At 48.9% G+C, this 72,089-nt stretch overlaps 1 protein-coding gene across 1 annotated transcript; it reads right to left on the bottom strand.

Moving 5' to 3' along the window:
* Nucleotides 1-11,805: 11,805 nt before the first annotated feature.
* Nucleotides 11,806-60,562, bottom strand: YWHAZ (tyrosine 3-monooxygenase/tryptophan 5-monooxygenase activation protein zeta). Its single transcript, XM_075353035.1, has 6 exons — nucleotides 60,404-60,562; nucleotides 45,266-45,571; nucleotides 27,754-27,877; nucleotides 17,000-17,163; nucleotides 16,831-16,926; nucleotides 11,806-12,910 (listed from the first exon to the last, which is right to left on the bottom strand). The coding sequence occupies exons 2-6, from the start codon at nucleotides 45,557-45,559 to the stop codon at nucleotides 12,848-12,850; spliced, it is 741 nt and encodes a 246-aa protein (XP_075209150.1). The 5' UTR covers nucleotides 45,560-45,571; nucleotides 60,404-60,562; the 3' UTR covers nucleotides 11,806-12,847.
* Between the last annotated feature and the right edge of the window lie 11,527 nt (nucleotides 60,563-72,089).

Genomic DNA, 72,089 nt, shown 5'->3' with positions numbered 1-72,089 from the left:
CTTGGTCTATGGTGGGGGCTGCATCCATTACGCAGTGTTTCTGCAGTGATTTGAAGCGCACATGTGCTGTTCAAATCGCTGCAGACATTTCTGTAGGGACACAACACAACGTGGGCACATAGCCTAAGAGAGACACGGCACCACTTCTGTGTTTATCACCCACTTCTGGTTTTGGCTACAAATACTTAGGTAAAAACCTCACCAAATACTCACTGTGTGAACATGGTTTTAAAGCCCCGTCACATACAGAGATAAATCTGTGGCAGATCTGTGGTTGCAGTGAAATCATGGACATATTGTTCCATTTGTACACAGCCACAAACCTGGCACTGATTGTCCACAATTTCACTGCAACCACAGATCTGCCGCAGATTTATCTGTGTGTGTAAAGTGGCCTTTAGTGTTTTTTTTTTCTCCAAGGCCATATAAACACATTGAGTATTTGGGGATGTTGTTGTTTTTTTTACCTCAGTGTTTGTAGCCAAAACTAGCAGTGGGTGATAAATACAGTGAGAGCAGAATGGACCTAGCGTCACCCGTCACAGGTGCTCAGGAGAAAAAATATCTAGTGGAGGTAAAGTAGCTCCGGCACACCGTATACTTCCCAGTTGTAAATGACACGTGAAAAACGTGAATGTCTCTTTGAATTTTTATTGAAAAAAAAGGATAATACAATTGCAGAAAGTCCGCCTATGACAACGTTTCGGCCATCGTTTCGGCCTTCATCCGGTCGGACAGACTGACTAGTTGAGTAATGATTCCCAAATGAACAAGATGACGGTGTTGATAGGGACAGTAAGTCATATTCAAACGTTATTTGTCTAGTGGTAGGTTGATTTGTTAAATCCTGAAGCAACGACGGGGTATGGCCTATACCTATGACCAACTCACCAGACGCACAGGGCACACAAGCGGTCTTTTCACATTATGCTTACCTATACTTACAGTTAGGTCCAGAAATATTTGGACAGTGACACAATTTTTGCGAGTTGGGCTCTGCATGTCACCACATTGGATTTGAAATGAAATCTCGACAACAGAATTCAAGTGCAGATTGTAACGTTTAATTTGAAGGTTTGAACAAAAATATCTGATAGAAATTGTAGGAATTGTACACATTTCTTTACAAACACTCCACATTTTAGGAGGTCAAAAGTAATTGGACAAATAAACCAAACCCAAACAAAATATTTTTATTTTCAATATTTTGTTGCGAATCCTTTGGAGGCAATCACTGCCTTAAGTCTGGAACCCATGGACATCACCAAACGCTGGGTTTCCTCCTTCTTAATGCTTTGCCAGGCCTTTACAGCCGCAGCCTTCAGGTCTTGCTTGTTTGTGGGTCTTTCCGTCTTAAGTCTGGATTTCAGCAAGTGAAATGCATGCTCAATTGGGTTAAGATCTGGTGATTGACTTGGCCATTGCAGAATGTTCCACTTTTTTGCACTCATGAACTCCTGGGTAGCTTTGGCTGTATGCTTGGGGTCATTGTCCATCTGTACTATGAAGCGCCGTCCGATCAACTTTGCAGCATTTGGCTGAATCTGGGCTGAAAGTATATCCCGGTACACTTCAGAATTCATCCGGCTACTCTTGTCTGCTGTTATGTCATCAATAAACACAAGTGACCCAGTGCCATTGAAAGCCATGCATGCCCATGCCATCACGTTGCCTCCACCATGTTTTACAGAGGATGTGGTGTGCCTTGGATCATGTGACGTTCCCTTTCTTCTCCAAACTTTTTTCTTCCCATCATTCTGGTACAGGTTGATCTTTGTCTCATCTGTCCATAGAATACTTTTCCAGAACTGAGCTGGCTTCATGAGGTGTTTTTCAGAAAATTTAACTCTGGCCTGTCTATTTTTGGAATTGATGAATGGTTTGCATCTAGATGTGAACCCTTTGTATTTACTTTCATGGAGTCTTCTCTTTACTGTTGACTTAGAGACAGATACACCTACTTCACTGAGAGTGTTCTGGACTTCAGTTGATGTTGTGAACGGGTTCTTCTTCACCAAAGAAAGTATGCAGCGATCATCCACCACTGTTGTCATCCGTGGACGCCCAGGCCTTTTTGAGCTCCCAAGCTCACCAGTCAATTCCTTTTTTCTCAGAATGTACCCGACTGTTGATTTTGCTACTCCAAGCATGTCTGCTATCTCTCTGATGGATTTTTTCTTTTTTTTTTCAGCCTCAGGATGTTCTGCTTCACCTCAATTGAGAGTTCCTTAGACCGCATGTTGTCTGGTCACAGCAACAGCTTCCAAATGCAAAACCACACACCTGTAATCAACCCCAGACCTTTTAACTACTTCATTGATTACAGTTTAACGAGGGAGACGCCTTCAGAGTTAATTGCAGCCCTTAGAGTCCCTTGTCCAATTACTTTTGGTCCCTTGAAAAAGAGGAGGCTATGAATTACAGAGCTATGATTCCTAAACCCTTTCTCCGATTTGGATGTGAAAACTCTCATATTGCAGCTGGGAGTGTTCACTTTCAGCCCATATTATATATATATAATTGTATTTCTGAACATGTTTTTGTAAACAGCTAAAATAACAAAACTTGTGTCACTGTCCAAATATTTCTGGCCCTGACTGTAGGTTTTCCTTGCCTAGCAAACCGCTAAACCCAAAAGCCCTTTACATAGACGTCCATATCGGATATGTGAGATATAGAGCCCTGGATCCCATTTAACTTGTGGACACTAAGCATGTCTTGCATTTTCTTCTGCCATGTGCAATTGAGCTAAGAATTGGGCACTGTTTTCTGACATCCATACCTATTCCGGGTTGCCACCTGCCACATAGCATCCCGGCCTGAAGATGGTAACATCTTGCCACTCATATACGGGTATCAGAACCGTTTGTGAAGTTCCATTTTATACCAGACTAATGATCTGCATTATATTACTAACTATGGATATCTTTCACTAGATTGGTCTCAATTCTCATATACCGTAGTGAACCCCTAGAGACAAATCCAATTATATTGACGGGACCCCGTCGTTGCTTCAGGATTTAACAAATCCACCTACCACTAGACAAATAACGTTTGAATACGACTTACTGTCCCTACCAACACCGTCATCTTGTTCATTTGGGAATCATTACTCAACTAGTCAGTCTGTCCGACCGGATGAAGGCCGAAACGATGGCCGAAACGTTGTCATAGGCGGACTTTCTGCAATTGTATTATCCTTTTTTTTCAATAAAAATTCAGAGACATTCACGTTTTTCACGTGTCATTTACAACTGGGAAGTATACGGTGTGCCGGTGATAAATACAGGACTGGTCCCCATGTTTCTATTATACTTTTCCTCTGATTGTCCCAGTCCTGGGTTTGGCTACAAATACTGAGGTAAAAACCTCTCACCAAATGCCCAGTGTGCATGTGGGCTTGTAGATCCTTGAATCAGGTGGAAATCAGTTCCTGCACAAGACACCAGTGGATTTTATTACTCATTATAAAATGGTGGGTTCACTCCAAGCAATGGACAGAACTGCCCATATGCTATTGGGAAAAGGAAGGTAGGTCAGGAAGGATCAAGCCACATCCCTTGAGCAGCACAGACCCAGCTCTGCCATCTTTGTAGCCTGTAACCATGGTAACACAGGCCTTCTTGTCTGCATCCCCATGGTATACTATATAGAAAGATGTAGTGGTTAAAAAAAAAAAAGCAGCTGCATGAGGCCGAGACCCCCAGTGCAGGACCTCACATGGATCGTCCTTGTCCTGCGTGTCCAGTTAGATGAGCAGAACACGAGAGATAGTGGCTGCTGGTGAAACTTATAGGGGGGCACCATAGCTCACATGTATTTTTCAGATCCTGCAATTCCACAAGTGTTTCAAAAGAATCCGCCCCTTATAATGGCTAGAAAACATTAAAAGCACCACTCCAGCTGTTATTTGGTTTTTTGCACCGCTGGAGTGATCCCTGCTCCTACTCATCCTCCAGTATCTTCACATTTTTTGGTGTCTCTCCAGTCCTGTGGCACCAACTAGTTACACCAACTGTCTGAAAGTCAGATGTTACATCACAAATGCTCATTGAAAGTCTATGAGAGCCAGAACAAGGCTCCCATAGACTTGTATTGAAGAGTGACCCCCTGGAGCGCTCCATGAAACAATGGAAAAATCCAGCAGGTTACAAATTGTCCAAGAACGACAGGAGCAGGGACAATAGAAGATGAAGATGCCAGAGCGTAAGTATAAAATTAGGGTCAGGGGTCTTACACTAAAAGCATCACTCCAGCAGTGAATAAAAATCCCTTCGCTGGAGTGGTGCTCTCAGAATGTATAACACTACGAGACTGGCAAGTATCTGATACACCAACACAGAAAGCAGCAAGTATTCTACCAGCAGATGGAAGAAATCTAGGTTCCCTCCGCCCCAGCTGAGGTTAGACTTTCCTTATGGTTTAGCTTTCATGAGTTTCTATGTAACCTGAACATGCTAGAGAGACTACCTACACGGATCTCTGCCGTCCTTTTCTCATGCAGCGATTATCCTCAAGCTTATCTCTAATATCCATGACATCTGCTTGTAAGTCCATGCTAACCTGAAGTTTAGAGGTTAGAATCCTCCCCAAGGTCATCCACTTGTCTGACAGGTCTATATGAAAAGATATGTGAAATTGTGGCATGTGCCTTTAATCACAAACATCAAAATATTAAAGCCGATTATTGAGCAGAGATGGAGTTTCTGGTTGTTGGCTTAACCTTGTCAGGAAGGGTGCTGGTACCGCGTTTCCCCAAAAATAAGGCCTAGCAGGAATTTCCAGTGTAAGGCTTAAAAGCCCTACCTCAAAAATGTCCTAGTCGCAGTTCAATAATGAAGAGTCTATGCAGCTAAACAAAATTTAAGAATACTGCAGGACACTTCATTATAGGAAGCAGACACCCCCAAGAGAAGAAGACCCTGCAATCATACGCCATGGATGCCAAACCTGCAGTGGAATGCATGAGCGCACATGCACACCACATCCAGCGATACCGATTGCTTCTGGCCGGCAGACGGTCCTAGGATGCAGTGCCGTGGAATGCATGGGATGACCCGGTGGTGGAACATATCGATGCGTTCCACCGCACTGCGTCCCAGGATTCTCTGCCAGCTGGAAGCAACTGTTATACATCAGATCACACACCACCACTGTCAGCCAGAAGCAGGGGAGGACAGCATGGAGCATACTGCTGGGATCACCCACCATAGATCGCAGGAGGACCTTGGAGACTGCGCTTCCCGTGGTTGTTCCTTCAAGGTGAAAGACCTGGCTAGTTTCCTGCCAGCGTTGAGAAACATGTGATGGTGTCTCTGCAGGCCTTCTTGTTTTGAATATTTCCCAGGGGGCATTGCTCTAGAATCACTGCGTTGAGAAACACGTGATGGTGTCTCCGCAGCATTGGATGTTGATCTCCCTAAGGTCAACCATTCTTGCTTATGTAGTCTTCTACTAGACATTGCTCCCACTAGCCAGTTCCCTACTCCACACTGATGAGGGGCAAATACCCCAAAACAGCTGTCTGTGGATGGATACCATGTTTGGTATAGGTGGTCTCCTTGACTGGAGACTGCCCTTCCCGTGGTTGTTTGCTCCCGGTGAAAGACCTGGCTAGTTTCCTGCCAGCGTTGAGAAACATGTGATGGTGTCTCCGCAGGCTCTCTTGTTTTGGTATCTATGATTCACTGCAAAGGATTTTTTATTTTTTTTTCCCTTGGGGGAGGTGGGCGGGGGGGGGGGGCAGACTCCTCTCCTCCCCCCCCCCCCCCCCCCCCCCAACAGTGTGGCCTTATTTTCAGGGAAACACTGTAGTACAAGTCACCTCAGATAGGAGTCAGTAGTAAAGGGGAGTATCACTCCATACAGCCCCCAATGAAACCCTTCTGTGACCACCTATGACTACACATCAGTAGTGCCAGCCTGTATACTACAATGGGGTTTTTGGCTACAGCTCCATTAACTCCCACGTCAGGTAATGTCATGTCTACCGATACTTGCATGCACGATTGGCAGAGTTTAGGTGCACAATATCTGACACTTGGGCATGCAACTCCAGAGGAAGCAGTAGACAACGCCTCCAGCCCAGTGTGGAAGTGAGAGCAGCCAAAATACACCTTTAAAAGGCAGACGTAATGCAATTGTATTTTAGCATCTATTACACAATGTTTGGACTTCTCCACATTTAGTTGGGATGCGCTTAAATCTCTGAAGAACCTTCTGGTAATCTAGGTTTTGTTTAGTGGAACCATGAGGGATCTGGGTTTTGGAGATGCTCAGAAATTCAGTTGTATTCCAGATATCTTAATCCAATAGATATTGTGAAGAAATCCTTGGAGCTTGTTAGAAACAGCAGATTTGTTAAAAGAAATATAAGTGGCTGAAGAGTCATCCTATTACTAGGAATAGGGTTGTCGCTAGAGGATGAGCCCATCACTCTGCAGGCCCAACACACATCGAACAGAACTTTCTACCCGAAATCTGGTGTGTAAAGGTTACAGTGAGGTTGTGTCATGACTTGATCCTTATTAATAGCCATCCAGCCTTCTATGCAGAGGGCAAGATATTCCCAATTTAGCTACAATATAGTTTGCGCGGGCTTTTTAGCAATTCACAGAGAAACGGAACAGATGCAACGTTATACCAACTGTGCAATTGGTCAAATCCTCCGTATCCCTCAATTTGTTCTCAAACAATTACAATATGGACAATCTTAGCCTAAGGGTGGCTTTACACGCTGCGACATCGCTAGTCGATGCTAGCGATGGCGAGCCTGATAGCACCCGCCCCTATCGTTATGCCAATATGTGAAGATCGCTGCCGTAGCGAACATTATCACTACAGCAGCGTCACACGTACTTGCCTGCTCGGCGACGTCGCTGTGACCGGCGAACCGCCTCCTTTCTAAGGCTATGTGCGTACGTTGCGTAATTGCATGCATCCTTCGTCCCCTGCATAATCTATGGGAAAAAGCATAGAGTGCACACAAGGCCTAAATCTAATATATGTAGGGGTAGTCACCCAAGTGTAGTCTCACCTGTTTGCAGAGGACGATGAAGCATTATGTATGGTGGTTCTTGTGTTATCTGTATGTAACATGATTTCAGTGACATGCAATACCAACCTGTGACAATGCAGAGCAATGCACTTAAGCCCGCCATGGACAGACTAATCTGTGCCATACCCACCAGCATCAACAGGTTCGGTCACCACTAAGGCTAGGTTCACACTTCCGTTAAATTGTATCAGTCACAATCCGCTGCTCTGGTAAACAACGGAATCCGTTTGGCAGATTCCGTTGTTCCCATAGACTTGTATGAGCGGCAGATTGTGACTGATAATGCTGCGTTGCATCCTCCGCCCGACTGATCAGTCGTGGAACGACTGACCGTGGGGCGGAAGAAATGCAACTTGTAAAGTTTTTTTGAGCAGCGCAATCCGTAGGATTTCGCTGCGCATGCACTCTCTGGCTCCCTGCACACATAACCAGGATACACATCGGGTTACCAACAATGCGCTTTGCCTAGTTACCCGATATTTACCCTGGTTATGTGTGCAAGGAGCCAGCGCTAAGCGGTGTACGCTGGTAACCAAGGTAAATATCGGGTAACCAAGCAAAGTGCTTTGCTTGGTTACCCGATATTTACCCTGGCTACGTGTGCAGGGAGCCCGACACTTCCCCGCTCTGCTCTACCCCCTCCCGCACTCCGCATGTACATACACTCGCCTGTCCCCAGCCATGCAGACTGTGGCACTGACATCCTCACCGTCACGGCCCCACCCACCCCGCGCTCCACCCCCCCCCCCGCACAACACTGAGTCCGACAATGAATTCTGTTCTTTGTCATCCGTTGTACAACGCATCAGTCACATGCGTCAAGCAGTGCATGTGACTGATGCAAAACAACGGAAATGTGAACCACGAGCCAACTGTATGTCGTGAGATGATCAGGTATGTCTGATTTCAGACACAGTTTCTGCTACATTACAAGATAAAGTCAGTGATGGGATCTCCAGCAGCCATTGAGCTTATAGGTCACTGACTGGATTAATGATGAGCTCAGAGGGCTGGATATGTGGCAGAAACACCTAATTCCTGTGAAAAAACAGTCAGGGTTACATCTTTCCTGAGAGACACATTATTTGCAGTGTCTGCCCATGCAGAAGTGCTCCACTTTATGGTCGACAGAGTTTCTGCCACATCACGAGTCCTGTGAGCGCATTACTGATCACAGACTTTATTAACAATTACCTCAGGGGGCTGGATATGCAGCAAAAACACTCATTCCTATGATAAAAGTCAGGGAACTGTTACCTGAGAACGTAGTAGCTGGGCGCTTCTGTATACTGGAAACACGAGAAAGCATAAGTCATAAGTGAATATACAGACAAAGCTACTACTTTCTCTGGTAACATATCCTTGACTGTTTTATCACAGGTGTGTTACCTGAGAAAAAAGTAGTAGCTTTAAGCCCCTGCTGTTTCATCAGAAAAAAAAAAAAAAAAACGAAGAAAAAGAGAAAAATTAAGAAAGAAAGATGTCATAAAAGAGTATACAAATGAAATAGCACACATTCTCACAGCTACTACTTTCTCAGGTAATACACCTGTGATAAAACAGTCAGGGAAATGTTACCAGAGAATGTAGTAGCTTCGTCTGTATAGTCACTGACTTATGCTTTCTCCTGTGGGGAGTATACAGAACTGCATAGCTACTACTTTCTCAGGTAACAGTGCCACAACTGTTTTATCACAGGAGTGCTTTTGCTGCATATCCAGCCCTCTGAGGTCATCATTAATCAAGTCAGTGACACAGGAGCTCAAGCGGCCACTGACTTGATCAGTGATGGTCTCACAGGACTCATGATGTGGCAGAAAACACTCTGTCAACCATGAAGTAGAGCAGTTCTGCATGGTCAGACTGCAAATAATTTATAAATGTGCCCCTGCTATGTACTGTTTGCAGTGTCCAACCATGCAGAACTACTTCGCTTCATGGTTAACTGAGTGTTTCTGCCACGTCACCAGTCCTGAGAGCACCTCACTAAGTCAGTGACATAAGCTCAGCAGCCGCTTGAGCTCCTATGTCACGGACTTTATTAATGAGAAGCACACAGGGCTGGATATGTGGCAGAAACACCACATTCCTGTGATAAAACAAACAGTCAGGGTTATGTCTTTCATGAGAAAATATTAGTTTTGAACCCGTGCTGTTTCGTCTGTATACTCACCACAGGAGAAAGCACAAGTCATAAAAGTGAGTACACAGAGGAAACCGCAGGGGCTCACAGCTACTACTTTCTCAGGAAAGACATAACCCTAACTATTTTATCACAGGAATAAGGTGTTTCTGCCACATATCCAACCCTCAGAATTAATCAAGTCAGTGACATAGGAGCTGCAGTGGCTTCTCAGCTTATATGTCACTGTCTTGATCACTGATGTGCTAACAGGACTTTTGATGTGCCAGAAGCTGCCAGTTGGCCATGAAGTGGATAGGTCCTGCATGGTCAGACTCTGCAAATAACAGTACATAGCATAGGCACAAGTATAAAATTCTCAGCACAAGAACATTTTTTTTTTTCTACAAAACTGTGAAACTTATGATCATTCCAAGATCTATTAATCAAAAATATATCTTCTCTATGGTATAACCCAGTTTCCCAACCGTGCCCCTGATGGACTATCCAAAATGTTTGTCAGCTTTAGGGGGCCAAAGCTACTCATTTTTGTGGAGCAGTTGACCATCTAATGTGTCTAGAGGTTTCTTGGCGGAGGTTAGGAGACCGAAAAATAGTGAACAAAAAAGAACATGCAGATCAGATCACCCTGAGAAGCTTGTAATAGTCCATACCAAGGTGTCAGTGGATCAAATGAAGCCAGGTGCATGGATCCATGTGTCTGGCATCCATAGAGTGTGGGTATAGGAAGGAGAGATCCAGCACCAGGCTCAATTAAAACATAGTGTGATAAAAATGAGATGACACTGATGCGTTTCAGACAGGGTCCTTACTCATAGGCCTGTGATTAAGGACCCTGTCCGAATAAAGTCAGTGTCATCTCATTTTAAATTGAACTATGTTTTAAACCCTTCAGCCCCCGGGCACTTTCCGTTTTTGTTTTTTGCTCCCCTTCTTCCGAGAGGCGTAACTTTTTTATTTTCCCATCAATCTTGCCATATGAGGGCTTATTTTTTGCGGGACGAGTTGTACTTTTAAATGAAACCATAAGTTTTACCATATAGTGTACTGGAAAACGGCAAAAAAATTCCAAGTGCGGAAAAATTGCAAAAAAAAGTGTGATCGTACAATAGTTTTTGGGATATTTTATTCACGGTGTTCAATATATGGTAAAACTGATGTGTTGGTGTGATGTCTCAGGTCAGTACGAGTTCATAGACATCAAACATGTATAGGTTTACTTTTATCTAAAGGAAGTAAAAAAAATTCAGAAGTAAAAAAAATAAAAAAAGTGGCGCACTTTTTGCACCATTTTCTGAAACCCGTAGCGTTCTAATTTTTCCAGATAAGGGGTTAAGTGACTGCTTATTTTTTGCGTCTCTGGCTAAGTTTTTTAATTATACCATTTTTGCTACGTTTTGGTCGCCTTTTATTGCATTTTGCGCAAAATTTGCGACAAACAAAAAACAAATTTGGGCGTTCTGATTTTTTTTTTTTTTTTTGCTGCTACGCCATTTACTGATCAGATTCTTGATTTTATATTTTGATAGATCGGGTATTTCTGAATGCGGCGATACCAAATGTGTGTATATTTTTTTATTATTTGAACTTTGTTTTTTTTAAACTTTTTTTTTCACTTTTAATTTTTACTAGTTCCCCTAGAGGACTATAAGGATCAGCAGTCTGCTCAACTGTTCATTTCTGCTGATCAGAGCTGCACAGCTATGCCAGCTGTAACAGGAAGTGAGTCATGGTAGCGACAGAGTCATTACATGACCCGTCACTACCATGGCAACCATAGACTCCCCATGATCGCGTCACTAGGCAGTCGATGGTAGCAAAGAGGTGATTTCCCTGCTGAAGCCATTTAAAAATCGCTGTTAGGCCGTGTGCGTTTTGCATGCTTTTACACTGTGTATTGCACTGCAGCGTAAACACATGCGTCCTTTGTACCCAGCACAATCTATGAAGATTGTGCATAATCCATCCGCACGTTGCGTTTGAGAGCGCAGCGATTTGCATGCTGAAATTTTGATCCAAATCGCTGCGTTCTAAAAAGCAACACGTCACTTCTTTTGTGTGTTTTGGATGCTTTTCCCACTGTCTATAGCAGAGAAAGCATCCAGAACGCATGAATTCTGCATGAATTTTGCATTTACAATGCATCCAAAACGCAGCTTTTCGGCTGCGTTTTGAAACGCACGAGTGACAAAACGCTGCAGAATTTTGTCACGGCAGAATGCAGATGTGTTGACATACCCTTAAATTTTGACAGTGCGATCTACGGTGTTAACAGGCACGGGTGGATCGCAGATCCACCTGCGCCTGTGAGGAACACGTCTGGTGTTCAAATCAGCAGACATGTGTGAGACTCACCGCCAGCTCACCGCAGCAGCCGTCGGGGATTATACCTACATGAGCCATGACGTACACAGTAGGTCCAATGTCAATAAGAACTTAAGGACCCTGTCCGTAATTGGTCAGGTGTCAGCCTGGTGCCGGATCTCGCCTTCCTATACCTTCACTTGACAAAGATAGTATTGTGTGCATCTATAATCAGCCATTCACATACAAGTAGTAGTCGAGAGGGTTGTAGATGTAACAAAAACAAAGCATACAATAAAGGCACTGTATATAACCATGTCTTTAAGTAGTTGAAAAGTCCATTCATAAAACTTTTATTCCACTTACATCAACTTATTACACATGTTCTTTAACAATTATGCTTGGATTGTTCATGAAAATTTTCATAAGACATTAAACAAAGCTAGCCATCATCTCAAGTTATTCCCCTGGTAACTATTTTGTATTGTAATTTTTTACAGCCACATGCATGTTAGGCAAGTATCAAAAACAAAAATAAAACTAAAAGTTAAATATATGTTTTTTTTTCTTCTGCTGTGCTTGATATATAGTGACATTATGGGATACCAAGCATGTACGTCTTTAATGAGTCAAGTACTTCTCTTTTTTTTTTGATCTTAGGTTGTTTTAAACGATTTAAATACAAATAAAATGGAGAATAGCAACAAACAAAAGCAAAAAACGTTAGCCAACCGTAAGGAGAATGGAATGTGAACCGTATTTTCTGTGTTTTTTTTTGCTCAGGATTTTGACCGGCTATCGCAGGGACCGTTCGCTAAGAAAGCATGTTTAGGCACAGAGAGGGAATCACGGACTACAGCACTGCCGTCCAACAATGTGCTACGGAAATCTAAAAAGTCCCCCCCTACAGCGCAAACCACACGTCCCTTACTTGCCGTTACAGAGACCGATACGCAAGCAGTTCATGGTGCTTGGATATGGGGAATAATGGGCCCCTGTGGTAGCCCGCAATGTACCTGAAGTACTTGGCCAAACATTTAAAACATGTAGAAAAAATGTTGGATTCCCCATATTGGTCACCTTATGAGGTGGGGAAAAGGAAGGGAAAAAAAAAAGCCCCAAAATGTTAAACTGGCCCTACTCCCTATTAAACACAAAACCACATGGGAAATATAGAAATCCAAATAGAAGTAACATAAACCTTTTATAATTGTAAACAAAAAAAAAAAAATAAAAATAAGAAAAAAATAATAAACCTATGTGTGGGACAGTAAGGATGACAATGGTCTATTGTGTCATTTTTTTTTCTTTTTAGAATGAGGCAGACAGAAAAGGAAGGCTGATTAATTCTCTCCGCCGCACTCCCCTTGTTCAGCTTCGTCCCCTTGAGTGTCTGATGTCCACAACTGGAAGGAAAGGAGACAGGGATTAGAGCATGGTCTTCAAATAAAAAACAGACAAGACACACAGACAAGACAAAGACACACAGACAAGACGAAGACACACAGACAAGACAAAAGACACACAGACAAGACAAAGACACACAGACAAGACAAAGACACACAGACAAGACAAAGACACACAGACAAGACAAGACACTTTCCTTTAAAATTTCAAGTACTGTAATGCGCAGGCGTGGAGAAAGGTCAAAGACCGCCAGCGCATGCGCATTACAGTACCATGATCTTTCCTCCACAGGGCAGAGAGCGGTGCGTGTGCACAGGAGCGCAATGGAGGACACTATGTGGATGATGTAAGACACGTCATCCACAGGGAGCAGGGAAGGAGGACAGCGGTGAACACAAGCAGAGAGGAGGCGCCGGATCAAGAACAGACTGCCCCATAGGGGAGTATAATAAAAGCTGTTTTTTTATGCTCTACAGAGCGGCCTGGGCATTTATATACAGTGGAACCCTGGTTAACGAGAACAATCTGTTCTGGGACTGTGCTTGTTAACCAAGTTACTCGTTCAGCAAAGCAAGATTTCCCATAGGGAACAATGCAATGCAGGAGATTCGTTCCACAACTTGTTAAATATCCCATCCTGGTCCCCTATTGTGCCATTACACACACACACACACACACACACACACACACTATGCTCACCTTACCTTCCGTTCCATCGCCGGCCTCATGGATCTTGTAGTTCGCTGCTACACGAATGTGTATTGGCAACCATCGCAACGAGGGATGAACTTCCGCTCCCAGAACAAGTTCCTTCCTCGTTGCTATGGTTGCCGATACACATCCTGTACCGGCGAACGACAAGATCCATGAGGCCGGTGATGGAACGGAAGGTAAGGTGAGCATATAGTGTGTGCGTGTGTAAGAGCGGGTTAGAGCGCGGTGGATGTACGGAACCGGAAGTGTGTGCGGTGAGTATTTTGCTCGTTCAGCAAAGCTTGCTCGTAAACGGAGTTACAAATTTACAGCAAGCTTTGCTCGTTATGCAAAATACTATCTAACTGGGTTACTCGTTAAGCGAAGTTACACTGTACAGTATTCTAGAACGCTGTATATAAGGGCTCACTTGTGGTGGCCGCAGCTTATAGGGAACAAATCTGGCGACAGGTTCCCTTTAAAAAGGGTAAAAACGGCACATTGTTTACAAAAAATAATTGCTAGCTGTTATATACAACTACTTTTCCATACTTCATGAGCCGACTGTCAGGGCATGATGGGCGTTATAGTTTCACAATGGCTGAAGTGTTGCAGGTTGATGACCACAGTGGGATGAACTGCAAATTTTTTTGTCCAATTTTGTACAATGTTTCATTACACTTGGACAATCCCAAATTAGTGTTTTCACCAGTTAAAAATAACACTTCTACTCTCCTCCAGTGCCTTCGCCGTTCCAGCGGTGTCCACACTTGCCTTCCCGTGGCTCACGTGACATGGTCATGTAAGCCTTGTGCCTAATCACTGCCAGCTTCCCTCTCAACGCCTTCAGATGAATCTAACATCAAGAGGAGTGAATGCTGCTCCTGGCCACTCACTTTTCCTTGAGGTTTAAGGCAGAGAAAGTGAAGATTGCGTTATTTGGGAGCAGGGCTCACGTGACAATGTCACGTGATGCCCGGGAGGGAGAGTGCTGAAACTGCACTGGCACTTGAGGAAAGCATAAGTGTTATTTTAATGAGAATAGGGTGCCAGAGTAGTGGACAACCCATTTAAGATAAATAGACCAGGCAACTAAGGCGGTTTTCACATTGCCGGTATTTTGCCGGAACCCTAATCGGGCATAAATGCAGTACAGTTACATTCATTTACAATGGAAGAGCAGCACTATGCGGACACATGCTTCATACACAACCGCATGTGTCCATATGGTGTTGCGCTTCCATTGTAAATGAATATAACTGTACTGCATTTGTGCCGGATCCAAAATACCGGAGATGTGAAACCAGCCTTAAGGCCGCTTTACACGCTGCGACATCGCTCAAGCGATCTCGTTGGGGGTCACGGAATTTGTGACGCACATCCGGCCGCTTTAGCGATGCCGTTGCGTGTGACACCTATGAGCGATTTTGTATCTTCGCAAAAACGTGCAAAATCGCTCATCGGTGACATGGGGGTCCATTCTCGAATATCATTGCTGCTGCAGTAACGAAGTTGTTCCTCGTTCCTGCGGCAGCAAACATCGCTCCGTGTGACACTACAGGAACGAGGATCCTCTCCTTACCTCCTCCCGGCCGCAATGCGGAAGGAAGGAGGTGGGTGGGATGTTCGTCCTGCTCATCTCCGCCCCTCCGCTTCTATTGGGCGGCGGTTCAGTGACGCTGCTGTGACGCTGAACGAACGTCCCCCTTAGAAAGGAGGCGGTTCGCCGGTCACAGCGACGTCGCTAGGCAGGTAAGTATGTGTGACGGGTCCGCGTGATGTTGTGCGCCACGGGCAGCGATTTGCCCGTGTCTCACAACCGATGGGGGTGGGTACGCACGCTAGCGATATCGGTACCGATATCGCAGCGTGTAAAGCGGCCTTTAAGCTTAACTCTCGGCCAGAATGGAGCAGTGGTTCGCATGCTCAACCTTCACTCCATTAATTCTCTATGGGCCTATAATCCAAGAGCTACTCATCAGTTACACAGAGAATGGATAAAGTAACGGTACAGGTCTCCTGATCAGTGGGCTGGACCCCCAATCGATTTGTACGTTATCAATGGATAAAGTGATAACTTCTCTTCACTGGAAAACCCCTTTGTCATAAAAAAAGCTGCGATATTTGCCCACAAGTAAAGAGTCAGACAGGCAAAAACATGTGCACCAGTCTGAAAGAATGGATAGAAATAAGTCATAATCTATTACAGCAACTGGGACCGAGTTTAGAGGAAATGCAGGATAATATACACCCACGTACTGTATTTTTATAAGACGCACCCCAAATTTAGAGAGAAAAAAAAAAAAAAAAAAATCCGGTGGTGTCTTACTTCTTACCAGGGGGAGGGAGGGGTCGGCAGCAGTAATGGAGTGGTGGGTGGAGGGGGTGGTGGTGTGTCACAGGAGGCGGGGGCGGTGGTGAAGCAGGGCGATGCTGCAGCGGGTGTCCAGGATGCTCGCCACGGGCGCTGTGAGGCAGGTGGAATATCCAGAAACTGTCGGCGGTGTGGGATTCAAAAGGGCCCGCCTTCAGCCCATTGACCTACCAGCAGACTTGAGGAAAATGGCCCCAAGAGTCGGCGCATGCACAGATTGAGCCATTGGCTCAATGACGAGCAGAGAACCTCTCTATGCACGCACCACCCCCTGGTGCCATTTTCCTTACAGCCGCTGTTAGGAGATTAATAGGCTGAAGGCGGTGCGTACACAGATGAGATTTTGAGCCGAGAGTGCAATCTGCATACACGCCCACTCCGGGCGCCATTATTTAAGGCCTGCACCGCCGACATTTTCAGGATGGCCCCTGCCTCACTGCCCGCAGCATTGCCCCTGCCTCCTGTGACCATTCTCCACCCCCTGGTAGGGTACATTCACCTTATAAAAACACACCCCGCATTTTCTTCCCAAATTGTTGGGAGGAAAAGTGCATCTTATAATCCCAAAAATACGGTATATTGTGCGGGTATTGATATTAATACTCATGACCAAATAGCAATTTCCTTTGGCTGTGCATCTACTGAAATAACAGAGAAACGTCCATCACTGGCTAGGAGGGGCGGTCGTGTGGGCCACCTCCCTGGTATAGGTCTCGCCTGGCCCTGCTGCCACCAGTCTCTAGAAGACCACCAGACATGGACCGGGGAATATAGGACAAGAAGGCAGTCTGCACCTGTACGTAAGAAAACTGCAGCCATTACGGTATATTACGCACACATGATGTCACTTACTGTCAAGTTGTCTCGCAGTAATTGCATTATTAATGTGCTATCTTTGTATGATTCTTCACTCAGAGTATCGAGCTCAGCAATAGCTTCATCGAAAGCCTGGAAAGAGAGGAGTATCGTCACTGCTCCGTCATAGATGCCCAGCGTAGCGCAGCCGGCTTCTCGTTCTTACCGTTTTTGCCAGAGAACAGGCTTTTTCTGGGGAGTTTAGGATCTCGTAGAAGAAGACGGAGAAGTTCAGAGCCAGGCCGAGTCTGATGGGATGTGTGGGTTGCATCTCCATTTTGCTGATGTCAAAGGCGTCTTGATAGGCCTGCTGGGACTGCTCCACGATCGCTGGAAGAGAAGGACAGCCGGTGACAAGCTGGACACAACCTCCCCACGTCAGCAGTCAAGGCTCAAAAAGGAGAAGGATTAGTCTGTAGAAATCAGACTTCTCGATACACTCCAGGGTTACAGTCTGTGTGGTCCTATTGTACAATATACTGACCTCATGTTACAACAGATTAGCGTTGCTTTGATATAGACCAGACCTGGGCAAGGGGTGGCTCGCGGGCCACATCCGGCCCGCTTACTGTCTGTGACCGGCCCGCCCATTAGATCAGAGTTGGAGACGTGGTGCCGCTTCTCCTGCCGGGCGGGAACTTTTCAAATGACACACGCGTGCCGTACTGACGACATCGGGACGTGTGTCACAGAGAACGCTGCCGGGCAGGAACAAAGGACAGATTCCTGCGTTCCGCTGCTACATGCGAAGTTCTCATGCAGCCCATGGGAAATGTAATTGCCCACCCCTGATATAGACCATTAGGACAATATTTGTTGCATCCTGAGTGATTGGCAGCCCAGGGGTCCTTTCTATGGCTGACTTAAGAAGGGAATTTTGTTACTTACCGTAAATTCCTTTTCTTCTAGCTCTTATTGGGAGACCCAGACGATTGGGGTATAGCTACTGCCCTCTGGAGGCCACACAAAGCACTACATTAAAAGTGCAAGGCCCCTCCCCCTCTGGCTATACCCCCCCCGTGATATCACGGGTTCTCCAGTTTTAGTGCCAAAGCAAGAAGGAGGAAGCCAATAACTGGTTTAAACAAATTAACTCCGAATAACATCGGAGAACTGAAAAACCGTTCAACATGAACAACATGTGTACCCGCAAACAACAAACAAACATCCCGAAGGACAACAGGGCGGGTGCTGGGTCTCCCAATAAGAGCTAGAAGAAAAGGAATTTACGGTAAGTAACAAAATTCCCTTCTTCTTCAGCGCTCTATTGGGAGACCCAGACGATTGGGACGTCCAAAAGCTGTCCCTGGGTGGGTAAATAAATACCTCATGTTAGAGCTGCAAAACAGCCCTCCCCTACGGGGGTGTCACTGCCGCCTGCAGGACTCTTCTACCTAAGCTGGCATCCGCCGAAGCATAGGTATGCACCTGATAATGCTTGGTGAAAGTGTGCAGACTGGACCAGGTAGCTGCCTGGCACACCTGTTGAGCCGAAGCCTGGTGACGTAATGCCCAGGACGCACCCACGGCTCTGGTTGAGTGGGCTTTTAGCCCTGAAGGAACCGGAAGCCCCGCAGAACGGTAGGCCTCTAGAATTGGTTCTTTGATCCATCGAGCCAGGGTGGCTTTAGAAGCCTGCAACCCCTTGCGCGGACCAGCGACAAGGACGAAAAGTGCATCGGCACGGCGTATGGGCGCCGTGCGGGAAATGTAGATTCTGAGTGCTCTCACCAGATCTAGCAAACGTAAGTCCTTTTCATACCGGTGAACCGGATGAGGGCAAAAAGAAGGCAAGGAAATATCCTGATTAAGATGAAAAGAGGATACGACCTTAGGAAGAAACTCCGGAATGGGGCGCAGCACAACCTTGTCCTGGTGGAACACCAGGAAGGGAGCCTTGGATGACAGAGCTGCCAGCTCAGACACTCGCCGAAGCGATGTGATCGCAACAAGAAACGCCACTTTCTGCGACAGCCGAGAAAAGGAAACTTCCTTCAGAGGCTCGAAGGGCGGCTTCTGGAGAGCAACTAGTACCCTGTTCAGATCCCATGGATCTAACGGTCGCTTGTACGGGGGCACAATATGACAGACCCCCTGCAGGAACGTGCGCACCTTAGACAGACGTGCTAGACGCTTCTGAAAAAACACGGATAGTGCCGAAACTTGCCCTTTAAGGGAGCTGAGCGACAAGCCCTTTTCTAACCCCGATTGCAGGAAGGAAAGAAACTTGGGTAATGCAAATGGCCAGGGAGACACTCCCTGAGCCGAGCACCAGGATAAGAAAATCTTCCACGTTCTGTGGTAGATCTTAGCAGAATTCGACTTTCTAGCTTGTCTCATTGTGGCAACCACTCCTTGAGATAATCCTGCAGATGCTAGGATCCAGGACTCAATGGCCACACAGTCAGGTTCAGGGCCGCAGAATTCTGATGGAAAAACGGCCCTTGGGACAGTAAGTCTGGTCGGTCTGGCAGTGACCACGGTCGACCGATCGTGAGATGCCACAGATCCGGATACCACGACCTCCTCGGCCAGTTTGGAGCGACGAGTATGATGCGGCTGCACTCGGATCTGATCTTGCGTAGCACTCTGGGCAAGAGCGCCAGAGGCGGAAACACGTAAGGGAGCTGAAACTGCGACCAATCTTGAACCAAGGCGTCTGCCGCCAGAGCTCTTTGATCGCGCGACCTCGCCATGAATGCCGGGACCTTGTTGTTGTGCCGGGATGCCATTAGGTCGACGTCCGGCACTCCCCAGCGGCGACAGATTTCCTGAAACACGTCCGGGTGAAGGGACCATTCCCCTGCGTCCATGCCCTGGCGACTGAGGAAGTCTGCTTCCCAGTTTTCTACGCCTGGGATGTGAACCGCGGATATGGTGGATGCTCTGTCCTCCACCCACATTAGAATGCGCCGGACTTCTTGGAAGGCTTGCCGACTGCGCGTCCCTCCTTGGTGGTTGATGTATGCCACCGCTGTGGAGTTGTCCGATTGGATTCGGATCTGCTTTCCTTCCAGCCACTGCTGGAAGGCTAGTAGGGCAAGATACACTGCTCTGATTTCCAGAACATTGATCTGAAGGGTGGACTCCTGCGGAGTCCACGTCCCCTGAGCCCTGTGGTGGAGAAACACTGCTCCCCACCCCGACAGACTCGCATCTGTCGTGACTACTGCCCAGGATGGGGGCAGGAAGGATCTTCCCTGAGATAATGAGGTGGGAAGGAGCCACCATTGTAGAGAGTCCTTGGCCGTCTGGGAAAGCGAGACTTTCCTGTCCAGGGACGTTGACTTCCCGTCCCATTGGCGGAGAATGTCCCATTGAAGTGGGCGCAGATGAAACTGCGCAAAGGGAACTGCTTCCATGGCTGCCACCATCTTCCCTAGGAAATGCATGAGGCGCCGCAAGGGATGCAACTGGCCCTGCAGGAGAGATTGCACCCCTGTCTGTAATGACCGCTGCTTGTTCAGCGGCAGCTTCACTATCGCTGCTAGAGTATGAAACTCCATGCCAAGATACGTTAGTGACTGAGTCGGTGATAGGATCGACTTTGGAAAGTTGATGATCCATCCGAAAGACTGTAGAGTCTCCAGCGTAGCATTCAGGCTGTGCTGACATGCCTCCTGAGAGGGAGCTTTGACCAATAAGTCGTCTAGGTAAGGGATCACCGAGTGTCCCTGAGAGTGCAAGACTGCTACCACCGCCGCCATGACCTTGGTGAAGACCCGTGGGGCTGTCGCCAGACCAAATGGAAGAGCTACGAACTGAAAATGGTCGTCTCCTATCACAAAACGTAGAAAACGTTGATGTTCTGTAGCAATTGGCACGTGGAGATAAGCATCTTTGATGTCTATTGAGGCAAGGAAGTCTCCTCTGGACATTGAGGCAATGACAGAGCGGAGGGTTTCCATCCGGAACCTCCTGGCGTGCACATGTTTGTTGAGCCGTTTTAGGTCCAGAACAGGACGGAACGAGCCGTCCTTTTTTGGAACCACAAAGAGATTGGAGTAAAACCCTTGCCCTTGTTCCTGAGGAGGGACTGGGATCACCACTCCTTCCGCTTTTAGGGAATCCACCGCCTGCAGCAGAGCATCTGCTCGGTCTGGATGTGGGGAGGTTCTGAAGAACCGAGCTGGAGGACGAGAATTGAACTCGATTCTGTACCCGCGAGACAAGATGTCCGTCACCCACCGGTCTTTGACCTGTGACATCCAAATGCCGGAAAAGCGGGAGAGCCTGCCCCCGACCGGCGATGCGGAGGGGGGGGGCTGGAAGTCATGAGGTAGCCGCTTTGGAAGCGGTACCTCCATTTGCTTTCTTGGGGCGTGTGTGAGTCCGCCACGAATCTGAGTTTCTTTGCGTCCTCTGAGTCCCTTTGGACGAGGTAAATGGAGTCTTGCCCGAACCTCGAAAGGACTGAAACCTCTGCTGCCACTTTTTCTGCTGAGGTTTGGATGTTCTGGGTTGTGGTAAAGAGGAGTCTTTACCCTTGGACTGCTTAATGATGTCAGCCAATGGCTCGCCAAACAGTCTATCTCTAGACAAAGGCAAACTGGTTAAACATTTTTTGGAACCAGCATCTGCTTTCCAGTCCTTTAACCACAAGGCTCTGCGCAAAACTACCGAATTGGCGGACGCCATTGAGGTGCGACTGGTAGATTCTAGGACCGCATTGATAGCGTAAGACGCAAACGCCGACATCTGCGTGGTAAGGTGCGCCACTTGCGGCACTGCTGGATGCATGATAGCATCCACTTTTGCTAAGCCAGCTGAAATAGCCTGGAGTGCCCATACGGCTGCGAATGCCGGAGCAAACGACGCGCCGATAGCTTCATAGACAGATTTTAACCAAAGGTCCATCTGTCTGTCATTGGCATCTTTAAGTGAAGCGCCATCCTCCACTGCAACTATGGATCTAGCTGCAAGTTTGGAAATCGGGGGGTCTACCTTTGGACACTGTGTCCAGCGCTTGACCACCTCAGGGGGGAAAGGGAAACACGTATCTTTAGATCGTTTAGAGAAACGCCTTTCTGGGTGAGCGTCGTGCTTCTGGATTGATTCTCTGAAGTCAGAGTGATCTAACAAAGCACTCAATTTACGCTTGGGATAAAGGAAACGAAACTTCTCCTGCTCCGCAGCCGCCTCTTCTGCTGAAGGGGCTGGGGGAGAAATATCCAACAGCCTATTGATGGCTGAGATAAGGTCGTTTACCATGGCATCCCCATCCGGGGTATCCAGGTTGAGAGGGGTTCCAGGAGTGGATTCCTGATCACTCTCATCAGACACATCACAGGGAGACTGATTGCGCTGAGACCCTGAGCAGTGTGAAGACGTCGAGGGTCTTTCCCAGCGAGCTCGCTTAGGGTGGCTGGGGCCATCATCTGAGTCATAATCCTCGGCCTGTGAAGCCGGGGACCCCCCTGTGGGCTGGATACATTCCAAGTAAGGGGGACCTGAGGACAGAGGCCTCGCCGTGCCCAGAGACTGAGCCCCATGCATAGATTGCAAGGTTTCAAGGATTTTTGCCATAGACACAGACATATTATCTGCAAAAACTGCAAAGTCTGTCCCTGTCACCGGGGCAGAACCTACAAGCGTCTCAGCCTGGGTCGCTACCTCTCCTGACTCCGGCTGGCGAAGCAGCACCGGGTCGGAGCATTGCACACAATGGGGGTCATCGGAGCCTGCTGGTAGATTAGCCCCACATGCAGCACACGCAGTATACACAGCCCTTTTTGCCTTGGCCGCCTTGCGTTTTGAGGATGACATGTTGCTGCTTCCACAGAGCGATCTGGGATATGCAGCCAGAAGCGACCTCACAGTGCAAGAAATACAATATCTATATATCTGTACACAGTACACTGATACACAGTGAGGCACTAGAGGGACCAGCACAGAAAAATCGCTTACCGCCCGCTTAAAAAAGCGGGTGTGTGGTCGCCAGATAGCCCCTAGTCCAGGTCTCCCAGAGCCTTGCGTCCTTCCTCCAGCCAGGCATGCATGTAATGGCTGCCGGCGTCTCGAGAGAGGAAGGGGGGCGGGCCCTGGGCGTTCCTGGCCAAGAGCGGGAAGCCTGCTTCCCTCTGTGCCAAGTGAGAGGGCTGGAGCATGTAAATCAGGCTCCAGCCCTCGTCGCTGCTAGCGAACAGCGTCTCTCCCCTACCCTGATTGACAGGGTGGGGGCGGGAACGAATCGGAGTTGCCGGCGTCCTAGGCCCAAAAAGCCGGGGACTAAATTTATAACCGCCGCCGCCGTAAAAGCGCGGACGGCGGATCCCCGGCGCACCACAAGTCACAGCAGCGCCGCCCGGTCCAGAGGGGGTCGGCGCTGCGTTCCCATACACAAAAAAGTCCCCCAGTAATCTGTTGGGACACCAACTCCACGTTGCGGTCCCCGGCGCACTACAACACCCAGCCAGCCCGGAGTGTGTCTGTGCCTGCCGGGGACACAGAGTACCTGTATGATGCAGGGCCTGTCCCTGATCGTACTCCTGCTCCGAATCCATCAGGTTCTAATGGGTCTGTGGATGGAGCCCGGCGTCAGAGCTGAGAGGCCGGCAGGATCCCACTTCCACAGAGCCCTACCAGGGGATGTGGAAGGAAAACAGCATGTCAGGCTCCAGCCCTGTACCAGCAATAGGTACCTCAACCTTACAACACCATCCAGGGGTGAGAAGGGAGCATGCTGGGGACACTATATGTGTCCTCTTTTCTTCCATCCGAAATAGTCAGCAGCTACTGCTGACTAAAATCTGTGGAGCTATGCATGGAATGTCTGACCTCCTTCGCACACAAAGCTAAAACTGGAGAACCCGTGATATCACGGGGGGGGGTATAGCCAGAGGGGGAGGGGCCTTGCACTTTTAATGTAGTGCTTTGTGTGGCCTCCAGAGGGCAGTAGCTATACCCCAATCGTCTGGGTCTCCCAATAGAGCGCTGAAGAAAAGGGGTGTTCTCAAGTTTTGAAGTTGTTGCTTAAGATAGGGGGGGGATTGGTGGGGGGTCAGACCAGTGGGACTGGGTGATGACAGCGGTGATTGATCATGGGCCCCGCCGCTGCACTCATTCATGGTGATCTTGGCTCGCTCCAGCAGGCCTATTAATGAATGCATTGGATCAACCACTGCTCCATTCATGCACGGCTCCTCAAAGCCCCGGATCTCGGGATCAGTTGAGTCCGAGCAGATGGACACCCAGCAATAAGGAAGCTATCCCCTATTCCAGGGGTCCCCAACCTGTGGCTCGTGGGGCCATGATTTGTGGCTCATAGCAGTCTGCCAGCTTGTTGCATTAGCACCATGTCTAGCAAACAGCTATGGAGAGAAGGTCTCCAGAGGGCGACTTCTGTGAGAAGCCCTAAAACAGAAGAGCAGATGTGGATGCCCATATACCGGCCTTGGGGTTTAATGCTACCAGTCAGAGAAGCTGGATGTGATAATGTGGTGGGAACACTTGATGCCAGGATACTGAATGGGGAACATTGTGAGAACCCCTGGATCTCCATGGAATACCTTTGGCTGTTTATTGTACCAGTAAGGCCGGGGCCACACGGGGACTACTGTGATCCTCACATGACACTGCTCACACTGGCAGCCCAGCAGGAGCCGAGTGTCATGCGAGTGTCACTGTGACTGCGGTCTGATCATGTGATTGTACCTCAGCTGCAGGGGTCAGGCCAGCTCTGCGGAGGAGAGAGGGATTTATCTCCCTCTCTTCTCTGTTGCCGGCTATTGCCATTCTTGCCCTGCACTCGCGGTACACCGGTGTACTGTGAGTGCAGTGCGATTTTTCTCTCGCCCCATAGACTTGAATGGGTGCGATTAGGGCTGAGAAAATAAATCGCTCATGGGTGCTGGCACATAGACTAATATTGGTCCGAGTGGAATGCGATGTTTTATCACATTCCACTCGCTCCGATTTTCATGCCGTGTGGCTTAGGCCTAATGGGGACTCTGGATGTCACTATTTGGGGCCGGGGGCTGTATGTGGCTCTCAAGATCAGAAAGGTTGGGTAAGCCTGCCCTATACTAAGATTAGATGACCTCTACCACACTTGAGACTACCCCTTTAATAGGAGTCCACTAGTGACCCCATTTCATCATGTTGTAGTCTCTCTAAATCTGAGATCAAGGGGTGAAAAGGAAACTGAGTGTCCTCAACTCCTGATGGGCAGCAGGGAACCTGCTCTCAGACTGCACCCGCTCCAGGGCGATGCGGGACACCTGTATATATTTTACATCACCCTAAAAGACACAGGCACTGAAGAATAAAGCCCCTTTTGACCACCAGAAAAAACACATACTACCAGTAGTTCAGTGGTTAAATCCTGTGGCTGTTTTGGTTTTCTAATGCCAGAAACATCGGCTGGTAAAGATAAAACACACATATGGGGACAATACATTAGAAGGACTGGAAAAGGAAAAAGACAGGAAAATGTACTTCCTGCGAGTCTCATTGTGCACTATGGATGTACCGTGCCTGTGCGGGCAGCATCCTGTCACAGGGCCACTGGGGGCCGACGTCTGTCTGTAGAGCGGCCCGCTCAGATGTATTGGGTCACATAGACTGAGCGCATCTTCATCAGAAAACCCCATTATCCGCCCAAGCCAGCAGTGTTATATCCACAGGGAGTTACGTTCCCTTTAACTGGTCAAGTTGAAAATGGCACCTGACGTGCGGGCAGGATGATATAGAGCAGATTAATATACATTTTGGTTCTAAAAGCTTGCTTCATTAAAATCCCCGGTGTTTGTATGCGTACTAGTCCATTGGGTAGTCCTACTTTGTCATTGTGCATGCTCTATCTGCATGCACAGCCAATCACCAAGTAGGACCGCCTACTGGACTCCTGCATACAAGCACCAGGGATTTCAATGAATAAAAGTCAATTTATGCTGAATCTTTTCTGACAAACCCCATATATCCTTCTGCTCTATAAGACGCTGGCCACAGAGCAGGCTGCATATACAATGTAACAGGTGCTTATTAAGGAAGGGCCTATTTTATACCTTAAGTTCAGAAGAATGGCAGCTAGGGCAAAGCGATAACTTATTCAGGTCAGTTTTCACATAAGACATAGCATGTTCAATACCCTATTAAAGCACTCATACTCCCCCCTTGATTAGGGACTCCCTATGGTCCAGATTGGATAGCCCATAAAGAAAATCTGCCCCCTACTTTATGCTGCTCTCAGATCCGGCCCCTAACCCCAGCGCTGAGTCAATTAACAGATACCTTGCTACATTGGTCACAATCAGCCACAGCGGAGGACGAGTTCTGTTTTAGGTGCCCTCAGATTCCTGAGATTTTGGCTACCGCTGTTGCAAATCACTGGAAATCTAAACATTGATGAAAAAAGGCCCATACGGAATACAAAGCGATGCCACCTGCAGTATATTAGCATTCTATATAGTTACTTAGGTTAAAAAAAAAGCCCTCGGTCCATCTAGTTCCCCCTTCCTCCACCAGTTCTACATTTGGTCACAAAGTCATTTATAACCAGCAATGTTGTGTGTAGTGAGGAAATCATCCAGCCCTTTATTAAAAGCTGTTATAGTATCACCATTACTACCTCTTGTGGTCGGCATTCCACAGTCTGACTGCTCTAACTGTAAAGAACCCTTTCCTATTTAGCTGTCGGCATCGCTGTTCTTCCCCTCGCAGTGAGTGCCCCCTGGTCCTTAGTATTGTCTTTGGAAGGAATAAGTCATGTGCCAGTCCTTTATATTGGTCACACATGTATTTATACATATAAATGAGATCTCCTCTGAGACGTCTTTTTTCTAAGCTAAACATATCTAACTTTTCCAACCTCTCATCATACGGGCGGCCTCCATTCCTTGTAAGTCTAGTTGCCCGCCTTTGAACTAAGTTCTGAATGTCCTTTTTAAAATGTGGAGCCCAAAACTGGATCCCATATTCCAGATGTGGCCTTACAAGTGATTTATAGAGGGGTAACAATACGTTGGGATCACGGGATCTAATCTCTCTTTTTATACACCCTAGAATCTTGTTTGCTTTAGCAGCTGCTGCCTGACATTGAGTGCTGCGGCTCAGCTTATTTGTAATGAGAATACCCAAGTCCTTCTCCTGTTCTGTAGTCCCTAGATTACTTCCATTTAATGTAAGCACGGATCGGAACGATTAGATGTGTGGCTGCCCCTATTGCCAGCTTTCTGCTCATACACAGTATAGGGAAGAAACTATTAATCATCTGCTCATAAATATCAGGACTGCAGTAAGTGAGACTGTATGACCAGTACTGGGCGACAACTGCACAGCAATCCGGATGTCACTGCTTCCCACAGACAGAGCACCACAGCCAATGATGGGTTCGGCAGCTCCCCGCCCCGGCCGCTGGTCTCCTGCATGTGCAGACAGCTATTCCCTTAGCCTGGACAGTAAAAGGTCTTCGGCTGCTTTCACAGATCCGGTTTTAGCAGTGCGGCTCAATCCGGCTGTGAAACCTATGCAACGGACGCGGCGAAAACACCGCATCCTTTGTATACGTTTTTTACATGCGGCCTGTCCGGTTTTTGCCGCTTGCGGCAGGCTACTGAACATGCGCAGTGGCAAAAACCGCATGCGGTGCCGCATTTGGCGTCCATAGGCATGCATAGGAAAAAGCGCCGCATCGGCCGGATGCGTTTTTTTTTGCCGCACAAAAAAAACGTGCCAGGCAACATTCCATCCGGCCGCCGCATCGGCTAAATCTGCCACATGCGGCAAAAACTGGACGGAACGCAAGCCCATGCGGCACTAATGTTAGTCTATGCAAAAAAAAAAAAAAAAGTTTTTTTATGCAAAGTGCCGGATTGTGCCACACAGGAAAAACCGGAGGTGTGAAAGCGCGTGCTGGTGTGTCCCAGCCATACACACGTCTGCAGATATTAACCTATAGAAATAGAAAGAAGCAGTCCTTACTCTTCTTGTCGTCTCCGCTAGCTACTTCAGCCAGGTAACGGTAATAGTCTCCCTTCATTTTCAAGTAGAAAACTTTGCTTTCGGCTTGTGACGCGTTTGGGACCAGGTGCTTGTCCAGAAGGCTCTGAAAGGAAAATCAGAAAACAGACAGCTCAATAATAAGTGGTTATTATCCGCCTCCTGCGTAAGGAGCGCTGCAAAAACACTTACAATAAAACATTTCTACTTCGTTCTCGATGGTTATTAAAAATATCAAAATGTGTTTACTTTATAGAAAGTAACGTATGTATGCTACATGGAAGCGCATGACAGGCCGGATGTGATAAATGTGATCACCACTAGGAGGAGCAGTTTTTTTTCTTTACTCCAGGATTCTGCTCCATAAACGCCACGGCGTCGCTCCCGTCACATCCGTCGGATGTCACAACACTTTATGACAGGGGCGCACAACCTTTTTGGGTCCAAGGGCCACGTTGTCAGAAGCAATTCCAAGGGCCACAATAAAACCTAAAGCGGGATGATTTAGCTTAAAATAGGTCATTAAAAAGGAACCTGTCAGGTGCAATATGCACTAGAGCCATGAGCAGTTCTGGGTGTATATTGCTAATCCCTGCTGAACCGTCCCTGCATATAGTAGCATAAAAGGATCTTTACAAACAGTATTTCAAAAGATCTTTTATCCTATGCTAATGAGTGCAGGGACTAGTCCCAAGGGCATTATATCCCCCAGTAACCGTCCTCTTAGGCCTCTCTCACACATCAGTTTTTTCCCCATCAGTTACAGACGGATTTTGAGAAAAAAAAAAAAAAACGTATCCAGCGACTGACGCTGCTGGATCTGTTTGTTCTCATAGACTTGTATTAGCGACGGATGGCCTCAGGTATCATCCGTCGTTCAACAGATCTGTCCAAAATTGTTTGTGCGCCGGACAGACAAAGTAAGTTTTTTTTTTCTCTACGTCAACATAAAAAAAAAAAAAAAAAAAAAAAAAAGGGACAGCAAAGGATCCGTCACCGTCTGTCAGAATGGAAGCCTATGTGCGCAGGATGCGTCGTAATCCGTCAAATGACGGAATCCTGCAACGGATTCCTTTTTTTTTTTAAACTGAGCATGCTCCAATTATTTAGTATCCGCTAGTTGGATCTGTCGAAAACGGATCTGTCGCATCAGTTTTTCCACAATCTGCGACGGATCTGTTGAACCAACGGATTGTGACCGACGGCAAAAAACTGGTATGTGAAAGGGGCCTTAGCACGCCCACAGGGGTGTACCAACTTGCTATTCACCAGCGGTGCAGTGCGTACTTGTGTTCCCGCTTCTGAATGCCAGGCACTTCCGGTCATGTGCACTAGACCTCTCTGAAGCTGGGACGCGTACACCCAACTTCATACTGCACATGACTGGAAGTGCCCGGCATTCAGAAGCATGAACACAAGTACGCACGGCACCGCTGGTCATGCTGCATTGAGTAGCAGGTTAGTACGCCCCTGTGGGCGTACTAACATTTCAAGACAGCGGGTAGTCGAGGGATATAACACCCTTGGGACTAATCCCCATGCTCTTTAGCATAAGAAAAGATCAAGATCTCAATCTATGCTAGTGTATACAGTGACGGTTCGGCAGGGATTAGCAATATGCACCCAGAACTGCTTGTGGTCCTGTATATTGGACCTGACAGGTTCCCTTTAAATGCGACAAATTTGACATATATGCAAGTTACAATTCCTGGGATGCCACCGATCATGAGAATGAGGAGTCACCTTCTCGCCCGTCTGCACTGGAGAAGCAGAGCCCATACAGAGCTCCTACTGTACATCATGAGGATTGCAAGACCGGGTTTCATTACTGCCAAGAAACGAGCCGCGTTCATGTCTGGCCTCCTCTACCTCATCTACTCCCTTCTGGAGCGCTACACAGGGGTCAGGAGACCCCTTCTCTGCTCATTTTAGTGGTTCCATAGTAATCTATAGGCATTTCTGTATCCGCGCCCTGTATGACACCTCTTTTCTCTGGCAATGAATATACATGTCAGAAGCCAACAGACACATTTCTATGAGCGGACGGTTGAGGGCTGCACAGAATAGCGCTGCAGGCCCGATAAATGATCAGCGAGAGGCCGAATACTGGGACAGGGAATGAGGCCATGATGCAGATCTGTGCACCCCAAACTGCAAACACAGACCTATAGCCCCTGTAGAAATCATGCCAGTAACACATTAATTTTGCAGTTACAGAAAGTCACTTAAAATCCTTTGCAAATGGAGGAGCTTCAGTGCAGCATCGGGGAACCAATGTCTTCTGATCAGTGGCCCGCACCCTCCGATCTGCATTTCTAGCACTGACCCACGTCTGACACCAGTCACTATCTCACACAGAGCATTCCCCAAAATCATTATCCCTGCTCCCGTGCATTGATATTGGAGGGGGAAGGAAGGAGCTGTGACATCACCTTCTGTTAATGGTGGCTTCTATATAAGGCTACTTTGACACTTGCGTTGAATGGCATCCGTTGCATTCCGTTGTGTGATGGATGAAACGGATGCGTTGCATATAATGGCACAACGGATGCAACGGATCGTACAAAACAGAAAGCTTAAGCTTTTACAGTTTTACCGGCAGCAGACTACTGTGAACGATCAGCTGATTGCTCTCAATAGCCAGCTGCCGGGCGCTCAGCTGATCGTTCGGCCGCCGAAAATGTGTGCTGGGGTTGGAGTCGAGCGGGCCATGGCGCTGAGGACAGGTGAGTGAGTGAGTGAGTGAGTGAGTGAGTGAGTATGTATGTATGTATGTATGTATGTATGTATGTATGTATGTATGTATGTATGTATGTATGTATGTATGTATGTATGTATGTATGTATGTATGTATGTATGTATGTATGTATGTACAGTGCCTACAAGTAGTATTCAACCCCCTGCAGATTTAGCAGGTTTACACATTCGGAATTAACTTGGCATTGTGACATTTGGACTGTAGATCAGCCTGGAAGTGTGAAATGCACTGCAGCAAAAAAGAATGTTCTTTTTTTATTTTTTTTTTTTAAATTGTGAAAAGTTTATTCAGAGGGTCATTTATTATTCAACCCCTCAATCCACAAGAATTCTGTTTGGTTCCCCTAAAGTATTAAGAAGTATTTCAGGCACAAAGAACAATGAGCTTCACATGTTTGGATTAATTATCTCTTTTTCCAGCCTTTTCTGACTAATTAAGACCCTCCCGAAACTTGTGAACAGCACTCATACTTGGTCAACATGGGAAAGACAAAGGAGCATTCCAAGGCCATCAGAGACAAGATCGTGGAGGGTCACAAGGCTGGCAAGGGGTACAAAACCCTTTCCAAGGAGTTGGGCCTACCTGTCTCCACTGTTGGGAGCATCATCCGGAAGTAGAAGGCTTATGGAACTACTGTTTGCCTTCCACGGCCTGGACAGCCTTTGAAAGTTTCCACCCGTGCCGAGGCCAGGCTTGTCCGAAGAGTCAAGGCTAACCCAAGGACAACAAGGAAGGAGCTCCGGGAAGATCTCATGGCAGTGGGGACATTAGTTTCAGTCAATACTATAAGTAACGTACTCAACCGCAATGGTCTCCGTTCCAGACAAGCCCGTAAGGTACCTTTACTTTCAAAGCGTCATGTCAAGGCTCGTCTACAGTTTGCTCATGATCACTTGGAGGACTCTGAGACAGACTGGTTCAAGGTTCTCTGGTCTGATGAGACCAAGATCGAGATCTTTGGTGCCAACCACACACGTGACGTTTGGAGACTGGATGGCACTGCATATGACCCCAAGAATACCATCCCTACAGTCAAGCATGGTGGTGGCAGCATCATGCTGTGGGGCTGTTTCTCAGCCAAGGGGCCTGGCCATCTGGTCCGCATCCATGGGAAGATGGATAGCACAGCCTACCTGGAGATTTTGGCCAAGAACCTCCGCTCCTCCATCAAGGATCTTAAGATGGGTCGTCATTTCATCTTCCAACAAGACAACGACCCAAAGCACACAGCCAAGAAAACCAAGGCCTGGTTCAAGAGGGAAAAAAATCAAGGTGTTGCAGTGGCCTAGTCAGTCTCCTGACCTTATCCCAATTGAAAACTTGTGGAAGGAGCTCAAGATTAAAGTCCACATGAGACACCCAAAGAACCTAGATAACTTGGAGAAGATCTGCATGGAGGAGTGGGCCAAGATAACTCCAGAGACCTGTGCCGGCCTGATCAGGTCTTATAAAAGACGATTATTAGCTGTAATTGCAAGCAAGGGTTATTCCACAAAATATTAAACCTAGGGGTTGAATAATAATTGACCCACACTTTTATGTTGAAAATTTATTAAAATTTAACTGAGCAACATAACTTGTTGGTTTGTAAGATTTATGCATCTGTTAATAAATCCTGCTCTTGTTTGAAATTTGCAGGCTCTAACTTATTTGCATCTTATCAAACCTGCTAAATCTGCAGGGGGTTGAAGACTACTTGTAGGCACTGTATGTATGCATGTATGTATGCATGTATGTATGCATGTATGTATGCATGTATGTATGCATGTATGTATGCATGTATGTATGCATGTATGTATGCATGTATGTATGCATGTATGTATGCATGTATGTATGTATGTATGTATGTATGTACATAGATGCGGAGTGCGGGAGGGGGCGGAGCCAAGCGGGGAAGTTTCGGGCTCCCTGCACACGTAGCGAGGGTAACGCACTTTGCTTGGTTACCCGATATTTACCTTGGTTGCGGGTGCAGGCCGCCAGAGTGAGCATGCGCAGTGAAATCCTACGGATTGCGCTGCTCAAAAGAAGGGAATTTTGTTTACTTACCGTAAATTCCTTTTCTTCTAGCTCCAATTGGGAGACCCAGACAATTGGGTGTATAGCTTCTGCCTCCGGAGGCCACACAAAGTATTACACTTTAAAAAGTGTAAAGCCCCTCCCCTTCTGCCTATACACCCCCCGTGCATCACGGGCTCCTCAGTTTTGGTGCAAAAGCAAGAAGGAGGAAAGTTATAAATTGGTTTAAAGTAAATTCAATCCGAAGGAATTTCGGAGAACTGAAACTATTCAACATGAACAACATGTGTACACAAAAAACAGCCCGAAGGGAACAGGGGCGGGTGCTGGGTCTCCCAATTGGAGCTAGAAGAAAAGGAATTTACGGTAAGTAAACAAAATTCCCCCCTTCTTTGTCGCTCCATTGGGAGACCCAGACAATTGGGACGTCCAAAAGCAGTCCCTGGGTGGGTAAAATAATACCTCATAATAGAGCCGTGAAACGGCCCTTTCCTACAGGTGGGCAACTGCCGCCTGAAGGACTTGCCTACCTAGGCTGGCATCCGCCGAAGCATAGGTATGCACCTGATAGTGTTTCGTGAAAGTGTGCAGGCTCGACCAGGTAGCCGCCTGACACACCTGCTGAGCCGTAGCCTGGTGCCGCAAAGCCCAGGACGCCCCCACGGCTCTGGTAGAATGGGCTTTCAGCCCTAAGGGAACCGGAAGCCCAGAAGATCGGTAAGCTTCAAGAATTGGTTCCTTGATCCACCGAGCCAGGGTTGACTTGGAAGCTTGTGACCCTTTACGCTGGCCAGCGACAAGGACAAAGAGTGCATCCGAGCGGCGCAGGGGCGCCGTACGGGAAATGTAGAGTCTGAGTGCTCTCACCAGATCTAACGAGTGCAAATTCTTTTCACACTGATGAACTGGATGAGGACAAAAAGAGGGTAAGGAGATATCCTGATTGAGATGAAAGGGGGATACCACCTTAGGGAGAAATTCCGGTACCGGACGCAGAACCACCTTGTCCTGGTGAAACACCAGGAAAGGGGCTTTGCATGACCGCGCCGCTAGCTCCGACACTCTCCGAAGTGATGTGACTGCCACTAGGAAGACCACTTTCTGCGACAGGCGTGAGAGAGAAATATCCCTCATTGGCTCGAAAGGTGGCTTCTGAAGAGCCATCAGCACCCTGTTCAGATTCCAGGGTTCTAACGGCCGCTTGTAAGGAGGGACTATGTGACAAACCCCCTGCAGGAACGTGCGTACCTGTGGAAGCCTGGCTAGGCGCTTCTGAAAAAACACAGAGAGCGCTGAAACTTGTCCCTTAAGGGAGCCGAGCGACAACCCTTTTTCCAATCCGGATTGAAGGAAGGAAAGAAAAATGGGCAAGGCAAATGGCCAGGGAGAAACACCCTGATCAGAGCACCAAGATAGGAATATCCTCCACGTCCTGTGGTAGATCTTGGCGGACGTTGGTTTCCTAGCCTGTCTCATAGTGGCAATGACCTCTTGAGATAACCCTGAAGACGCTAGGATCCAGGACTCAATGGCCACACAGTCAGGTTGAGGGCCGCAGAATTCAGATGGAAAAACGGCCCTTGAGACAGCAAGTCTGGTCGGTCTGGTAGTGCCCACGGTTGGCCCACCGTGAGATGCCACAGATCTGGATACCACGACCTCCTTGGCCAGTCTGGCGCGACGAGGATGGCGCGGCGGCAGTCGGACCTGATCTTGCGTAACACTCTGGGCAACAGTGCCAGAGGAGGAAACACATAAGGGAGCTGAAACTGCGACCAATCCTGAACTAAGGCGTCTGCCGCCAGAGCTCTGTGGTCTTGAGACCGTGCCATGAATGTTGGGACCTTGTTGTTGTGTCTGGACGCCATTAGGTCGACGTCCGGCGTCCCCCAGCGGCAACAGATCTCCTGAAACACGTCCAGGTGAAGGGACCATTCCCCTGCGTCCATGCCCTGGCGACTGAGAAAGTCTGCTTCCCAGTTTTCTACGCCCGGGATGTGAACTGCGGATATGGTGGAGGCTGTGGCTTCCACCCATAGTAGAATCCGCCGGACTTCCTGGAAGGCTTGCCGACTGCGTGTTCCCCCTTGGTGGTTGATGTAAGCCACCGCTGTGGAGTTGTCCGACTGAATTCGGATCTGCTTGCCTTCCAGCCACGGCTGGAACGCCTTTAGGGCAAGATACACTGCCCTTATCTCCAGAACATTGATCTGAAGGGAGGACTCTGTCGGAGTCCAGGTTCCCTGAGCCCTGTGGTGGAGAAAAACCGCTCCCCACCCTGACAGGCTCGTGTCCGTCGTGACCACAGCCCAGGATGGGGGCAGGAAGGATTTCCCCTTCGACAGAGAAGTGGGAAGAAGCCACCACTGAAGGGAAGCCTTGGCTGCCTGTGAAAGGGAGACGTTCCTGTCGAGGGACGTCGACTTCCTGTCCCATTTGCGGAGAATGTCCCATTGAAGTGGACGCAGATGAAACTGCGCAAAAGGAACTGCCTCCATTGCTGCCACCATCTTCCCTAGGAAGTGCATGAGGCGCCTCAGGGGGTGTGACTGACCTTGAAGGAGAGACTGCACCCCTGTCTGTAGTGAACGCTGTTTGTCCAGCGGAAGCTTCACGATCGCTGAGAGAGTATGAAACTCCATGCCAAGATATGTCAGTGATTGGGCCGGTGTCAGATTTGACTTTGGAAAATTGATGATCCACCCGAAACTCTGGAGAGTCTCCAAAGCAACGTCCAGGCTGCGTTGGCATGCCACTTGAGAGGGTGCCTTGACCAGCAGATCGTCTAAGTAAGGGATCACCGAGTGTCCCTGAGAGTGTAGGACTGCTACCACTGCTGCCATGACCTTGGTGAAGACCCGTGGTGCTGTCGCCAGGCCGAAAGGCAGTGCCACGAACTGAAGGTGTTCGTCCTTTATGGCGAAACGCAGGAAGCGCTGATGCTCTGGTGCAATCGGTACGTGGAGATAAGCATCTTTGATGTCGATTGATGCCAGGAAGTCTCCTTGGGACATTGAGGCGATGACGGAGCGGAGCGATTCCATCCGGAACAGCCTGGTTTTTACGTGTTTGTTGAGCAGTTTTAGGTCCAGAACAGGACGGAAGGATCCGTCCTTTTTTGGCACCACGAACAAGTTGGAGTAAAAACCGTGACCCTGTTGCTGAAAAGGCACAGGGATCACCACTCCTTCTGCCTTCAGAGTGCACACCGCCTGAAGAGCATCGGTTCGCTCGGGGGGCGGAGATGTTCTGAAGAACCGAGTCGGAGGACGAGAGCTGAACTCTATCCTGTAACCGTGAGACAAAATGTCTCTCACCCAACGGTCTTTTACCTGTGGCAGCCAGGCGTCGCAAAAGCGGGAAAGCCTGCCACCGACCGAGGATGCGGTGTGAGGAGGCCGAAAGTCATGAGGAGGCCGCTTTGGGAGCGGTTCCTCCGGCAGTCTTTTTAGGACGTGACTTAGACCGCCATGAATCGGAGTTCCTCTGATCCTTCTGAGGCCTTTTGGACGAGGAGAATTGAGACCTGCCCGCGGACCGAAAGGACCGAAACCTCGATTGTACCTTCCGTGGTTGAGTTCTGTTTGGTTTGGACTGGGGTAAGGATGAGTCCTTTCCCTTGGATTGTTTAATGATTTCGTCCAATCGTTCACCAAACAGGCGGTCGCCAGAAAATGGCAAACCGGTTAAGAACTTTTTGGAAGCGGAGTCTGCCTTCCATTCACGTAACCACATGGCCCTGCGGACTGCCACCGAATTGGCGGATGCTACCGCCGTACGGCTCGCAGAGTCCAGGACAGCATTAATGGCGTAGGACGCAAACGCCGACGCCTGAGAGGTTAAGGACACCACTTGCGGAGCAGATGTACGTGTGACTGCATTAATCTGCGTATGACAAGCTGAGATAGCTTGGAGCGCCCATACGGCTGCGAATGCTGGAGCAAAAGACGCGCCGATAGCTTCATAGATGGATTTCAACCAAAGTTCCATCTGTCTGTCAGTGGCATCTTTGAGTGAAGCTCCATCTTCCACTGCAACTATGGATCTAGCCGCCAGTCTGGAGACAGGAGGATCCACCTTAGGACACTGAGCCCAGCCCTTGACAACGTCAGGGGGGAAGGGATAACGTGTATCCTTAAGGCGCTTGGAAAAACGCTTATCTGGACAAGCTCGGTGTTTCTGGACTGCGTCTCTGAAGTCAGAGTGATCCAGAAACGTACTCAATGGACGCTTGGGAGACCTGAAACGGAATTTCTCCTGCTGAGAAGCTGACTCCTCAATTGTAGGAGCTGGTGGAGAAATATCCAACACCTGATTGATGGTTGCTATAAGGTCATTCACTATGGCGTCACCATCAGGTGTATCCAGGTTGAGCGCGGTCTCAGGGTCAGAATCCTGATCTGCTACCTCCGCCTCATCATCCAGAGAGTCCTCTTGCTGAGACCCTGAACAATGTGATGAAGTCGAGGGAATTTCCCAGCGAGCCCGCTTACGCGGCCTGGGACTGCGGTCCGTGTCAGAGACCTCACCCTGGGACCCATGGTTCACCCTCGGAGCACTTTGCAGCTCCAAATGAGGGGGGCCTGGGGTCAATGATTGAACAGTGCCCGGGGCTTGAGTTACCGGTCTGGACTGTAAGGCTTCTAGTATCCTAGCAGACCATTTATCCATAGTCTCAGACAGTTTGTCAGCAAATACTGCAAACTCCGTCCCTGTCACCTGGACAGTGTTAGCAGGTGGTTCTGCCTGGGCCACCAGTCGCAGAGGCTCCGGCTGAGTAAGTGCCACAGGGGCCGAGCATTGCACACAATGAGGGTCAGTGGAACCTGCCGGTAGTATAGCCGCACATGAGGTACAGGTTGCAAAGTAAGCCTGTGCTTTGGCACCCTTGCTATTTGCGGACGACATGCTGTTTGAGTACAATCCAGGAGGGTATATAGCCAAAATTCAACAGTGCGATCTTACAGTGTAAATGTATAGCATATAAGCATATATATATATATATATATATATATATATATATATATATATATATATATATATATATATATATATATATATATATATATATATATATATATATATATATATATATATATATATATATACACACACTCCGGCACTCAGTGGGGCCAGCACCTCAGGTGCTGCTTACCGACCGCTCACAGCGGTTGTGTGATCACCAGCATCCCTGTCTGGGCCTCCCAGAGCTTTCTCTCCTCTCCAGCGTCAGAAGAGCTGACAGGAATGGCTGCCGGCGTTCTGTGGGGAGGAGGGGGCCGAGGGCGTGCCCCAGAAAGTGCGGGAAGCTGGAGCCCCACTGAGCTGAATGAGGGGGGAGGAGGATACAGAGTATGCTCCAGCCCTCAGCGCTGACGTTCTGTGGAGCGTCCCGCCCTTCCCCTGACTGACAGGCCTGGGGGCGGGAATAAGCGCTAGTAGGCCGCAAAAGCCGGGGACTAAAGTTATAAGCGCGGCCCGCATATAAGCGCGGCCGGCGCGGTAGTCCCCGGCGCACTAACACACCCAGCAGTGCGCAGTGTCCAGCGCTCCATGCGCGGTCCCCACGGGGACACAGTACCTCACAGCGCGGCCTGCGCGGTAGTCCCCGGCGCACTAACACACCCAGCAGTGCTGCAGTGTATATGGCACCAGCGCTCCATGCGCAGTCCCCACGGGGACACAGAGTACCTCTCAGTAGCAGGGCCTTGTCCCTGACGATACTCGGCTCCTGTCCAGCAGATTCCCCAGGGGCTGCGGAGGGAGCACGGCCTCAGTGCCTGGAGACCGCTTAGGATCCCACTTCACCCAGAGCCCTTAAGGGATGGGGAAGGAAAACAGCATGTGGCTCCTGCCTGTGTACCCGCACTGGGTACCTCAACCATAACAGCACCACCGACCAGAGTGGGGTGAGAAGGGAGCATGCTGGGGGCCCTGTTATGGGCCCTCTTTTCTTCCATCCGACCTAGTCAGCAGCTGCTGCTGACTAAGATGTGGAGCAATGCGTGGATGTCAGCCTCCTTCGCACAAAGCATAAAAACTGAGGAGCCCGTGATGCACGGGGGGGTGTATAGGCAGAAGGGGAGGGGCTTTACACTTTTAGTGTAATACTTTGTGTGGCCTCCGGAGGCAGAAGCTATACACCCCAATTGTCTGGGTCTCCCAATGGAGCGACAAAGAAAAAACGTTACATGCTGTGTTCCTCCCGCCCGGCAAATATAATGTATAATATGTATATTTTATGCATACGCACCATATTTTAAATTTTATAAGACTCACCTCAAATTTAGAGATTTAAAAAAAAAAAAAAAAAAATGGGATCTGTCATACTCCGGTGGGGTTTTACCGGAGGGAGAGGGGTGGGGATTAAAAAAGGCAGAGGCGCTGCTGGCAATCCTGCAGGTGCTGCGGTGGGGACTGCGCTGGCTGCGGGCGCAGTGGAGCAGGTGTCACAGATGCTCTGTCGGCGGTGCGGGCTTCAAATCAAATCAATGGCGTCCAGAGTCTGCGTGTGCGCAGACCGAGCTCTTGGCTCAATTACAAGCCGAGATCTCATGTGCGCATGCTCCACCTACGGGTACCATTTTCCGTAAGTCCGCCGCCGGGAGATCAATGGGCCGGAGGAGGCGTGTGCGCAGATGAGATCTTGAGCCAAGAGCTCCATCTGTGAACACGCCGACTCCAGGCACTCTTATTTGAAGCCTCATTGCAGCCAGCCCTGTACCGCCGACAGAGCATCTCACCCCCGCAACACCGGCCTGCTCCATACCGCCCCCACCCCAGCCAGCACAGCCCTGCCGACAGAGCATCTCACCCCCGCAACACCGGCCTGCTCCATACCGCCCCCACCCCAGCCAGCACAGCCCCACCGACAGAGCATCTCACCCGCCACACCGGCCTGCTCCATACAGCCTCCACAGCCCCACCGACAGAGCATCTCACCCCCGCAACACAGCCCCAATTCTCCACCTACTGGTAAGCTACATTCGCACTATAAGGAGCACACCTCATTTTCCTCCCAAATTTTTGGGAGAAATATGAGTCTTATAATCAGACATTCGGTACATACAGAACTACATCGATATATCTATCTAACATGATGCAAGTAGGAATGTTACACGAGGTTCCCCTAATGATCCTGTACTAACGATGACATCAATGTGAACGGTTTCTATTACTTTTAGTTCTTTTCATCTTCCCAGAGAATCCTGCTGAATTCTACACTGACTCTACATGGCCCCGGTCACATTAGGAATCCATAACAGGAGGCACATACTGTATCTGATTATACTGTATAGAGATGCACAGAAGGTAATATAAAAAAAAACTAAACATTGTGCCATTCTTCATAGCAAACCCTGAAGGCCCCATACATTACAGAAGCGTGGGGCTACATGGGCCGTAATAAGCTACGTGTGCAGGACACCTTAGGACATATTCAGCTAATCTGCCTGCTGTTATGGGAGCAGCGGCAGGAAATCCGGTGCAGCTACAACCCTGCTGCAGACTAATGCTAGAGAATGCAGCCCCACAATGCCCCCCGTACACCTGCCGCAGTATTGCTACCGTCATACATGTGCAGGGCGCAGGTGTAGAGCAATGGCAGATAACAGAGCGATCATGGGGTTGGGAATTTTCCGGATTTCCTGTTGGTAATCTGACCGAAGAGCCCGACCCTCCTCCTCCTCCTCACTCCGGGCTGAAGAGGGAACACGCTGCACAGTAGAATGTAGAAGTGGGCAGATTATGTGAGCGAACAGCTGACACTGGAAATCCTAGAGGCCGAGCCTCCGGCCGGACACTGCTCCTGCGCTGCTAGGAGGGATTGGTCAGGAAGCGATGATTTTTTTAGGAGTTGTCCGTATTGTGGTAACGGGAATACTAGAACGTCAGCCGGCACACCCAGTGACAGCCGAGCAGGGCCGCAGCTGCCAGGAAGGACTTTGTACTCGCTGAGGAGTCGAGAGCGGCAAACCTGCAATTTCAGGACAGCCCAAAGCCTTTTATTACATGGTGCACAGCCATGAGGAGCTGAACACGGGAAGAAGAGACTCTGCACGCTCAGGGCTTTCTTATCTGGCTCCAAACAAGGGGAATAATCCGTCTAATACGTATGGGGGCATCCCAGCTTTTCTCCAGGGGAAGAGGTTGCAGGGCCATCTTGGATTTTAGCATGCCTGAACCCTGAACCCACCCAAGATAAGCTTGATATCGACAGACACACAGACACACAGAATACACGTTGAGTGAAGGGTGGAAAGGCGTGCAGAGGATGAGCTGACAGCTAGGGAAGGGCTATGACTACATTTAAGAGTTATTACTAATATTCAATAAAGTCTCCACTTGTCCTATCTACTGGGACCTGTACGGATTTGCGGATGAAGCGCTGAAATTCCCGGTTGATATGAAGGGCTGGCTGTGTGCCTCCGGTCCGGCATTTCACGTCCCTGTGCTCCACCACTTCTCCTGTCCTTTCAATAGACGATCATTAACTGTTGGGAATAACACTTTAAAAAGGGAACCTGTCACCAGTGTTTTCACTATTAAACTAAAGAATCCCCTTCTGCAGCTCCTGGGCTGCTTTCTATGAAGGTGCTCCTTGGCCCTGACTCCCCCTTCCAGACCCCAAAAATAACTTTAGAAAACCTGGCCGTTACGTATGCTAATTACCTTGGTTGGCCAGATGGGCGGGCTCATTTTCTGCTCCTTTCCCCCTCCTGCCGCTGATCGCTGTCCTTCTGTCTTGATTGACCAGATGACGCCCTCCGTAGTCATCCTCCTCGTCGCATTTTCAAATCTCGCGCCTGCACATTTAGCTCACCGGCGCGAGCGAGGGCAGCTGTTTTCTGCTCAGTCCGCGATATGGGAGAGCGAACTGAGCCTGCGCGAGCTGACAACTGCACAGGCGCAAAATTTGAAAATGCGACGAGGAGGATGATGGAGGGCGTCATCACATCAATCAAGACACGATTGTGCGATCAGCGGCAGGAGAGGGATAACGGAGCAGAAAATGAGCCCGCCCATCTGGCCAACCAAGGTAATTGGCATACCTAACGGTCAAGTTTTATAAAGTTATTTTTAGGGTCTGGAAGGGGGGAGTCAGGGCCAAGGTGCACCTTCATAGAAAGCAGCCCAGGAGCTGCAGAAGGGGATTCTTTAGTTTAATAGTGAAAAATCTGGTGACAGGTTCCCTTTAAAAGGGTAAATATTTGTTGGCCTATATTTGTTGTATATGGTTGCTCAGTGGTTAGCACTGCAGACTTGCAGCGTTGGTGTCCTGGGTTCAAATCCCACCAAAGACAACATCTGCAAGGAGTCTGTATGTTCTCCCAGTGTTTGCGAGGGATTCCTCCATGTTCTCCAGTTTCCTCGCACATACTGATAGGGAAAATTAGATTGTGAGCCCCAATGGGGACAGTGTTTCTGATGTATGTAAAGTGCTGTGGGATTAATAGCGCTATATAAAAAGTGAAAAATATAATAAAATTTAATATATATATATATATATATATATATATATATATATATATATATATATATATATATATATATATATATATATATATATATATATATATATATATATATATATATAAATTTAATATATATTTTTATTTGTTAGGTGGGCAGATCTCAGAATTAGATGGCTATGCCAAGAAAAATGGCGACTTTACCCATTGATTGGGCTTCAGGACCTGTCGTCACCGAATCGGTGCTCACCCATTCTAAAATCTGACAATATATGCCATTTGTCCGATGAACCAACACCTCAGGGGGCAACATAAGCTAAACGCTCAAAGGCTGGCAGCTATACAAAGCATTGTCATTTCTTGGAGAGTACGGTGCAGAATTTCATCAGTACAACCAAGTCCATCTATATAATGTTCTGAAAAGGATGCATGAAAATTGAAGAAAATGGTTTTTCTAATTTTAGTATCAAGTTTTTGGTTATAAATCTACTCTTTCAGTGTTACTTGAAGGTATCCAGGGGTCAGATTGGGCGTCTTTAGGAAACATCATGGTGAATATTAATACACGTCCCTCCGTTGAGAATAACGGGTGGATAGGATCCCACTCCTTAATACATATATGAAATAAATTTGACACTCCTACGAAGAAGAAACTTTATTAGTAGTTGCAATCTAAAAATTGTGGCGTAACATTTTGGCTTATAATTCAGACTTCCATCAGACGGACTGCCAGGATTTAGAGACAGGAACAGTAGTGCAGCGCCATAGATGAGGGGTAATACCCCTGGTTGTGTGCGCACTGCTGGCGATTAGTCTGATGAAGGCCCGAGTTATAGGCGGAAACATTACACCACAATTTTTGGATTGCAACTAATAAATCAAGTTTCTTATTCTTAACAGATATATTTCAATTAAGTAACAACATGCCTGGGGGTGGAGTTGCCGAACATTCAGAAAATATCACATATGGATGATATTTGAGTATAACACTCTGTGGTGGTCGCACAGCACCTGCAGCCCATTTACCAGTCAGCATGCAGTAATACCCCTCCATGCCTGGGGTCGGAGAACTGCCCAAGGGTCTCCCAATAGGTAAAAATGCCCATCAGGCTTATCTTATCAAGTATTGGCTTATATATTGGTCATAATGGAGTTAATCATAGACGTCCCTGGGCTGCGGAGCAAAGTCTGGGTAGTCGTGTATGTAGATCTGGCCGAGCATCTTTCCCACAAGATGAACCAGGAAACATGAGACAGGAAACACTTCCCGTCAGTCTTCAGCTGGGGAAATGTGCACAACATCTGTGTGGCCTCATCCAAGGAGGATCGCTTACAAAAAGTGGCCAGCAAACTGGTTTACTGAGCATGCTCAGACTACACCTCGTGTACGATCATGAGGAACATCCCCATCTGTCAATACGCAAAAATGCAGAGATCACTACAAGATCTAGACTACAATACTGACCAGGAACAGAGCACATCAAGATCTAGACTACAATACTGACCAGGAACAGAGCACATCAAGATCTAGACTACAATACTGACCAGGAACAGAGCACATCAAGATCTAGACTACAATACTGACCAGGAACAGAGCACATCAAGATCTAGACTACAATACTGACCAGGAACAGAGCACATCAAGATCTAGACTACAATACTGACCAGGAACAGAGCACATCAAGATCTAGACTACAATACTGACCAGGAACAGAGCACATCAAGATCTAGACTACAATACTGACCAGGAACAGAGCACATCAAGATCTAGAGCATTCATTGCTGATTATTTACACCCTTGAAAGCCCTCAATCATTATCTAAGGATCCAGCCTGGTAAATGTCAATATATCGAGTGGAAGGGCATGCCATACTCAGGCTACTTTCAGGAACATTGCCCACTTCAGATGCATAGATCGCCTTTCTTGCACACTTAGTGAATGTCCTCAAAATAAAATCACAAACGGACAACACAGTTAGGCTATGTGCCCACGGGAGCTCACACCCACGGATATATCCGCAGGTACGACCGCAGATTTCCCGCAGCTGATCCCCGGAATCCGCAGCTATGCATTGCTGTGGGATTCCAGTGAAATATATGCGGTAAACCTGCGGACATTCGTGCGACTTAGGCCCATTTCACACATCCGGCATGTCGCCAAATTGGCGGATCCGGCACACTCCAGTACAGTGCAATACTGTACAATGGCATCGCAGCAAGCTCCGGTCATTTGCCGTCATGTGAACAGAGCTTGCCGCGATGCCATTGTACAGTATTGCACTGTACTGGAGTGTGCCGGATCCAGCAAAATGCCGAATGTGTGAAATGGGCCTTACCTGAGGAAGTCCCGGCCTCTAGCCCCATAGTGGAGGGCTGGGATTTCCGCAGGTCAAATTGACATGCAGTTACGTGTGGCTGCAGGACATCCGCAGCCGCACATACCGCAGCATGGACACAGCACTCCCCATGTCCCATAGGATAACATGGGGAGTCTCTGTACTTAGAAAACCTGCGGATTTATCTGGATTTTCTAGATAAATCCGCAGGTTTTAGCGTGGCAAAATCTGCGGGTACATGGTCTCGTGGGCTCATAGCCCAACAAAAAAAGAATGATCACATTTCAGGAGGTTTCAGTGTCATGTGGAGTTTCTCCTACACTTTTGTGTAGCTGTAGCCCCCCCCTGCCCCCCAAAAAAACCCCCCACACTTGCTTAAAGTCACAGTACACAGCCTCAAATTGCATAGCAATGCAGTGTCAATGGCGGCATACAGGATGGGTGTGTAGGATCTTTACAGGAGTTGTCCGGTCATGATATATTACTGATTGACGAGTTGTTAGAAGCTCAGCTGTAGGTACATGCATAGAACAGAGCTCCAATCAATGTGTAGCAGCCGCTCCCGGGGGCTGCAGAACAGCCCCTATTCTAGAGAACAGATCAGTTACTGCACTCAGCAGCTACACATTGAATGGAACAGCACAGTCCTCAATATGAGAACTGGAGAACCCCCTTAATGAGGACAACTTATCCAAAAAAATAAATAAATATATTATATTATTATTTATATATATGACATCAGCCTCCCTGCTAATGAGACAACCATGGGTCCCCAAAATAAAGTGATGTCACCCTGTGAAGCTCCATCAAGATATCTAATCTACTGGGATGAGGACCCCACCTAAACTGTTTGGCTTTTCTATAGAGCGATGACAGCCCCCCGTGTAAGAGGAGGTAGAGGGGTCTCTTACCAGGACATCTTGGCAGATATCTCGCAGTTCCGACTCGATCTTCTCCCGGTATTCTCGAGCCATCTGCTGCTTCTTCTCGCTGCCTTCTGTCTTCTGCTCAATACTGGAGATGACCCTCCAGGATGACCGACGCGCACCCACGACATTTTTGTAGGCGACTGACAGAAGATTCCTCTCCTCGTTGGACAGTTCCCCTCCTTCTTCCGTCACTCGCTTCATGCAGGCGGCCATGTCATCGTACCTCTCTGCCTGCTCAGACAATTTGGCCTTCTGTACCAGCTCGCATTTATCCATGGCTAAAGGGTTCTGCGGAAAAAAAAAAAATTTCAATATCAAATTTTGGACAAATTCTAAAGTCCACTTTTTCATTAATTTCATTGAGAATACAAATCCTAAAATGTGGATACATGTACATCCATCACATTGTCAGGCCTAGAAAAATGCAGCAAGACCTGTACGCACGCTCCTGTCAGCAAAGCCTCTTGCTCCATTTTGGGGTAACAGTTTTACACCTCTACGGCCCCCAATCTGCCCGCTCTGCTGTAATGCAATGGAAGAAGCATTGGTCATACCAAGCTATACAACAAAAAGCAGTATATTAGCACAGAGGGACACTTGGTGCACTGGCACCGGACCACCAGGGCTAATACAGACATCATTTACAGAGACTGACACCAAGCGACAACTCAGTATGTGTATACAAGTAAATTGTAGCAGGCTATACATATATACCTGTCTGCCATCTCTCCCAATCCTCCCCTATATAGTTAAGGATGATTGACCTCACGTGTCTCTCAACGCTGGCAGGAAACTAGCCAGGTCTTTCACCGGGAAGGAACAACCACGGGAAGCGCAGTCTCCAGTCAGGGAAACCACCTATGCCAAACATGGTATCCATCCACAGACAGCTGTTTCGGGGTACTTGCCCCTCATCAGTGTGGAGTAGGAAACTGGCTAGTGGGAGCAATGCCGAGTAGAGGACTACATAGGTAAAGATGGTTGACCTTGAGGAGATCAACATCCAACACCGCAGAGACACCATCATGTGTTTCTCAAAGCACTGCTCCCACTAGCCAGTTTCCTACTCCACACTGATGAGGGGCAAGTACCCCGAAACAGCTGTTTGGGGATGGATACCATGTTTTGGTATAGGTGGTCTCCTTGACTGGAGACTGCTCTTCCCGTGGTTGTTCCTTCCCGGTGAAAGACCTGGCTAGTTTCCTGCCAGTGTTGAGAAACATGTGATGGTGTCTCCGCGGCATTCTTGTTTTGCAAATCCTCCCCTATAGACATGCAAGCAGATTTATAATAATTGGGACATACATTTCTATGAACAGTCAAGCATTGACCCGCGAGACTGGCCACAGAGCCGCTGCTAGCTTACCACCAATAGAATATAGGTCGGGCAATCGAAATAATGATCTCACCCCCCCCACCCCTCAAATCTGCCACAGGTAGGAGTCAGCAGTCCTCCATACAAACTAGACTGTTGGCTTTACCCATTGTAATCAATGGATGATCAGCAGCACAGGCTGTCAAAGTGTCAGCCACACACTCACTGTAGTGAGCGGTGACTGTAACCACTCCTTGTGCCGCCCCAATGAAAAAGGAAGCCAGTGGCTGCAGGGAGAATACAGCTTCATTTTCTCCCATTAGCTGCATACATGGGGTCAAAAGGCTATTTATCTACCACTTTTTCAGCAAGCATTAAGGCTATGTGCGCACTGGGAAATGAAATTTCCGTGTGTACATTCCGCAGGCTCTCAAAGATCTTATCACCTGCGGAAAAAATCCGCACCCAAATCCGCATGCGGATTGTCGCGTTTTGTAGCGGATTTGGTGCGGAATTGGTGCGGATTTGGTGCGGTTTTTCCGCAAGCTGTTCCCTGCGTGATTTTTACATTAGATAAGGGAAAACCCGCAGCTACCTGCGGAAAAGAAGTGACATGCACTTGTTTTTGCTGCGGGATTTCCGCAGCAAAACATGCAGCTGTCAAATTCTGCCTAGTGCGCACAGGATTTTTTTTCTCCATAGGATTTGCTGGTGATTCACTGCAGAGATGTTATGAACATTTTCTGCAGCGAAACATGCAGCAAATCTGCGGAAAATCTGCGGCAAAATCTGGTAAGTGCGCACATAGCCTAAATGTTTCGTGCTTCTCACATAAACCGGTTTCCTTTGAAGGTTAAAAGGTTCATGACCCCACACCAGTCAGTAAAGGAGAGGAGACAAGTAAATGTAAAAACTGACCCCCAAAGATACAAGCAACAGGATTTCATCAGAACCAGTGGCCATTGGCAGTGCAGCATCGGAGGTCATTGATGGCTATGTGAGAAATCGTAAATGACGCACAGCAATGGGGAAAGTCCAGCAATATGATCACCAAATTACACAGACCATTAACTGACACCAAGCAGTAATGACATGTGGCAGCCAGTCACAGTGGTGAAATGCCATTAACACCCTCATAACCACTATACAGCACCATTACTCTATAAAACCACAGGGACAAGTCCTTGTACTGTCTACAGCGATCACAATGCAAAGAAAAGAAGTCTATTAAAAGTTCACGTAGAGGACATCATGCTACTTAAAAGGCAAGCGGTCCCGTGATTCATGATGGCCGAACCATGAGCAGCAGGAATCATAGGAAGGCTGCACCACTACAGCGGGTTATGGTTTTCTTTTTTTCCCCTTCAAATTACTAGAGGAGACAGATCTCAACATGCCCACACATGGGAGAGAGCCATCAACTAGAGCAGGGTGGAGGCGATCCAGCCGGGTGTAGTCTCAGCCCAAGTCCCCAGTTGGACAGCTAAACCTGCAGCCAGGCTTAGGCCACGTGTCCACGGGGATCGTACCTGCGGAATTTTCTGCACGTATGTCCGCAGGTTCATGCAGCAAGTCCCCGGAATCCGCAGCAATCCATTACTGCGGTATATCTGCGGAATTCCTGCCCTGTATCTCCATAGTGGAGGAGCGGGACTTCAGCAGATATTGAATAATTGACATGCAGTTACGTGCGGCTGCGGGAAATCCGCAGCATTTTCTGCAACCACAAATACCGCAGCATTGATACAGCACTCCCCAAATCCCATAGGATAACATGGGGAGTGTCTGTACTTTGGTAAACCCACGTATTTATCTGCAAAATCTAGAAAATCCATGGGTTTTCCGCGGCTACTTTCTCCCGTGGGCACATGGCCAGGACTGGTCCAAGTGCAAAACGTGTCAATTATGCCTAAAAGCAACATTTTAATGTACCTGAAACCTTTTACACTGTACAATACACTGCTGAAGTTTTACATCCAAACAGCTGGATAACTTTGCTTGCCTTGTCTGATTCACGCTGCCTGTGGGTTGGAGAGTGAATCGAGTTCCATTTAAAGGGAACCTGTCAGGTCCAATATGTACCCAGTAGCACGAGCAGTTCTGGGTGCTTATTGCTAATCCCTGTCTAACTGTCCCAGCATCCAGTAGCATAGATAAAGAGGTCTTTAGAAAAAGTACTTCTAAAAGATCCTTTATGATATGCTAATGAGTGCAGGGACTGGTCGCAAGGGCGTTACTTCCCCCAACTAGTTCACCCTTTTAGCATGTTAGCATGCCCAGAGTGACTTGCTACTCGATGCCCAGCGTCATCAGCGGTGATGTGCGTACCTGTGTCCGTTGTCACCGCTTCAGAACACCAGGTTTAGGGTCAGTGCGCAGTATCAGAAGTCCCGGCACTTCCGGTCATGCGCTCTAGACCTCTCTAAAGCCGGGACACGTACATCCGGCATAGTGCACATGACTGGAAGTGTTGGACTTCTGATCAAGCGCACTGACCCTAAACCCGGCGTCTGAGAGGCGCTGACAACAGACACAGGTACGTGCGTCACCGCTGATGAGGACACTGGGCAATGAGTAGCATGTTAGCTCACCCCTGTGGGCGTGCTGCCATGCTAAGAGGGTGGAATGAGCGCAGGAACTAATGCCCTCGTAACTAGTCGCTGGCCTCATTAGCATATCATAAAGGATGTTTAGAAATACATTTTCTAAAGATCCCTTTATCTATGTTACAAAATACAGGGACAGTTAGGAAAGGATTAGCAATACACACCCAGAACCGCTAGTGGTTCTGGGTACATATTGCACCTGTCAGGTTCCCCTTTAATAATGCATTACCAACTCCAAAGCTGCATTATTGTGAAGATTTGCCTTTTGCAGAGTTTTGGGGGTTTTTTTAATAGTCAATTTAAGGTAGATGAGACTTGTGGCAGCAAATCCCCTTGTAGCCCTAGCCAGAATTTAAACTCTGAGGCCCCAAGTTTAAGCTGTGCCTTGTACACCAATGGAAGGTGGTCTTCCTGGCCAATGCAATAAGACTCACCTTGAAAGCGGAAGGGCATTAAGGTTGTGTTCACACAAACATTTTATATGGTTCACGTATGGACCACGATGCCCGGATCAACCATGACCTCCTGAATGAGCCTACAATCATAAGAGGCCGTTCGCTTGGGTCAGGAGACAAGGGATTGGTTTGGGCAGTCTGTATATAGACAATTGTGTAAATATGGCGTTAAAGGTGACCTGTCACTAGATTGAGGTTGACCAAGCCCACATCTGGTGTGTTCACGAGGAGAGAACGGATTGGTGCCATGGGGCCAGGTCTTTCCTTACAGTCCTCATCCGGCTTTCAAAAGTAGGTTCTCTTTGAAACTGCAACATATTTCACTGTGGAAGGTTGCCATCGCATGGCCTCCTCGAATTCATGCTGCCTGTAGTTTGGGCAGGATGAATCTAGGTTCCTATAAAATAGAGTTGAAATCAGATCAGGACCATCGGCGTCCACTAGAGAACAGTGTCTCCACTGGCTGTGGAGCCTGGTAGGAGATGACATCTTCTGACATGAAGATCTGAAGTTCTTAAAATGCTTGGTCCAGAAAAATGTTGGCAAGTACAATGTCCGGGGCGTCACACGTGCCCCCTCCGGGAGGATCGGACATTTCTTTCCAGATATTCTTAGACTTTAATGATTTAGACTTAAGACATAACTAGAAGGCAATGCTATCTGCTCGCGAGTGTCTGATTTCACTGCTGTGTAGGCCTCCTGGAAGGGAACAAACGTTCTGTACTGTGCACCTTGTACCCACGGGGACTGCACACAATGCCGACACCATCCGTGCCCTGCCCCAAACTGCTGCCAGAGACGCACATAATACGGTGCAGAGTCTGGATGGAGGCCTACAAGGATCAGACACATTGGATTTCATCCTGCCCAATCATCCAGTTCTAGTATGTTTCCTTGCTTCAACTCCGGAGCATTTCGTTATTCCTCAAAAATACATTGATCAGTTGTCACTGCGGGCATATGTCACCCACAGGCTATAATGGCATCCATTAAATGTATACATGACCTACACATCAGGTTGGGTCACACTGCAGAAAAACAAGAAAATCAGGACGAATTTCATCGGGAAAAATGGGCTGATTTATTTTTCTTCTTGTTCGATCCATTTCTTTTTACAGTAGCCGTTATTAACAGGTTCCTGGGTGACAATTGCAATGTATCCATAATAATAGGATTCTATACTGTGACATTGATTTTTCTCTCCAGTTTCTATATTATGCACTTTAAAGGGAACTTGTCACCAGGTTTTTCCCCTATAAGCTGCGGCCACCACCAGTAAGACCTTATATACTACATTCTAGAATACTGTATAGAAGAGCCCAGGCCGCTCTGTATAATGTTAAAACACCTCTATTATACTCACCCAGGGGGCGGTCCGGTCCCATGGCTGTTGCTGCTCTTTGTCCTGCGCCGCCTTCATCTTATGAGATCGCAGTCCTCCTACTCAGCCCCGTGTGGGCGACGCATCCTGCGTCGGTCACAAAGAGGCCGCCATTGTGCAGGTGCACTCTGATCTGCCCTCCCGAGTGCTGTAATGCACAAGGAAAGATCATCTGCCCGCGCATGCACACTACAGTACTTTCATCTGACCTCGGCTGGGCAGATCAAAGTGTGCATGCGCAGGAGTGCACTGGCGGCCTCTGTGCGAACGACGCAGGATGCGTCGCGCACACGGGGCAGGGGAGGCGGACAGCGATCTCATAAGATGGAGGAGGCGCAGGACCGAGAGCAGCGACAGCTATCGCACCGCACCCTGGGTGAGTAATTATGAAGGTGTTTTTTAATGTTCTACACAGCGGCCTGGGCTCTTATATACAGTATGTTAGCATGCTGTATACAAGAGCCCACTGGTGGTGGCCGCAGCTTATAGGGGACAAGTTTGTCAGCAGATCAGTGTGGGTCTAGGTTGTGAGACCAACAACAATTTTAACGCAAGGCTAAAAGCTGTGCAGTTTTGGAGGCTCCTGCCCGAGTATACAGAGTACGGGTGGAATAGGAAGCCTATGACTCCGTGTGGGCTCCTGACTCCCGAGCTACATCAGTGTCGATCTCGGGACCCCAGACCCCCAACAATCTGCAGGCAATTAAGAGGCCTAATAAAATAGATATAAATAAAATGAAAATATTATAAAGAATTTGTGGCATGTTTGGAAGTCATCAAGGTGGAGAACGCACACCTCTGCTTCATTAATGTATGCCATTAGCAGACTAAATGGAGCAGCGCTGTGCACGCTCAACCGGCGCTCCGCTTAGGATCACAGAGGTGCCCAGCTGTTTGGTGCCCAGTGATCAGTAATAGATTGGGGATACGTTTCCAAACTTGGGGGGGGGGGGGGAACACTGAAGGCTCATTTACACAGGTAGATAATTGGCAAACCAGCCTTCATAAGGACACTCATTCTCAATAATCGGCCTGTGTAATCATGTTGGTGAAAGAGCAAAACACTCACTTGATGGCTGACTGGATAGATCATTAAAGGGAATCTGTCACTCTTGAGTTATTAATATAGGCATACAGGCGGCATAAAGGTGAAATTAGCCATACCTGTATGCCTTCAGGATGAGGGGTTGTTTTGCAAAAATCGTCTGTTATATCTTCCAGGCTATGGGGCGTCTACTGTCCGGAAAATAAGCCGGCCTCCGGTCTTCATTATACAGGATTCCTCCTTCTCTTTAGTGTTCCTTTGAAGGCAGGTGCGCGGCTGGAAATATCGCGCATGCGCATTCTGCCTGCTGTCCACCCCTGCACTGTTCAGCCATTCTGTGCGCACAGGTTGCAAATATGCCATTTGCAAGTGCCGGGAAGTGATTACTTCTTCACAGTGCAGGAAGGGACGACGGGCAGAATCTGCAGGCGATTTCCAGCCACGTACCCAACGTCACAGGGACGCTGAAGAGAAGGGAAGTAGGAATCCTGTATGATGAAGACTGGAGGCCGGCCTATCCTCCGGGCAGCACACGCCCCATAGCCTGGAAGATAGACGATATAAAAAGAATTTTTCCAAAACGACCCCTCATCAATGAGGCATACGAGTATGGCTAATTTCACCTTTATGCCACCTACATGCCCATATAAATAGCTAAAAAAAAAAAACTGAAAAGGGCGACATTTCATTTAAATACTTGTTGTCAGCAGCACGTCACACAGGATGATTGAACTGACCTCGGTCCAGTCCGCATACAGTAGGCATCGGCCCGTGTGAACAGGCCAGGTATGAGAGCCAATCTAACGTTATATAGCCAGTGGGGGATCTTTTCTGGAGAGAAATCTGAGCACCTGAATGGGTTTCTCCTACTGAAGGATAAGTGTGCCAGAAAGGACACAAGGCACTCTCACCCAAGTACTTCCATCTAATGGTCAGAGGGGCATCGCTGGAGCGCAGCATGGGCTGATCAGGCTTCATGTTTGTTGGTTTCAACAGCATTTGAAATAAGTTGTCAACTACTAGACAATCCCGGCCTAATCGCTCCAGGGGCCCATGTAAAGCGCACACTGTGGTTATTCGCCCCTCACACCTTCCGACTTGTAGGCCTGAAGCGCCATCATTGTAGTAGCGGGCAGCACGTGATGTCGCACCAGGTCTACTAATCAGAAAACGGGCCGTGGATCTCAGCGGGCAGGAGGTGCAGCACAGGGCTCACATCCCACAGACAGGGGCTACTGACCAGGGTCCTGCAAACCGATCGCTCATCTCGAGTGTACACTGCTACTATGGCTCCTTCTTATAATTTATTCTATGGCTGTTTCTTAAATCCAGTTTCTATGGAAATTACATAAACCTGACCCAACCAGGATCGAGGGGGTAAGTGGCCTGAAAATACTTAAAGGGGTATTCCAATCTCCAAGATCCTATCCCAATATGTAGTAGGTGTAATATTTGCAAATCCCTCCCATTAGAAATGTAGTAGTTTTCCTGATTCACTATGTCACTTACTTCATGTGCAGGGAATTGCAGGACCTTAGGTTTCCATGTATGACCACTAGCAACTAACGGACTATATGTGTGGTCGTATCCATGGATACCTAAGGTCCTGCAATGCCCTGAACATGAGGTAAGTGCCATAGTGAATCAGAAGAACTATACTACATTTCTAATTGGTGGTATTTGCTAATATTAATACTACATATTAGGATAGGCTCTTGGAGATGGGAACACCCTTTTAAGTAAGAAGTAAACATCACTGAAAAATAGACCATTAAAAGGGAACCTGTCAGCAGATTTGGGGCCTATAAGCTGCGGCCACCAGCAGTGGGCTCATATATACAGCATGTTAGAATACTGTATATAAGAGCCCAGGCCGCTGTGTAGAACATAAACACTATATAATACTCACCTGTCGCGCTGCGGTGGAGTTGGGCCATATGGGCGTCTCAGTTCTCCGGCGCCTCCTTTCTGCCATCTTCGCCCTCCTTCTGAAGCCTGCGTGCATGACGCATCCTACGTCATACACACTCGCCGGTCTCGCGCAGGCGCACTACAATACTTTGATCTGCCCTGCTCAGGGCAGAACAAAGTGCGCCTACACAGTACCTCAATACCGACGAGTGTGTATGATGTAGTACGCGTCTTGCACACAGGCTTCAGAAGGAGGACCAAGATGGTTGAAAGAGGAGGCGCTGGCACTGGAGAATGGCACCAACCATCAGACTGTTGTGCACTGGAGCGACCTTTTAGGCGAGTATTATAAAGTGTTTATGTTCTACACAGCGGCCTGGGCTCTTATATACAGCATGTTAGAATGCTGTATATAAGAGCCCGGTGGTGGTGGCCGCAGCTTATAGGCCGAAAAACTGGTGACAGGTTCCCTTTAAAGAGATTTGCCACTACTTTTACATTGATGGCGCATCCTTAGGCTAGGTCATTGTCTGATTTCCGGGATTCAACAGCCGCGCATCAGCTGTTCTTGGAGGCGGTGGCTGGAAAGGCTCAGTTCCAGAGCTGCTCAGATTGTGCAGTACCTGGCCACGTCCACTTACACCTTCCATTCAAATCAACAAGAGGTGGATGTGAAGTACCCAACCATTATCAGAAGACGGGGCAGCTCCGGAACTGAGCATTTCCAACTGCCTGACGCCACCGCAACTAAGAGCAGCTGATCGGCCGGGAGCCGGGTATCAGACGCAGGCCGATCAGACGATGACCTATCCTGAGGTCCTAACTTCTCCCAAAATACATCCATCACTTATCCATATCATAAGGCATAGATGTAAGATTAATGGGGGAGCAAATCCCTGGCCGTGGAGCACTGGGAACCGTAACCCACAGTCCTATGCAAGGAGTTTATCTCCATTTTGACAGCCCCATACAAGTTGGTGGAGTTATGTTGAGCATGTATAGTGCTGCACAAGGGGCTTTGGGACCCCCGTTCTGTGAATTGGTGGTGGTGCTAGTGGCTGGATACCAAAATCATAGTATTTTTCAATATATTTAGTGGGATAATCCCTTAAAAATTGCACAACAGATGGACAGAAGAAAGCTACTATTGACTTTCATAAAAGTGAATATATCACCTACATTGTGCTTTAATGATTTATACCAGATTCTGATATTTTACTAATTGTAGAATTTTATATTGTATTTTGTGTACACTTTTATGGGGGTGCGTCCTGTGCTGCTGCTAACATCGCAGATTTGCTTCACAGCATAAAAACACAGGTGGTCGTCCCTGGCTTATGTTGTACTCATGCTCTGTGCAGGGAGGAGGAGGAGGTGAGCTGTGACCATTCGCGCTTGTAATGGCAGATTTGGGGTTTTCTATATATAGGTGTTACCAGTCACTGTAATTCTGCCTGAGATTATAAAAATAACTTCGGAGAAGTGATATTTACAGAACAGGAAGTGTCAGCTTATGAGGAAAACTGAAAGATTTCAGCGTTTTGTTTTTTTTCTTCATATAAAGATATGAAAGGAGGGGGAAGACAATGCATTAATCATTACAAGACATTGATTTAAATAGGCCATTCTCTGATTACACACTAGTCAAAAGGGAATTTGTCACCAGGTTTTCATTACCCCCCTTCTGAGAGCAGCATAAGTAGAGACCCTGATCACAGTGATGTGTCACTTACTGAGCTGCTTTGTGAACTTTCTGTAAAATCACTGTTTTTATTCTCTGCTGCTGATCTAGCAGTTATTTGAATGTAGATCTTTATAACCCTGGCCACCGGCAGCTTTCTGCCTATGCGCAGTGTACACAAAGCTGCCAATCAATGGTGAGGGTGGGGTAATACAGGGTTCATGAATATGCTGGACTACCTGGCAGAAGGTTTACTACTCCTCAAATGATAAAATAAACTTTTATCAGCAGGCGATTATCAATACTAAAGCAAACAGTAAGGCTGCTTTCACACATCCGGTTTTTGCTCTGCGGCACAATACGGCGCTCTGCAGAAAAACCGCAACCGTTTTTTTTTGCTGCCGGTTGCTTTTTTTTGCGTAGACTTACATTAGTGCCGTATTGTGCCGCATGGGCTTGCATTCGGTCCGGTTTTTGCCGCATGTGGCAGATTTAGCCGGTGCCGCGGCCGGATGGAACGTTGCCTGCAACGTTTTTTGCTCCGGCAAAAAAAACGCATCGCGCCGCATCCGGCCGCTGCGGCGCATTTTTCAATGCATGCCTAGGGGCGCCGGATGCGGCAAAAACCGCATCCGGTTTCTTCCACTGCGCATGCTCAGTAGCATGCCACAACCGGAAAAAAAACGGACGGGCCGCATGTAAAAAACGTATACAAAGGATGCGGTGTTTTCGCCGCATCCGTTGCATAGGTTTCACAGCCGGATTGAGCCGCAGTGCTCAAACCGGATGTGTGAAAGTAGCCTAAGGCTAGTTTCACACATTCGGCTTTTCACCGAATTCGGCGCACGCCAGTACAGTGTATACAGTACAATGGCAGCACGACAAGCGCCGGTCACATGCTGTCATGTGACCAGAGCATGTGACCCGGAAGTTGCGGCGCTAACATTGTAGTGTATACACTGTACTGGAGTGCGCCGAATCCAGCAAACCGGCCTAAGTGACACATCACTGGAATCAGGGTCTCAGTCTATGTTATGCAGTCAGAAACTGGTGATAAATTCACATGTTCAAATTGTTTTTCCGGAGGGAATGTAGAACCCCTGTGTGTTACGTGTGATGCGGATTTTGTGCAGATTTCCAGTGTGACAGGTGAACAGATATGCCACAGGTGTTAATATCCGCCCCAAAAGGTGAATTTATACGCCGCAAAATGTAGATGAGGTTTTGTTGTTAGACCAGATCCCCTGTTACACTGCTTGTACTATATTCTGCAGGCAAACGTGTGCCACAAAATGTACCCCAAACACGTTAAGGAATACTGAGCGATTATTGCTGGCTGCCATGCCTCAAGAGCTTGCATTCGACATTAAAACGGGGCAGGAGATGGCATAGCATGGCGCACACCTCCACTATAGTTACGGGGGAGGGATGAATACAACATCACGGCTCAGTGTAACCCATTGCATGTACATCCGTGCAGGGGGGGGGGGGATAGCAATGTCTTGTATAAGATCCACCCGCCTCCATATCACCACACTGAAGCGCGGCAGTCACTGCAGGCAATGGAAGGGTTAAGCCCGAGCGTGGTTAGTGCTAGTCACACACCACAACCTACATGTCATTATCACCCCTGCTGCACGTACATTTTCCCAGGCTGTGCCCACTCCCCCCTTCCTACATGATTAATTGCATTGCTTGGAACAAATGCATCCAGAATACAAACCCATGGACGGCTTCTAATACTTCACCACCTTAGATCATTCCTTTTAGTGACGGACACGGAGCCTCTGTGTATCCTCAAATCCCTTCCTTTATCCAGGGAAAGGGGTATATGTACCAAGTATAACCCGCTGGGCAGGGGTTATAGGCTAGGCAATCCACCGAGGGGTCCACCCGTGCACATTACCAGAGTGCGGGCGTCATCAGAGCCAGCAGCCGCAAGGTGATATACAAGTACAAACAGGAACAGAATGGAGGAGAGGGAAAGAAGAGAAAGCCATTCACCACACCCAACCAGGCCAAGAAGACAGTCCTTAGTAAGATCGTGCTGATCACTATAAGGGGCCAAAAACAGGGATGGGGAGATACGGGGGTCTCACTAGAGCCTGCTGCAACTGCGGTGACATAACTGGAAGCAGCAAGGTGTCTCCCGGCCACAGGGGTGGGAAAAGAAGAATGCAGGTCTGATAGGGATCAGTAGGGCCCCACCCGGATCAGCCTGTGCTACCTGTTTGTAAGGTAATGTCTGGCTACACATTAGGGAGCACAGAGCGGCAGACATCACCCAGCTTTTATAGAAGGGAGGTGTCCCCCAGTAATTGTAGATGCTAGACAATCATCTGCATGAAGATTACGCTCCACCTGCCATTGCATCATGGTGGATTCAGATCACCCCATGTGCTGCAGACACCAGGAGGACACATGCAGGCTATGCATTATATAGTCCTGATCTGTACATTTAACCGGACACTATTGTCCATCTGGAAATACTTTAACATCCTCTCAAAGGAAACAGCCAGGCATGGCGGACCTGGTCTTCCGGGAAGCCTCCGTTCTGACCCACGCTGGATCACACTAGGTAGCCGTCACAATCCAGACCCCCCTGTCCTTGTCCGGGATCTTCAGAAACCTGCAAGGAATTACCCAGATGAACACCTCCCATCCACCCGAGGATCTGGAATGTGTGGGGGAGGTGCGATCCAGCAATGCACAGGTCTGGAGAAGTCTATTCTTCCAACCCGGTCACTGGTCATGGTCCACATTTAGCAAATTCCAACAATCACACAACCCCCTGTCATAAAATAGCCTGGTGAGCATGCAGCAGAGCGCGTCCGACCAATATGAGAAGCTGCACCAAATATAGGTCTATGATACGTGTACCGAGGTCACCGTGACCTCAATCCCTGCAGAAGATCAGGGCCGGTGGATTTTTTTCACCCCCATTTTTTTTTATATCCAATATGCACCATCCAAGAAAACGGATGCAATCAACGCAGCCGAGATCAACGCCACTCGACCTAGTCGTCTCTGCCAGAACAGGATTCCTTTGTGAGAAGGGGGAGGGGAGGGATGTGCATCAACCTTTCCTGGGAATATGGCCACTGTCACCTTGTCTGTTCGCCACTGACCCAGCAGAGAGGATGATCGCACAGGAGACACCTCCCTTCCTCCCCCAGAGACAGGAGCGAAGGAGGAGGCAGCAGAGGGGCGGCCTCACCTGTGCTGCAATGTCTGCAACAAAAAAAACTGCATCGATGCAACATCGGGGGGGGGGGGGCTGCATGCAACAGTGAGGACACCGGAGATGCAGGGACCCCTGATGGATGAAGGGACCCTAAAGCGATCTAGGGAACCCCAATGGATGTAGGAATGCATAAATGTAGAGACCCCACACCGATGGAAAGACCCACAATGGAAGGGATCCCGCACCGATCCCTGATCCATCACTGATGGATGTAGGGGCCCCGCACCGATCAAGGGACCCCTGATGGATGTAGGGGACCAGCACCAATCCAAGAGCTCCTGATGAATGTAGGGGTCCTTGATGGATGTAGGGGCCCCACACCGATCCAGGAGCCCCTGATGGATGTAGGGGCCCCGCACCGATCCAGGAGACCCTGATGGATGTAGGGGCCCCGCACCGATCCAGGAGACCCTGATGGATGTAGGAGCCACACACCACTCCTGCAGCCCCTGATGGATGTAGGGGCCCTCGATGGATGCAGGGGCCACACACCACTCCTGCAGCCCCTGATGGATGCAGGGGCCACACACCACTCCTGCAGCCCCTGATGGATGCAGGGGCCACACACCACTCCTGCAGCCCCTGATGAATGTAGGGGCCCTCGATGGATGCAGGGGCCACACACCACTCCTGCAGCCCCTGATGGATGCAGGGGCCACACACCACTCCTGCAGCCCCTGATGAATGTAGGGGCCCTCGATGGATGTAGGGGCCACACACCACTCCTGCAGCCCCTGATGGATGTAGGGGCCACGCACCGATCCAGGAACCCCTGATGGATCCAGGGGCCCTTGATGAATATAGGGGCCACGCACCAATCCAGGAGCCCCTGATGAACGTAGGGGCTCCACATCAATCCAGAGACCCCTGATGGATCCAGGGACCCCACATAGCATTACACGTGATGGAAATGAATGGGAATGAAGCACCTATCAAGCCCTTAAAAAGCCCTAATGAGAATTCCTGACCCTATGGGGTCACATTGTGTCTAGTTGATTATTACAGGCTGATGATTTTTTTTCTCTTATTTCCCATATTTGTATTTTGCAAATATCAGAAGGATCGGTAACATCTCCATAGACCTGGGCGATCACTGGGGTCGATCGGTCTCTGCGTCTGTGGCCGGGAGATGAGATCAGCCTCCATATAAGGGGGTGTTGAGGGAAGGAGGGGATGGAGAGAGGGAGGGTCCTGTGCCAGACAGCAGAAGAAAAAAAAATAAAAACGTAGGGACAATGGCCCTGGGGAACTACAAGTCCCAGCAGTGGCTGAGCGCAGAGCTGGAGATGCAGTGCCTCCATAGGGAGAAGCCTGGAGCCCGATGTGCTGCACAATGAGGGCGGATGGAGGAGCAGCCCGGCGCCCCCTCCCTGCTCTGTGAACAATGCTTCCTCTCCGCCATTACCAGGGCCTCCCCCCGCCCTGTCAGGCTCTTCCCTCCCCCGCCGGTGGTGCTGGAGCCGCAGCCCCGCCGCTCGTTACCTGTGTCAGACAGCGGAGCACGGAGAGCTGCTGCGGAGGGCGGGCGGTCGTCGGTCCCCGGGCTGGGCGGATGCGCGTCGCTCAGGCTACTGCCGCTGGGAGAGTCCGGTCTCTTCCGAGCGCTCAAAGCTCTAACCGATCCACGGGGTTTCCTCCAATCGCTGAGCAGGGGCCGGGGAGTGACGTCAAGCGCTGCTATGGCAACCGCTGACTGGGTGGCATAATCACCTCCTGCTCCCTCCTTCCCTTCAGGCCTCGGGGGCGCGCAGCGGCGGAGGGTGGGGTGCTCGTGCCCGCGGCCTGGCTGCACAGTCACTGGGCCGGCCCGGCGGGGAAACTGGTGGCCATTGTCCATTCTCAGTAGCCAGAGAATGAGACAAGCCACATAGTGATTACAGCAGTGCCATAATTGGCTCCACTAAGGGGAAGCCTGAATTCTAGTATTTCTGTACACCTGCAAATTAATAATCGGTGTGTTTCTGAAGGAAGGTGGTTAATAACTAGTGATGAGCGGGCACTACCATGCTCGGGTGCTGAGTACTCGTAACTAGTGATGAGCGGGCACTACCATGCTCTGGTGCTCAGTACTCGTAACTAGTGATGAGCGGGCACTACCATGCTCGGGTGCTCAGTACTGGTAACTAGTGATGAGCGGGCACTACCATGCTCTGGTGCTCAGTACTGGTAACTAGTGATGAGCGGGCACTACCATGCTCTGGTGCTGAGTACTCGTAACTAGTGATGAGCGGGCACTACCATGCTCTGGTGCTCAGTACTCGTAACTAGTGATGAGCGGGCACTACCATGCTCTGGTGCTCAGTACTCGTAACTAGTGATGAGCGGGCACTACCATGCTCTGGTGCTGAGTACTCGTAACTAGTGATGAGCGGGCACTACCATGCTCTGGTGCTCAGTACTGGTAACTAGTGATGAGCGGGCACTACCATGCTCTGGTGCTCAGTACTGGTAACTAGTGATGAGCGGGCACTACCATGCTCTGGTGCTGAGTACTCGTAACTAGTGATGAGCGGGCACTACCATGCTCTGGTGCTCAGTACTGGTAACTAGTGATGAGAGGGCACTACCATGCTCGGGTGCTCTGTACTGGTAACTAGTGATGAGCGGGCACTACCATGCTCTGGTGCTGAGTACTCGTAACTAGTGATGAGCGGGCACTACCATGCTCTGGTGCTCAGTACTGGTAACTAGTGATGAGCGGGCACTACCATGCTCTGGTGCTCAGTACTGGTAACTAGTGATGAGAGGGCACTACCATGCTCGGGTGCTCTGTACTGGTAACTAGTGATGAGCGAGCACTACCATGCTCGGGTGCTCAGTACTGGTAACTAGTGATGAGCGGGCACTACCATGCTCGGGTGCTCAGTACTCGTAACTAGTGATGAGCGGGCACTACCATACTCGGGTGCTCAGTACTGGTAACTAGTGATGAGCAGGCACTACCATGATCTGGTGCTCAGTACTCGTAACTAGTGATGAGCGGGCACTACCATGCTCGGGTGCTCTGTACTGGTAACTAGTGATGAGCGGGCACTACCATGCTCGGGTGCTCAGTACTCGTAACTAGTGATGAGCGGGCACTACCATGCTCGGGTGCTGAGTACTCGTAACTAGTGATGAGCGGGCACTACCATGCTCTGGTGCTGAGTACTCGTAACTAGTGATGAGCGGGCACTACCATGCTCTGGTGCTCAGTACTCGTAACTAGTGATGAGCGGGCACTACCATGCTCTGGTGCTCAGTACTCGTAACTAGTGATGAGCGGGCACTACCATGCTCTGGTGCTGAGTACTCGTAACTAGTGATGAGCGGGCACTACCATGCTCTGGTGCTCAGTACTGGTAACTAGTGATGAGCGGGCACTACCATGCTCTGGTGCTCAGTACTGGTAACTAGTGATGAGCGGGCACTACCATGCTCTGGTGCTGAGTACTCGTAACTAGTGATGAGCGGGCACTACCATGCTCTGGTGCTCAGTACTGGTAACTAGTGATGAGAGGGCACTACCATGCTCGGGTGCTCTGTACTGGTAACTAGTGATGAGCGAGCACTACCATGCTCGGGTGCTCAGTACTGGTAACTAGTGATGAGCGGGCACTACCATGCTCGGGTGCTCAGTACTCGTAACTAGTGATGAGCGGGCACTACCATACTCGGGTGCTCAGTACTGGTAACTAGTGATGAGCAGGCACTACCATGCTCTGGTGCTCAGTACTCGTAACTAGTGATGAGCGGGCACTACCATGCTCGGGTGCTCTGTACTGGTAACTAGTGATGAGCGGGCACTACCATGCTCGGGTGCTCAGTACTCGTAACTAGTGATGAGCGGGCACTACCATGCTCGGGTGCTCAGTACTGGTAACTAGTGATGAGCGGGCACTACCATGCTCGGGTGCTCAGTACTCGTAACTAGTGATGAGCGGGCACTACCATGCTCGGGTGCTCAGTACTGGTAACTAGTGATGAGCGGGCACTACCATGCTCGGGTGCTCTGTACTGGTAACTAGTGATGAGCGGGCACTACCATGCTCGGGTGCTCAGTACTCGTAACTAGTGATGAGCGGGCACTACCATGCTCGGGTGCTCAGTACTGGTAACTAGTGATGAGCGGGCACTACCATGCTCGGGTGCTCAGTACTGGTAACTAGTGATGAGCGGGCACTACCATGCTCGGGTGCTCAGTACTCGTAACTAGTGATGAGCGGGCACTACCATGCTCGGGTGCTCAGTACTGGTAACTAGTGATGAGCGGGCACTACCATGCTCGGGTGCTCTGTACTGGTAACTAGTGATGAGCGGGCACTACCATGCTCGGGTGCTCAGTACTCGTAACTAGTGATGAGCGGGCACTACCATGCTCGGGTGCTCAGTACTGGTAACTAGTGATGAGCGGGCACTACCATGCTCGGGTGCTCAGTACTGGTAACTAGTGATGAGCGGGCACTACCATGCTCGGGTGCTCAGTACTCGTAACTAGTGATGAGCGGGCACTACCATGCTCAGGTGCTCAGTACTCGTAACTAGTGATGAGCGGACACTACCATGCTTGGGTGCTCTGTACTCGTAACTAGTGATGAGCGGGCACTACCATGCTCGGGTGCTCAGTACTGGTAACTAGTGATTAGCGGGCACTACCATGCTCGGGTGCTCAGTACTCGTAACTAGTGATGAGCGGGCACTACCATGCTCGGGTGCTCAGTACTGGTAACTAGTGATGAGCGGGCACTACCATGCTCGGGTGCTCAGTACTCGTAACTAGTGATGAGCGGGCACTACCATGCTCGGGTGCTCAGTACTAATAACTAGTGATGAGCGGGCACTACCATGCTCGGGTGCTCTGTACTCGTGACTAGTGATGAGCGGGCACTACCATGCTCGTGTGCTCAGTACTCGTAACTAGTGATGAGCGGGCACTACCATGCTCAGGTGCTCAGTACTCATAACTAGTGATGAGCGGGCACTACCATGCTCAGGTGCTCAGTACTCGTAACTAGTGATGAGTGGGCACTACCATGCTCAGGTGCTCAGTACTCGTAACTAGTGATGAGCGGGCACTACCATGCTCGGGTGCTCAGTACTCGTAACTAGTGATGAGCGGGCACTACCATGCTCAGTACTCGTAACTAGCGATGAGTGGGTACTACCATGCTCAGGTGCTCAGTACTCGTAACTAGTGATGAGCGGGCACTACCATGCTCAGGTGCTCAGTACTCGTAACTAGTGATGAGCGGGCACTACCATGCTCGGGTGCTCTGTATTGGTAACTAGTGATGAGCGGGCACTACCATGCTCGGGTGCTCAGTACTCGTAACTAGTGATGAGCGGGCACTACCATGCTCGGGTGCTCAGTACTGGTAACTAGTGATGAGCGGGCACTACCATGCTCGGGTGCTCAGTACTCGTAACTAGTGATGAGTGGGCACTACCATGCTTGGGTGCTCAGTACTGGTAACTAGTGATGAGCGGGCACTACCATGCTCGGGTGCTCAGTACTCGTAACTAGTGATGAGCGGGCACTACCATGCTCAGGTGCTCAGTACTCGTAACTAGTGATGAGCGGACACTACCATGCTTGGGTGCTCTGTACTTGTAACTAGTGATGAGCGGGCACTACCATGCTCGGGTGCTCAGTACTAATAACTAGTGATGAGCGGGCACTACCATGCTCGGGTGCTCTGTACTCGTGACTAGTGATGAGCGGGCACTACCATGCTCGTGTGCTCAGTACTCGTAACTAGTGATGAGCGGGCACTACCATGCTCAGGTGCTCAGTACTCATAACTAGTGATGAGCGGGCACTACCATGCTCGGGTGCTCAGTACTGGTAACTAGTGATGAGCGGGCACTACCATGCTCAGGTGCTCAGTACTCGTAACTAGTGATGAGTGGGCACTACCATGCTCAGGTGCTCAGTACTCGTAACTAGTGATGAGCGGGCACTACCATGCTCGGGTGCTCAGTACTCGTAACTAGTGATGAGCGGGCACTACCATGCTCAGTACTCGTAACTAGCGATGAGTGGGTACTACCATGCTCAGGTGCTCAGTACTCGTAACTAGTGATGAGCGGGCACTACCATGCTCAGGTGCTCAGTACTGGTAACTAGTGATGAGCGGGCACTACCATGCTCGGGTGCTCGGTACTTGTAACTAGTGATGAGCGGGCACTACCATGCTCGGGTGCTCGGTACTTGTAACTAGTGATGAGCGGCACGACCATGCTCAGGTGCTTGGTACTTGTAACTAGTGATGAGCGGGCACTACCATGAATACCAGGAAGAGGAAGCGGAGCAGAGCAAACACACACAGATCACAGACACAGACATAGAATACACACACATCGCACTCACACACAGACACAGACATATAGAATACACATACAAATCAAATGTACATATAAAAATAAACAAAAAAAAAAACGTGCTCCGCTGTATTTTTACCGACCAGCCTAGGTGAAGCAGCGGCCCGGTATTCTCAGGCTGGGGAGGGCGAGGGATAGGGTTAATGCCCCTCCCCCTCCCGTAGCCGAGGATATCAGCCCACAGCTGCCCCGGGACTTTTGCATCCATTATGCAGCAGTCCCGGAGTGTCCCCGGCTCTTCCAGATTGCCGTGATGCGGTAGCAATCAGGGTAATAATGAGTTCAATGGCAGCATCTATGAGACAGCTTACATGATTAACCCGTAAGTAAAGTGAATAAACACACACACCGAAAAATGGGAGAGGGGCAGTGGTCAGTTATATGAAGGGGTTGAGGTGGCTGAGCAGAGAATACTTGCCTTATTAAACATCCCGCCCACCTCCTTCCTTCCAATCCTCATTGCAGGCGGAACGCAGGTAAGGAGATGTTCCTCGCTCCTGCGGCTTCATACACAGCGATGTGAACGAGGAACAACATTGTACCTGTCGCTGCAGCGATATTATGAAAATGACCGGCACTACAAAGATCACCGATTTTTCAACGCTTTTGCGATCGTTTATCGGTGCATCTAGGCTTTACACGTTGCGACGTCGTTACCGGCGCCGGATGTGCGTCACTTTCGATTTGACCCCGATGAGATCGCAGTAGCGATGTTGCAACGTGCAAAGTAGCAGTTATACTTTTCCTCTGATTGTTCCATTCCTGGTTTTGGCTACAAATACTGAGGTAAAAAACTCACCAAAGGTGAGACCGTGGCCCTACATGCCGCACTTAGTCCTGGCCGGATCATTTAAGCATTTGTAAATGGAGGAAGGTGCTTCTTTCAGCCTTAACCTCCTCCACATGATTGCGGGTTGGCGATATCAGGGCAGCTAGTGACCAACTGAAGTCCCTGTGTCGGCCATATTTCTACACCCATGTGTCATAACCTGTGGCTGAGGTGTATAGGAGATCAGTAATTTTATAATGCATTATAGAATTGTAGGTAAAACAGAAAAAAATATCCAGCTCCCCGGGGTTATAGATGGAATCAGTTCATGAACGGTGCATGGATGCAATGGTGATGGCAACATGCAGAGAAGAAGGAGGGGTAGTATCCAGCATGAGGCGTACAAACAACTGCTAAATTGAAAAACAAGACTTTTTATTAGAAATCCATAAAAAACGTTTCGACACAACACATGGTAACAGACTATAGAATTACAGTGTATTGTATAAGGCTACGTGCTCACGATCCGGACATGCTATGTCCTGGACGCAGCATGTCTTCTCTTGCAGGACCGCGAGTGCTCTCCATGCCCAGGATCAGGGTTCAGGCAGCTGCAGACTTTCTCTCTATTCTTCCTACGGAGAACACTTTCAGTGCCGCAGCAGAAAGTGACATGCTACGGCTCTGGAAGCCGCACCGCAGGTCAGTTTTCACTGCAGGCCGTACACGCACAGTGGCCAGGAGATTTCTTTAAATCCATCCACTGTGCTTCTACTGTACAACGCAGCGTTTTGGACGCAGTGAAAAGACGCTGCTTCCAAAACGCTGCCTGCGACCACTGATCGTGGGCACGCACCCTTGGTGATTGCAGATCCATTGGTGGGGGAGGGGAAATAATAAAAGATATATATATTTTGCAAAAAAAAAATTATAAAGATTCATATCCCCCTTTTTCTAGGATGAGAATAAAAAAAAACAATAATAAAGATAAGATGCAACTTGACTTGTGATTCAAATTCATGATGAATTTTAGGGATTTTGCAGGTCCTGGAATATTGATACAATTTGCAATTCAATTCACGAAAATCGCCCCAAAAATGTCCGCTCCGTTTTACATTTTTCAGAAGTTACAGAATAGGGACATGATGTGATGAGCGGCTCCATCAGCTTTCCCATAATACCTTGTGTCTATCACATTACCTGCTATAGCTCAGCCAATCAGGAAAGACTTTGATAGCCTGTTTAAAAGCTAAGGCATGGAATGAAGCAGCCCTATTAAGGCATTTCAGGATAGTGAGGGGATATCAGAGCTCACAGATCAGCAATAGAGATAGGATAAAAAAGCCTTAAAATATTGGACATGTGATTTAACTGATAAGGAGATGGAGACGGGAGTTGTACCAGCAGCTGTGCCAGTGTCATTGATCAGTGATATTTTGTAGCTATTATTGCTGTATTTATGTGTCACCCAGGGAATGGGGTACTCGGTCCCGGGCGGTTTACTACTGGGGAATGTCACTTTGGTGGCTGTTGCCCGATCCCATGCCCTGGGTGCTTTTTAATGGAGAATATTTACAGGGGAGATTAAAGTCATTGATATGACGCCACCTGCGGGTTGCGGTTAATATGTGGGAACCCCGCTGCTGAGTTGGTTACCCCTAGGGTTAGTGGTGATGGCAGCTATGGTGGTAGACCCGGGGATATGTATGTGGAGACTTTCGTCGGTAATAAAGGAGGCCACACCGTGGTTGTAGTTAACACTCTCTACTCACTCTTGACCCTCGGACTGCTGGTACCGGTCCTTGTAGTTCCAGTGCCAGTTTGATGACTTGGTTGCTATGTCCCCGGCACTCAGTGTGGTTGGGCCCCCATGGCTTGAAGCGGTTTTGGGCCCGACTGTCCCTTTTTGTGGCAGTCTCCTTGTCCGTACGGTGGACAGTGTGGACCTTGTAGGGCTGATCTGTGTCCCGAACCCTGATCCTTGCTTTGGCTGGTGCCCCCGGATCTGTGGGTCAGTGAGGCCCGTAAAGGTCCCCTCACTGTGTACTACTTCACTGAACTGACTAACTACTGTCCCCGCCCACCAGGTTGTCTAGTCCCTTGTCTGTCTCTGCCCTCTAGGTGGCCATCCCCTTGTGTCTGACTAGCCAATCACCCCTGGTGTGGAGTGGAAACTGGGATTTCGGGGTGTTTAGGTGTTGGTGGCACCGGTGTTCCAGGTCCCTGGGGGTAGGCCCTGCATCCTGGTGAGGATGCAGTACCTAGTAGTGCCCTCAGAGGCTCAGGGGTGTGCTACATTTAAATTACATTTTTTTTTTAATTCTTCATGCGCTAAAAAGCAGCAAGGCAACACAATATCATTCAAAGAAAAAAAAAAATCTGTACTCCGTCAGTCGAAGAAAGTGTGCTTGACACACAAAACAATTTCTACACCTATTTTACTAGTCCCATTTCACATCCGTACTTACACACCAATACAGTGGCCTGTTGTAGTTGCTGGCTTTTTCATGTATATCCACCTACCTTGCAATTTTTGTAGCATGATTTTTTTGGGGAAGGGAGAGAATTGTTTTAAAAAAGTTTACTAAAAAAATGTACACAAAATTCAGACTTTCACCTGTTTTCTTACTAGTCCAATTTGACACCTGTACACACAACTTACATACAACAGCCTGGCGTTGCACTTGTCTTTTTGGATTTGTACCTACCTATCTAGGATTTATTGTTATGCCCTTTTTGGAAGGAAGGTGGGAGTTGTTTTAAAAAAATAGCAATAAAAATTCTAAAAATATTAAAAACATTTAACAGTGCTTGTCTGTGTTTGCAAACCTGTTTACTCCACACCAATATTGTGACCGGTTGCACATGCTGGCTTTTTGGATATGTTAAATAGCATTTCTTCATGCGTCATTTTTGGCAAAGGAGGAATAATTGGGTTTGAAAAGATTGCCATAAATTAATTATAGAGTTGTAAAAATTGTCAATGGATGGGGTAAAGTAAAATAAAAATATACCCATACCACGACTTAGAATTTGGGTTCCACAAGTGTCAGCAGCACTATCACTGGCGCCAGCCATCCAGGCAGTAATAATACCAGCCGCAGGTCCCAATTAGCCTCCTTTATCTCCAGCAAGAGTATTGGTGGGTAGGAAGCAGAGGGTGTTCCGGAATACATGGCCCACCCCTTGTCTCAGTCACAGTTAGGATGTTGTTACCTCTTACAGTGACACTGTCAGTATTCTGCATAGTCATCCTCCTCCACCACTGTAACACATAATATTTTATATTGGGGACTTTTAATTCTGTCAATGACACCTCTATCTGTTCTGCTGCTTAGTCACCTTAGCCACAGCACTACGGAGGCTGAGAAAGATATTTCACAACTTCTTCCAATTGATTTTTGGATGGGAATAATAATAATAATAATTCATTGTACTCGGATGACATGGGGGTGGAGGAGATGGAGGACACAATGCAAAAGTTTTACTATGTTGGTGGTTCTGTTAGCCGTGGTGTTAGGGGCAGTGGTAGTGGCACTTTGACCCAAGGTGAGAATCGAAGCCTAGGATATTTGCCACACTGAAGCCGGCGTCACACGGTATGATATATCGGGCGATATGTCCCCGGGGTCAGGTGATAAGTAACGCACATCCGGCATCGTTTGATATATCGTAGCGTGTGACAGCTATGAGCGACGGTGAACGAGCAAAAATACTTACCTTATCGTTGCTCGTTGACACGTCGCTCATTTTCAAAAAGTCGTTTCTTCTTCTGTGCGCCGGTTGTTCATCATTCCCGGGGCAGCACACGTCGCTCCGTGTGACACCCCGGGAACGATGAACACAGTTTACCTGCGTCCCACCAGCAATGCGGAAGGAAGGAGGGGGGCGGGATGTTTACGTCCCGCTCATCTCCGCCCCTCCGCTTCTATTGGCCGGCCGCTGTGTGACGTCGCTATGACGCCAATCGTCCCTCCCACTTCAGGAAGAGGTTGTTCGCCGCCCACAGCGAGGTCGCTCGGGAGGTAAGTACGTGTTACAGGGGGTTGACGACTTTGTGCGCCACGGGCAACTAATTGCCCGTGACGCACAAACGGCGGGGGCGATCGCTTATGCCAGGGGTGGGGAACCTCCGGCCCGCGGGCCGTATACGGCCCGTCACGACTTTTTATGCAGCCCCCAGGCACATTCCCAGGGACCGCTGTGCTCTGGCAGCAGCCGCGCTTTTCCCGGCTGCCGGCCCTTTAAATCTCACTGCCTGATGCCTTGAGGGTAGATGCTAGAATGTACGGGCTCTATCCAGATCCTGACTTCCAGGACCTGACTGCAGCCCATACATTCTAGGCTTAACCCCGGCCTGTGCTAGTGTGCTCTCTGCTCTGGTGGGCGGGGTAAGCAGCACGCTGCGATATGTCACAGAAGAGCTGCAGCAGATTTACCAGCCTCCCGGACCTGCTGTCTGCGTGACTCCTCCTCCCCCTCACTGTGAGTACGCAGCCCATCGCTACACCCCCCCCCGCTAAGTGCTGTGTACTCCCTCGTGCTGTGTGTACCCCCCAGTGCTGTGTACCCCCCAGTGCTGTGTACCCCCTAATGCTGTGTATCCCCTAATGCTGTGTGTACTCCCCAGTGCTGTGTACCCCCCCAGTGCTGTGTGTACCCCCTAATGCTGTGTGTACCCCCTAATGCTGTGTGTACCCCCTAATGCAGTGTGTACCCCCTACTGCAGTGTGTACCCCCTAATGTTGAGTACACCCCTAGTACAGTGTGTACCCCTTAGTACTGTGTGTGCTCCCCTAGTAATGTCTATACCCCTTGGGTGATGTCTATGCCCCCCAGTGCTGTCCGCACCACCTAATGCTGTCCATGCTGCCACCAGTGCTGTCCATGCCACGGTCAGTGCTGTCTGTGCCCCCTTATGCTGTCCGTGCTCCCCAGTGCTGTGTGCCACCCCTCAGTACTATGTACCCCCCAGTGCTCTGAACTTGCTACTGCTGTCTGTACCCTCCCACTGCTTTCTATGCCCCCCAGTCTGTGCCCTCCTGTTGATGTCTATGCTCCCCCAGACTTCTCTGTGTCTCCCTAGTGCTGCCACCTAGTGCAGTCCGTGCTGCCACCTAGTGCAGTCCGTGCTGCCACCTAGTGCAGTCCGTGCTGCCACCTAGTGCAGTCCGTGCTGCCACCTAGTGCAGTCCTTGCTGCCACCTAGTGCAGTCCTTGCTGCCACCTAGTGCAGTCCGTGCAGCCACCTAGTGCTGTCTGTGCCCCCTTATGCTGTTCGTGCTCCCCAGTGCTGTGTGCCACCCCTCAGTACTATGTACCCCCCAGTGCTCTGAACTTGCTACTGCTGTCTGTACCCTCCCACTGCTTTCTATGCCCCCCAGTCTGTGCCCTCCTGTTGATGTCTATGCTCCCCCAGACTTCTCTGTGTCTCCCTAGTGATGCCACCTAGTGCTGTCTGTGCTGCCACCTAGTGCTGTCTGTGCTGCCACCTAGTGCTGTTTGTGCTGCCGCCTAGTGCTGTCCGTGCTGCCGCCTAGTGCTGTCCGTGCTGCCGCCTAGTGCAGTCCGTGCTGCCGCCTAGTGCAGTCCGTGCTGCCGCCTAGTGCAGTCCGTGCTGCCGCCTAGTGCAGTCCGTGCTGCCGCCTAGTGCAGTCCGTGCTGCCACCTAGTGCAGTCCGTGCTGCCACCTAGTGCAGTCCGTGCTGCCACCTAGTGCAGTCCGTGCTGCCACCTAGTGCAGTCCGTGCAGCCACCTAGTGCAGTCCGTGCAGCCACCTAGTGCAGTCCGTGCAGCCACCTAGTGCTGTCTGTGCCACAGCCAAGGCTGTCCATGCCCCCCTACTGATGTATATGCCCCAGCCCCCTCCTGTGATGTGTACTCCCAGTGTCTCCTGTAATTTATACACCCCAGCCCCTCCTGTGATGTATATGCCCCAGCCCCTCCTGTGATCTATATGCCCCCAGCATCTCCAGACCGAGACAAACCTGGAAAAGCAGCTGTGAGAAACAAGATGATCAATATCACCGAACACACAG

The sequence above is a fragment of the Anomaloglossus baeobatrachus genome, chromosome 6 (assembly GCF_048569485.1).
Source record: "Anomaloglossus baeobatrachus isolate aAnoBae1 chromosome 6, aAnoBae1.hap1, whole genome shotgun sequence".
NCBI classification, from domain to species: Eukaryota; Metazoa; Chordata; class Amphibia; order Anura; family Aromobatidae; genus Anomaloglossus; species Anomaloglossus baeobatrachus.
The sequence above is the reverse complement of the archived record's forward strand: the minus strand, read 5'-3'. Positions and strand labels throughout refer to the sequence as shown.

Excerpts from the sequence above, each read along its gene's own strand:
- YWHAZ (XM_075353035.1), bottom strand. The coding sequence starts at position 45,559 with ATGGATAAATGCGAGCTGGTACAGAAGGCCAAATTGTCTGAGCAGGCA. Across the intron at positions 17,164-27,753 it reads TAGCGGAGACGACAAGAAGA|CGATCGTGGAGCAGTCCCAG; the intron begins GTAAGGACTGCT and ends CTTCTCTTCCAG. Across the intron at positions 16,927-16,999 it reads CCTGTTCTCTGGCAAAAACG|GCTTTCGATGAAGCTATTGC; the intron begins GTAAGAACGAGA and ends CTCTCTTTCCAG.